Raw genomic sequence first — 68,273 nt, forward strand, 5'->3', positions numbered from 1 at the left:
TACAGGAGTAGAAAGCCTCATCTTTCTCCCGCGGAGCAGCTGGTAGTTTCAAACCGCTGACCTTAAGGTTCGCAGCCCGATTCGTAACCACTATGTGTCTAATTCAAAATGGCTAATACCTGCCCATTTCAATGAACTAATGCCTAGGATATCAATCTTTATGTATTCCAATTTATATTTCATGACTTCCAATTTTCCTAAATTCATAGTTTATACATTTCACATTCTGATTATTAATGAATGTTTGTATCTGTCCCTTCTCATTTTGAGTCATGCCCCATCAGTAAATAAAGGTCTTTTCTCCACCCACATCATTATGGTCAGTTCTCCTTTGAGGAGGCAGCTCTTCCCTAGTCATAATTTGAGTGTCTTCCAACCTGAGGAGCTCATCTTCTGACACTAGGTTAAATAATGTTTTGCTACTATTAATAATGTTTTCAGTGGCTAATCATTCAGAAGTTGTCCAATTCTCCTTTCTGTCTTAGTCTGGAAGCTCTGTTGAAACTTGTCCACCATGGGTGACCCTGCTGCTATTTAAAATACTGGTGGCATAGCTTCCAGCATCACAGCAATACACAAGCCACCAAAGTACCACAAACTGACAGACATGTATTATAAATGGGCTGAATGGAAAACTTCAATTCCTCAGCTTTCAGCTGGTCTTTGTCAACAGTCTGGAACACAAGTATCTGGAAAGCTCAGCCCCAGGCACCTTAGGAATTAGCAGTGGTGTGGCACTATAGGGTAAGCACTGAACTACAAGGTTAGTTTGAACTTCAAGGTCGGCAGTTCAAACCCATCAGTTGGTCCTCAGAAACTCTATTGACGGTCATTAAGAGTCTGAACCTGCTTAAAGGCACTTAACAATAACAACAAATCTATGCTGAGATGGTGAGAAGGTATTTCACCTGAGGACATTAACCCAAACCAGTCTTCTAGATTAACCCTTTTCTCTTTCCTCTTCCTGCTAGGGCAATGGGACATAATGGTTAGATGTATGGGCATGAAGTCACAGATCAGAGTTTAAATTTTCATTTCATTACGTTAGAAAAGTTACATGACCACTTCTCCACCTTAGTTTTTTCTTTGTTTTTAATCTCTATAATGGAGTCCTGGTATGGTACTATAAAATAAACACTGGACCAAAAGATAGATTTAAACAGAAAGTCAGCAGTTCAAACTCAATAGTCACTCCTCAGAAACCCTATACAGGGTCACGGTATAACTCAATGGCACTTAACAACAACAGCAATGGAAATCATAGCAATTATCTCCCTTATAGGGTGCAGCAAGAATTAGAGCTAATATGACACAGAAAGTATCTATACAGGACCTGATGTTTAGTGCTCAATATTAAGGAGTTGTTTTTTATTTTAGTTTCTTCTAGGTTAAACCCTGCCCCTTCCCTAAGTCCCTGGTTGAATAAAGCAGGTGCCTGAATTAATTCAGGTGCCTAAGTAGATGTATTCAGAGACGTCCATCCACCATGTACAAAGAAGACCTCCAATACATCATAGGAAAATTAGCATCATGACCAATGTCACACATAGACAAAATTCCACCGCTTCCCACCACCACATTTACATATGTCCCTCCATCTTGTTGCCTATTCTGCTCTCCCTCTTGTCTCTTCAGATGCAGGAGTTTTGCTCTTCTCTAGACCCAGCTCCTCTACCTCTGCTCTGGATCCCAGGCCATTTCTCCTATTCAGGTTGCTCTTGCAGCCTCCTCTTCTCTCTTCTATGATTACTATGTCTCTTTTGCTCAATCATTTCCATATGCAAACTCTCATCATCTCCTGTGACTCTCAGGCTTCCACTCTTAACTACTGACTGATTTCTCTACTTTCCCTCACTGTGAAGTTTCTTTAAAGAAAATTGCTATATCCACTTTCCCTCCTCAACGTATTCTAATTGGGTTTCTATCCTCACCACTCCACAGATACTGCTGTTGTCTAGGGTAATCATACCTTCCACATTGCTATATTCAGTGGTCATGTCTTTGTTCCTTTATGTGTGTCTGTGTTCCCTTTCAGGTTGATTTTTTCTAAACCAAATAAAATCTGAACTTCAAGCCTCATTTGCCAGACTTGGTTAAAATTGAATCTTGGTTATACTGGCGTAGGTACTCCTTGTAGTTATCAAGAATCCTGGGGTCTTCCATAGTACCCAGTGAAAAGGGAAAAGAGCTGTTCTTTATCCCAGAGTGCACATCCTAGTTCCTTTAGGCACCTGTTGCCATACAACACTGATGTCAAGAACAACTCCTCGTAAGCTCCACAGCTCTATGCTCAGAGAGGCCCCACAGTGGTCCTTACTATGTGGTCTCAGAGACATTCTCACATTGCTCTCAGGGCTGAAGTTTTTTTTTTTTAATTAATTATTTTATTTTACTTTATTAAACAAGGCAATCTTCAAAAACATTTCTGAATATCATAATATTCACCATTACAGAGGTCATACTATTAGAGAAAATTAAATTATTAAGATGGAATAAGAGGTCAGACTGTCCTGTATTAACCTTGACATAGCAACACAGAAGATGCTGACCTTCATGGTTCAAATGAAAATATTGTATAATCTCTTTTTATATGAGAAAATAAATCAACATTGTTTCCTTTACAGTACATACAAAAAACCCAGACACAAAAAAGAAGAAAACAATTTCCTTTTTATCTCTTCCTTCTTCTCTTCCCTTCCTTTTCTTTTTAACTGCCTTCCCTATCACCAAAGTTAGCATGTGTCTACACTCTACCCAGTGAATAATTCTCCCCTCCCTCCCATCTCTGGTAACCATCATAGAATGAAAACCTTTTCTTGACTTTTTACAGCAGTGATTTTATACATTAACTGTCCCTTTGTGATCGGCTAATTTCACTCAGCATAATTCATTGTTATTTTCCAGTGTTGCATAATATTCCATCGTGTGTGTGTGTGTGTGTGTGTGTGTGTACTGAAGTTTGTTCAGCCATTCCTCTGCTGATGGGCACCTAGGCTGTCTCTATCCTTTTGTTACTGTGCAAAATACTGCAATGAACATGGGCACACATATATTTATTCATGTCACAGCTCTTATTTCTTGAGCATGTATACCAAGTAGAGAAATTACTGGGCCATGTGGTATTTCTATTTCCAACCTTCTAAGAAGGTACCATACTGTTTTCCACAGCAGTTGCACTATCTTACATTCCCATCAGCAGAGTTTTCTGTTTTTATGAACCATGCTATTAATGCGGGGTAAATTGATACCTCCTTGTTGTTTTGATTTGTATGTCTCTAATGGCTAGAGTCCTGATGTGATGTAGTGGATTAATATGCTGGACTGCAAAGCCAGTTTGAGCTACAAGGTCAGCAGTTCAAGCTCACTAGCACCTCCTAGGAAACCCTATACAGGGTTGCTATGGGTTGGAACTAACTCGACAGCACTTAACAACAATAACAATGGCTAGAGTCCTAGTGTGGCACTGCAGGATAATGCACTGGACCGAAAGGTCAGTTTGAATAGTAAGGTCAATGGTTCAAATCCACTAGCTGCTCCTCGGAAACCCTATACAGGGTCAGTATGAATCAGAACTGAATTGATGACACTTAACAACAACAATATCTAGTGATAGTGAGCCTTTCTTCATATGTTTGTTGGCCTCCTAAATGTCTTTTTTGGTCTAGTGTCTGTTCATGTCCTCTGCTCAGTTTTAAATTGGATTGCTTCTCTTCTTTTTATTGAGGTATTGATGTGTTCTATAATTTTTAAAAATTTTTTATTGTGAATTATGTGATAGTTTACATGGGAGAACATTAGTTTTACATTCATCCTATCATATATCATGTCATTGTCATGGTTACAATCCCCTCCATGCATCATCAACCAACCAAAGGGTATACACTACAAGCCTGCCCGCAGTCGTCAGCACACAGCCCCTCTCCCTCTCTGGGTCTAGAGTCCCCAGCTGCTCCATCTTTCCATGTCATCAACTCTGCCTCCATCTCTGGCATCACTGCCTCTCTGGGTAGGATCCCACACTCCGCTCTTCTCCCTTGATGGTCCCAGGGACCTCTACTCCTAGGCTGCAAAGTCAATCACGCCCCTCCTTTTGCTATAAAACAGCTACCTTTATATTTCCAACCCTCACAATCAATCCTGATAACAATTATTCATTATTGTATCACAAGAGACTTATCCCCATCTCCTTTCATCAGTCCCGCCCAGACAGATTGGATATTACTCAGTGGAGATTCTATCTTCCTCCACGCCCTCTGGATCTAGGCTTCCACTTAAAAGCTTGTAAGCCAGTCACTTCTTGCCTTTGTAGCTGTGTTCTATAAAGTTTGGACAGTAATCTCTTGTCTGATACACCATTGGCAAAAAATTTTCCCCAGTATGTGGGTTCTCCTATTCCCATATGCAAACTTTAACAAACTCCCAGGCTTCTTTTCTTAGTGACTGACTAATTTTTCTACTTTCTCTCCCAGTAAAATTCTTTTAAAGAGAGTTGTTGTATCCACTTCCCCTTCTCAACACACTCTAATTGGGCTTCTATCCCCACCACTCCACATTGACTGCTATCGTCTAGGTCATTCACAACTTTCACGTTGCTAAATCCAGTGGTCACATTTTTGTTCTTATCATCTCTGACTTCTAAGCACCAGTTGATAATTCCCTTCTTCTTAAACTATTGTCTTTCCTTGACTTCTGAGATAGCCCCCTGTTCTAGTTTCCTTTTTAGTTCTGTCATGATTCCTTCTTTGCTCAGACTCTAAGGATTAGAGGGTCCTGGGGCTCTGTCCTGGGCATCTTTTTCTTCCATTTCTGGATACTTTCCCTTGGCAACCTCATCCAGTCCCATGGCTTTGAAGACCATGAATGTGCTGATTATTTCCAAATCTGACTTCAGCCCTGATTTTTCCACAAAACTTGACTTGAATATTGTCTTCTTAACATTTCCACTTAGATGTTTGTTCAAACATAACTTATCCGTAAAGAACTCTAGTTTTCCTCTCAAATGCACTCCTTTTATAGACTTTCTAGTTTTCATAAATAACATAGGCATTTCCCTTGTTGGTTAAGCCTATTGTGCTGGCTTCAAAATCTCAGAGTCAACCTTAATTCCCCTTCATTTTCCATATTTAACCCATCATCAAATTTTGCCTACTGTCTTAGTTATCTAGTGATGTTATAAAAAATTTCCACAAGTAGATGGCTTTAACAAACTAATTTATTTTCTCACTGTTTAGGGGGTTAGAAGTCTGAATTCAGGGCACCATTTCTATAGAAAGACATTCTCTCTGGGTGTCAACTCCAGGGGAAGGCCCTTACCTCTCTTCAGTATCTGTGGTCTTGCACTTCTTGAAGATATCCATGTGACTTGCATCAGTCTTTCCCTGAGTGGAGGAGGTTCTTAGCACAGGCACCCCAGGTCTTCTGGCTTTTATTTCTTGGTGGTACTGACTTCCTTCCTTCTCTGCTCACTTGTCTCTCCTCTTATCTCCTTTTATAATATATGTTGTTGGATTAATTCATTAATGAGTAAATGAATTAGCAACAAAGCAAAGACCAGAACCCAGGCTTCCTGTCTTTCAGTTCAGAATTTGTTCCTGGGTCCCAAATCAAGTTGCTGATTTAACTAGTGTGATTGCTTTCTTACTGTTCACCAGATGCTTAGTGTCAGGTAAACCTACAACTGGAGAAAATGGCCACAAGGGACAAGGAGAGGAAAGGGAGCCTCTGAACAAATCAGGAAATATGTATCAATCCCTTCAAGTTCTGAGAATGAAACATTTTATTAGTCATTCAGCCTTTCACTCAGTAACATTTACTGAACACTTACTATGTGTCAGGCATTATGCAAGGTGGTAGTAGTGATATGCCATGGAATCGGTTGAAACTCATTAGCAACCCTGTACAGGGTTTCCAATCTTTACAGGAGCAGAAAGCTTCATCTTTCTTCCACAGAGTGTTTGGTAGATTCCAACTACTGACCTTGCGGTCAGCAGTCCAGCTTGCAATCACAACGCTACCAGAGTTCCTTATTATGTGAGGTACCAGGGATTAAATTATTTTTTTAAAGAAAAGCCTGCTCTGAAAGATTTGAATCTCCAGAAGGATAGGGCATCATGGCAGTTTCTAACACAGTGTGATGAGCCTCAGTACATAGTACCATGTGTTGTGAAACTCAAGCTAAGAGTGAGGAGCACTGCATGTGGTGGGGTAAGAATCCAGAAAGGCATCAGAGAGCCCGGTATTTGAGCCGAGTCCAAAGAATGAATGCGGCTATTGAATCCTGTCTCTGGGTTTTCACATGAAAAGTACTTCTGTGTTTCTCCTATTATTTTAACAGACAAAAGAAAACTCTAAACATCTAAATTTCTAAAGATGACTCTGGTAGTTGAAAGAACCACTTACTTAGAAGTGGATGGGTTTTCATCAGGGAAATTTTTCTTTCTGGAAAAGATAGATTAGTCCTGTATTTCTTGCCAAAGAGTCCACCAAAATAATTTCATTTTTTCTGTGGGTCTTACAGTGGCAGCCCCTGAGACAATCACCTGTATGATGAAAGATCACCAGACCAAAGAACTACTTTCCTGTAAAAACATAAGCTGTCTTCTTTTAAAAAATGTACTGTCGTGTAAAAGTAGGGATTTGCAGCAGGTGAATTGAGGTACATCTATGTATACTGATACGGAGAGATATATCATTACATTAAAAAGCAAGTTTCAAAATACTGCATATGGTTACCATTATTGTTATTGTACTAGCATCTGTATACAAAATACCTAGAAGAAAAAATCAAACATAACAGCTGTTCTCTCTGGCATATTGTTATTATAAGTGGTGCTTCAGGATCAGCACTGGACTGCGAAGCACCAGGTCCACAAGGTTGGCAGTTCCTCAGAATTCATCAGCTGCTCCTCAGAAACCATATACAGTGTCGCTATGAGTTAGAACTAACCCAAAGGCACTTAACAACAACCATAACATTTTCTAAGTCCTACATTTGGGTACTATTTTAATTGTTTACAACAAACAGTTTCAAGTTTTCAATTTAAAAAATAAAGATATGTTTAGATCATTAGTCTGACATGTCTTATGTTTAGGAACTTGTGGTTAGCTCCACATTCCAATCCTTAAATTATATCACTTGTCAATATTTACAGGGAAAAATACACTGAGGCTTGGAAACATAATGTGATTTTTCTTAAGTTGTTTGTGACTGTCGGATAGTATCTTCAGCTCCACAGTTACTGATTCAATGCTGAGGGATAAACTAACTAGATGTATCAACCTCCTGCTTATGTATTTGGAAACTCTTGTAACATTCCTTTGGGGAAAACTCGGCAACTGTTTAGAAAGAAGTATTATTTTATGAAGTTAAGAGAGATTCATTGTGCATTTCTTTCAAGGGGAAGCAATTCCAAGTGACAAATATGATGCAGGTAAAGAAGATTCAGGAATTTATATATCAGTTCTTTCCTAGAAAAGAAGCACTGGTGGTACAATGTGGAGTTAGGTTGGTAATTTGAACCCACCTGAAGGAGCTCTGGTAGTGTAGTGGTTACGAATCGGGCTGCTAACCTCAGGGTCAGCAGTTCAAAACTTTCAGCTGTTCTGTGGGAGAAAGATGAGGCTTTCTGCTCCTGTAAATCTTTCCAAGATTTACAGCCTTGGAAACCCTGTATAGGGTTGCTATGAGTCGAAACCCCATAGCACATAACCACCACCACCATCACCAATGGCTCTACAGGAAAAACACATTTATGCTTCCATAAAGATTATAGTCTAAAATATAAGAGGGAGGTCAGCAAAAAGAAGGGTGATGAAGCCAAAAGAAGGCACTGGGTTAAAGACAAAAGGGGTAAATGTTATTATATACATAGTCTTACAACAATAATAATCTATGAGTAGCCGTATAGATAGACATGCAGGCTGAATAGGTGTGGGAAGGAGAATGGGACTATACTCACTAATATATATAAGTTGGACAGAGGCTATTTCTACATATGTATTTACCTATGCTACAAAAATACCAATGAATATAGTAAAGTACACAGTGGGTAATGTTGTGGAAACTTCTTAGCCATAACTGAAGACTTAGAGGGAATAAGTCACTGGGCCTGAGGGCTCAGAGCCCTAGTCTTGGGGCCCACCAACATCTACTGGCATAACACAGTCCACAAAGATAATGTTCTACATCCTACGTTGATGATTAGCAACCAGACTTGTAAGTAGCCATCTAAAGTGCAATTATTGGTCTCTCCCATTGAAGAGTGAAGAAAATCAAACAATTAGTACTATGGACCAATGGATCACATGAACTCAGCCTCCGTGATCCTGAAACCAGAAGAACTAGATGGTGCCTGGCTACCACTACCAACTGCTGTAAATGAGATCACATTAGAGGTCCTGGATAGAATGGGATAAAAATATGGAACAAAAATCAAAATCATTTTTAAAAATGCTTACTGGTCAGACAGAGACTGGTGGAATTGTTGAGTCTAGCCCCTAATTACTCTTAAGGCCTAGAACTAAGCTCATCTCTATGGCTCAATTTTCAGGCAAATAATTTTTGTTGTTGTTGTTAAGTACCGTCAAGTCAGGTCCTACTCATAGTAACCCAGTATAGGGTTTCCAAGACCATAAGTCTTTACTGGAGCCAAACAACTGATAGGTCTATAAACTGATCAGTAACAGTAGGGAGGTTAGAGTCCTTAGAATAGTCAAGGATTTGAGATCAAAAGGGCTATATTTTCTCAAGGACCTAGTTCAGAAGTTAGGAGGAATGGGAAACAGGGAAGAAGTGGGACCAATGGTGTCACATTGTGGGAATTCCTATCAATGACATGAAACAAACTGTGTATGAATTGTTTAATGGAAAACTGATTTGCTCTGTAAACTGCCACCCAATTCACACAAAAAATGTTAAAAGAAAAAGATTAGAGCCTATAAAACCCAACGTTTTATTCTGTCACATGGAATCACTACGAGTTGGAATAGACTAGATAGATGGCACTCAACAACAACTTTCCCAGGAAAGAAATTTAAACAAAAATGTCTGGACTATTACCCATAGTTCTTTTTGTTCATCTTAGAATACTCACTCAATAATTTGAACATTTTAAATTTTACAAATATTTTTAATTTACAAATATTTTTATGGGCACTAGGGACTGGAACAGCACTTAACAACAGCAACAACAATTTGGGAATGAGGGTACACAGCAATGAGCAAAAAAATAAATACATAAAAAACAAAAACAAAACCAAGCCAACTGCCACAAAGTTGATTCTGATTTGTGGATACTCAGAGTATAGCTGTGCTCCACAGGGATTTCAATGGCTGATTTTTCAGAAGTAGATCTCTAGGCCTTTCTTCAGAATACTTCGGAGTGAACTAGAACCTCCAGCCATTCAGTTAGTAGTTGAGCACTTAACCACTTGTACTACCTAGGCACACAGCAGTGAGTTGTTATTATTGTTGCTGTTAAGTGCCATCAAGGGAGTTTCAACTCATAGCGACCCTGTATAGGGTTTCCGAAGAGCATCAGGTAAGTTTGAACTGCCAATCTTGCGCTTCAAACTGACCTTTCAGTCTAGTGCTTATCATACAGAGCCACAGCAGAGCTCCTCAGTAGTGAGTAAATGAGCCAAAATTCCTCCTCTTGTGGGGTTTACGTCCTGGTGGTGAAAACATAAGCAGGAAGATATAAAAATAAAGGACATAATCTCAGGTAAAGATATAATAAAACAGATAAAGTAACAAGAGTACCAATTTTGAAAAGTCAGGAAGGCCTCTGAAAGGCAGTAAACATTTGATCAAGGTATTGAATAAAGAAGGAACCGTGTAGAGTTCTGAGGAGAAAGTCTTGTGGATGAGCAAGTACAGCAAGAGCCTGGAGCAGGAACAAGAATTCATAAAAAATTCTCTTTATGAGCTCTCCAACTTCGGTATGCTGAGAATTCATGGCTGCTTCTCCTAATGTGCTTAAGGTCCAAGGCAGTAAAATCTCTTTATTGCTTGCAAATTTGAGAATGAACTTTATTTAGGAATTTATTTATTTATGAAGGCACTATCTTGTTGTTGTTGCTAAATGTCATCGAGTAGGTCCCATCTTACAGCAACCCTGTACAGGGTTTCTGACACTGTAAATCTTTTCAGGAGCAGAAAGTCTCATTGTTCTCCTGTGGTGGGCTCGAACTGCTGACCCTGTGGCTCACATTCCAGAGCTTATCCTACAGAGCCACCACGTTTCCGTCTTATCTATATTCCAATAAAAATACCGCCTGCTTATCACAAAGGTATAGAATTCTATCTACAAAGGGCAACAATGTTCATTCAACAGTAGCACCAACCAAAAATGCCCATGGGTTTAAATGTGCCCCAAAATGCCACAACTACCAAAACATCCCTCAAAACTGATAAACCCCAAATCTGCTACCATTGAGTCAAATCATACTGGTAACAAGCCTATAGGACAGAGTTAGATCTGCCTCATAGGTTTCTACGGATGTAAATATTTATGGAAGCACACTGCCTTACCTTTCTTTCAGGGAGTGGTTGGTGGGTTTGAATCACTGGCCTTTCAGGGAGCAGCCAAGAACTTTTAGCCACTGTGCCACCAGGGCTGTCACCAAACAGTAACAGGCTACTTATGATATATATGGAGCTGGAAGAAGACACATTCGACTTTCTTAGTTTTGGTCCAACTGTTACAAAACTGGTATCTCGCTATACGTTCAACTTCATTGGAGACAGACATGACATATCATCAGGAAAGATCTATCACTAAAAAAAAACATCATGGTTGGTAAAGTACAAGGCTCAGTGAAAACGAGGGAAACCCTCAATGCAATGAAATGACACAGCAGCCAAAACAATGCACTCAAACATACTAAAGATCATGAAGACAGCATAGGACTGGGCAATGCTTTATTCTACTATAAATAAGCTCACCATGAACGAGAGCCAATTCAACAACCACTCACAGCAACCTCATAATGGGGAGACTGAGATACAGAGAAGCCTTGCCTTGCTCAGGATCACATGCAAAGCCGACTGATTCCTAACCATGCCTCTGTTGCCTGAGTCACATTCCAGGTCAGGGCCCACATGGGGTGGAGGGTCCCTGTGATCCATTTCAGGAAATGGGATTGTTGATTTTTCATTTACACAAAAATGAAAAATAAATACCAGATGTTTGAAAACACATTGCAACTCATTCTGCTGGAGCTTATAGTGCCTTCTGACTGAGGAAATTAAATGAGAAAAATCCATGTAGCAAAAAAGATGTTGAGTGAAAATGCACTTTGTCTTTCTTTCGCTCTCTCTTTCTCATACACACAAACAGTATCTCATTGTTTCTTCCTTGGGGAGCAGCTGTGAAGGAAATTGAAGGGGGTGGGGGATGGTAATGGACAAAACATCCATCTTTGTGTTTCATACAGAGCTAAGCTTTTAGGCCAGCCTTCCCAAACTGTAGGGGGTGTGGCATGCATTAAATTTAATCTTCAATGACCTTATAAAGCTCATAAAGTAACTTGGGAGAAGTCAACCACCAAAACAGGAATCTCAATCTGGATGACAGCAGGTGGAAACTGCCCTCACCTTGATTTTTTAAAAAAAGAAGGTATGTAGGTTTAATTTTCATTTATGACAAATAATGTTTAAAATGAAGACAATCTTGACTTTCCATTGCCACCATTTAGCTGAAAATAATATAACTACCACTGACTGAGGGTTTGTGCCAGTAGATTTCAGACTTGCTCTCATTTTTCTCACAACCAGCTTACAAGGTTGTTGTAAATGCCATCGGATCAGACCCGACTCATAGCAACCCTGTATTGTGTTTCTGAGGAGTGGCTGGTGGATTTGAACTGCCGACCTTGCAGTTCAAACAGATCTTGTGGTCCAGTGCTTATCCTACAGCGCTACACCAGAATTCTACCCTACAAGATGTTTTTGTCAAATGTCAAGGTTTCTGGGGAGCTGCTGGTGAGTTTGAACTGCCGACCTTACTGTTCAAACTGACCTTGCAGTGCAGTGTTTTATCCCACAGCACCACACCAGGACTCCACCTTAAAAGGTAGGCCTTATTAATGCCACTTTTTAGGCAAGAAAACTGAGTTCAGATGTTATAAGCAACGAGTCTAAGACAAGACTGCCAAAAAGTGTCAGAGCTGGGGTGCAAACCAAGGGCGAACGCACCCCTAAACCTTATTTCTGCTTGTACTATTCTAACCCCACCCCCTGCCAAATGTGGCATGAGAAAATGTTCTGTGTACCAACACTCAGGATAAAGTGGAGAGTTGGCAAAAAAGGGGATGTCCTCAATAAGGTGGCACAGTGGCAGCAGCAATGGGCTCAAAGGTCACAACAGTTGGGAGGATGGTGCAGAACCAGGCAGTGTTTCATTCTGTTGGGTGTAGGGTTGCTATGAGTTGGAAAAAACTCAATGGCATTTAGCATATTACCCAACCATGCATTACAGTAAAAATTAACTGAAAACGTAACTGGAATTAATTGCATGAATAATGAAATGCATTTAACAATATGATACAAAGATTTTTATTTTTTTCCTGAAGGCATATTTTTTTGTTAGGTTCAATGGCTAAATGGATTTTAAGAGCCATTTAACTGTGAATATGCATTTTATTTTATCACATGGAATTTAAAAGTCTAGTCTGCAATGCTCTGTAGTTCTTGAGATCAGGGACTAGACACTACTTTTCTCTGTGTCCTGAACACCCAGCAGTGTGGTGGTATGGGTAGTAACATAGGCTCTTAGCAGACCTGGGAGGAAATTCTTCCTTGGCAGCTTGCCAGGAAATAATCTATGCTAATTAGCCTCACTGAATATAAAGAAAATGTTAGCTCAGGTACCTTCTACATAAGGTGTTATGAAGATAAAGTGTGAAGCTCACAGTACATCACTGGAGACAGGGCTTCTAGGGAAGGAGAGGGAAATTTACTGGAGACAGGGCTTCTAGGGAAGGAGGGGGAAATTCACTGGAGACAGGGTTTCTACGGAAGGAGGGGGAAATTAAATGAGTTTGCTGCAATCTGCAGTCAGGGCCTTGCCCAGGGTGAATGCACTAAAACTTTATTAGAAGGACTTTTAAATTGCTTAATAGTTAAATAATATCATTGTTGTTGTTGTTAAGTGCCCTCGAGTCAGTTCTGACCCACAGCGACCCTGTATAGGGTTTCCAAGGAGCACCTGGTAAGCTTGAACCACTGACCTTGCAGTTCAAACAGCTTTGCAGTCTGGCGCATTAACCCACAGTGCCACACCAGGAATAGGGCACTAAAATATGTCATCTATAAGCCACATTTTTCCCACGATGACAATTGTACATTAGTACCATGCTTTAATCTCAGAAGGGGCTCAAAAAGCATTGGGTGAATTAGAATGGAAGAGACATAGGAAAAAGTTAAGTACAGCATCAACTTTTTTATGCAAGTTCTAACCTTAGGAATGAAACTATTGTAAACTGGGAGGCATCGTTAGAAGAGATGCAATCAAGGGGAATTAGCCTTGCTCTGGAATCCTCCTACAGAGAGAAAGAAAATGTCTCAACCCACAAGAGAACATTCTGTAATAAGACGTTTGTCAGACTAAGACTTTTGTTGTAACTGTCACGTGTGAAGCGAGATTCATCATGTTACAGAGGTAAGTGTTTATTGAAAACCACCAACAGTGGTACAGGAGAAAGCACTGTGCAGGGCTGCTACAATCCAGGGGGGCAGGAGAAAGGGTCTGACTCCCAGGTCTCTGCCTTCTTCAGGGGCACAGCTTCCCCACTGGTATACCTGTGGGGGAAGAGATTGGATGGAAAAAAATACACAAAAACCATCCTATTGCCGTTTAGTCAATTCTAACAAATGACAACCCTATGTGTTACAGAGTAGAACTTCTCCATGGTTTCTTTCAGCTATAAACACTGCCAAGTAGGTTCAAACCACTAATATTTGGGTTAATAGTTGAATGCAAACTGTTTGTGCCATCCAGGGGTTGCATACTGTTGTTGTTATTAGGTGCCATCGAGTCGGTAGCGACCCATAGCGACCTTATGCACAGCAGAATGAAACACTGCCTGGTCCTGGGCCAACCTCACTACTGTTGCCACGTTTGAGTCCATCGATGCTGCCACTTGGCCAATAGATGACCTTAAAAGTCCCCTTCAGTTTTGGCGGTACGGCAGAATGTGCATGTGTGATCATCTTTGGAGATTAGATCATCTGAGCAAGGTTCATAACTTGGGACCTACTGCAGGGCCAACAGTAGAACTCCAGTGGTTCTAAAAATATCTAAAAAAAATTGGGGGGGGGGGGCTATAGGCTGAGAGTCTGTAAAGCTATGATCCCAAAAATGATTAAAAGATGGTTGTTGTTCAGTCTGAATAAAGGTTCTGCAGAAGAATCCTGATCAAAAGGGAGGAAATGCAGGACAAAATTTCAAATGCTCATGGAATCCCGACTTTCTGGAGTCATGAAAGCTGAATGAACCCCTGAAACTATTGCCCTGAGATAATCTTTAAAACTTAAACCAAAATGACAGGTGAGCTATTCTTAAAACCAAAAACTAGTTTAGTTCAACTCATAAAGAATGTCTGCCTTGAGCATTGTGTTCATTCAAGATTTACCTACATGAGGTCAAATTGACAACAGCAACCTGAAGACCACCAGTGACTCTGCAGGAGAAAGATGAGACTTCCATAAAGGTTTACAGCCTCAGAAACCCTTTACAGTGTGGCTATGTGTTGGAACTATTTACATGATTGGGGGGAAAAGTCTCAAAGACTCAAAGGAAGGTGATCTGGGGCCTCAGAAATCACCCTTCTCTCTCTCCACTTCCAGTTGGCAATTTTTACTTATTGTGTAACTGCCCTTTTGGAAACCAGGTAACAAAACTTCCAGAAGAAAAGCTATTGATTATTAAAGGTGATTTGGAAGTTTAGAGACTCATAATAAAGTGGTTATAATTATCCCTGTTATGACATATCTTTTTAAATGCTGGGATCTGAGAACATTCTGCTTGTCTTGACTCAGTCATCTTCATCACAGGGAGAAAGGCAAAGAGCTGGAAATAGCTTCTGTGTGCAGCTACAGGCAAGGAGTCACAAGGAAGGGAACAAATTGAAAGCAAGTCAGTGAAAAAGCTGAGGAGGAGCGGAGGGCACCTGTTCCCTTCCCTAGCCCCTTTGCCCCTCTTCAAATCTTGCTACACAAGTTAGTTACACATCAGCTACCATCAGTCCTTCTCTGGTTAAATGTGCATCATCTATGAAAACTGCTCCAATAAACCAAACCAACCAAATCATCTGATTGATCCAGACTAATAGCGACCTTTGTTGTTGTGTACCATTGAGTTGGTTCTGATTCATAGAGAGCCTGTAAAGTAGGGTTTCTGAGGAGCAGCTGGTGAATTTGAACCGATGACCTCATGGTTAGTTGTCCAGTGTTTATCCTACAGTGCCACACTAGGATGCCATAGTGACCCTATTGAACCTTCCCCCAAGGGAAAAACCACCCACTGCCTTTGAATCAATTCTGAATCATAGCTGACCCTATATAGGTTTTCAAGACTGCAAATATTTATAGGAGCCAACAGCCTTATCTTTCTCCCACAGAGTGGCTGGTGCATTTGAACTGCTGATTTTTAGTTATCATCAAACCAATGCCTAACCCACAGTGCCACCAGAGTTCCTTGACCCTATAGAAAGTCAATAAAAATGGAATTCAGGAAATGGATTCATTTGCTTCTGGTTTTCATAACAATAATTAGCATTTATTGAGCATTTACTCTGTGTCAGACATTGCTTTAAGTGCTCTCCATATATGGCTTCATTTAATCCTCACAAAACTTTTGAGCTAAGTATAATTATTATTTCTACTCAATAGACAAGAAAACGAAAGTAAAAATGGGACACAGTTATCCTGGTGTGGTACTGTAGGATAAACACTGGGTGGCAAGTTTGGTTTGAACCACAAGGTTGGTGGTTCAAGCTCACCAGCTGCTGCTCAGAAACCCTATACAAGTTCTCTATGTGTCGGAACCGACTCGACGGCACTTAACAACAGCAACAACATACACAGTATGAGAGGACAGTATGGTTCCGTGGTAGAGCCTTGCCTTCCACGTGGGAGGCCCAGGTTTGATTCCTCAAGCACAGTCATTGCCTGTCTGTCAGAGGAAGTGACAGGTACCATGACAGGTTTCAGTGGCGCTTCTATACAAAGACACACTAGGAAGAAAGTCCTGGTAATAGCTCCTGTGTGCAGCAACAGGTAAAGAGTCACAAGGAAAGGAACAAATTGAAAGCAAGTCAATGAAAAAAGCAGGGGGAGGAGCCAAGGGCAGTTGAAATCAGCCAATGGATCACAATGATTAGATCCTTTTGTATGTACATGGGGGTCACCCTTAGTCTGGGACAGACTTGATAGAAGCTAACAACAACTTACATAGTATGTGACAGACTTCAAATTTAGTCAGGGTAACTTTAGAGCTCCCAGCATGCTGCTCCTTGTTAAGGTCCCAGGGTTGGGAGAATAGCCCAGCAAGATGAGGAATAAGGAGGACTGAAAGAGGTTGAAGGGCTATTTTTTTGTTTGTTTGTTTTCTTTTATGGTTCACAGGAAACTTCTGTCTCCTCCTGTGACCTATTACTGCACGTTGTTTCTGTTCTTTCAACAAACCTGACACAGCTAGTTTCTTGGGTGATTCAAAGAAGAAACAGATAGGATGCCTATACTTGAGAAATACATACTTGAGGGGTGAGGAGAAGGAGAAAAATATACCCAGTGAACCCAATGATATCAGGCAGAGTGTATTCTAATAAAGGTACACTATGCTTGGAGAGAGAGAACAAGTCCTACTTGGGGAGTGACTGGAAGGGCTCAAAGGGTAGGGTGGGGGTGACAATTCAGGTAGACCCACAGGGAAGGGATTGGTTCAGGAGTTGAGTAGGTGGGTAGATGTCTACAGAGGGACAGCAAGCACAGACATTTCTCTCCAGCGATTGTGGGTTCACAGGAGGCTTAGAATGACTGCCAACTGCTTTGTTTTCCCCACTGCAGGTTCTGTCTGCACTCCACTCCAAGATGGCACCTATGCTGTTGCTGCTTTCCACCCTGGCTGGCTTCTTCGTGGGTACAGCAAAGGGACAGGCATTTCATCCTGGAAAATGCCTGAATCCTCCCGTGCAGGAAAATTTTGATGTCAATAAGGTGTAGTAAAAGGCTCAAGTTTCCTGTTTTGATGTTGGAATAAGCCCCTACAAAGTTCAGTTTTACCTTTCTGCTTTCCTCAGCACAGCAAGCCTGTGGTACAGACATTTATTGCTGTTGTTGTTGTTAAGTGCCATAAAGTCAGTTACAACTCATAGTGACCCTGTCTAGTGTTTCTGAGGAGCAGCTGGTGGCAGGCAACTCCAAAGCAGATTCTGAGTCAATGACTGGAGGCTGATGGTTTGGGGAAGATGATCCCATTAAGCATGAGTGAGCCTGTGTGGATAGTGAGACAGGGGAGGCAGAAAAGCAGTAAAGGGTGTATTCATCATTGGTTTGGGTTACCCAGTGAACAATGGGACTCAATCCTGCTGTAGTCTTCCAAGGAAACATGTAGAAAGCCCCTCAGATTGTCCCACTGACAGATGGCTTTACATTGACATGGCATTGGCAAAGCTTTTGGTCAAAGAAGGAGATACCAGGAGTCGAGATGGGAAGCTGTGGTGTGTGAGGGAAATGTCCACCGTGCCTGAGGTAAACTTAGAGGAGCTACAGGATGAGGCGTCAACAGCAGTTGTCACCATGCTATTGTTCTGATTCTAAAGTTGAAAAATTTGAAATGTCAGAGATCTTGTAATCTATACAAGTCACACAGCTAGTATATACAGTGGAAAACAACACTAGGCTTCCCACAATGCCAGCTGCACAAGGGTTACTCTAACAGGACCTAGGGGAAGTCAAAACTCTTCAAGGTGCTTTGTTACCTGCAATAAAAAAGTTTCAGTATAACTTGTTGTTGTTGTTGTTGTTAAGTTCCGCGGAGTCGATTCTGGCTATTAGTGACCTTGCACAGGGTTTCCAAGGATGTAAATCTTTACACAAGCAGAATGTCTCATCTTTCTCCTGCGGAACCGCTGGTAGTTTCGAACTGCTGACCTTCAGGTTGGCAGCCCGACTCGTAACCACTACGCTACCAGAGCTAGTTCCCCCATATATGTTCTTTCCTCCTGGCAGTCAGGCCCAACCTTCCTATGGGCACTCGTATGTGAGAAAGGGCAGCAAGAGTCAGCTTTGGCAGGATGTGACTCAAAGGTTCCCACTGCTGCTAATTCATGTCTGGACTCTTGGTCTTTACAATCTCCTCTCCTAAGAAGAAGGTTTATATCTCTCTTTAGGAGCAATAATTCTTGGTAAGACTAGCATGGAATTGCTAATAGCTACTCATACCTCAATGTGAATGAGTGTTGAGACTTCCCAGGAGTTGGGGCTAGGTAGAGTTGTGAGGAACAAAGACTTGAAGTCTGAGAAAGGTGGGAAGGAGTAGAGTACCATCAATAAGGCTGAGAGCTCACACAGGTGACATATAGTACGCTGAAGTCTACATCAACTTACCACTATGTTTTTTTAAGAATTGACCTCTTTATTCAAATAACCCTGGTGGCCCTTAGGAATCTTTTCAGAAAATATACAGGAATTTGACTTAACATTTTATTTTTTAGGTAACAATCCCAAGACACTGGAAATTATAATTGAGCTGCATTTATAAATGCTCTATGAGAATTAAAGCAGGATTAAAAAAAATAATAACAACTCAAGTAAGATATAATTCACATGCTGTACACTTCACCCATTTAAATGCCCAATTTAGTAGCTTTCAGTATATTCATGGAGTACTGGTTTGGCACTGTGGGTTAATGCGCCAGACTGCAAAGTTGTTTGTACTGCAAGGTCAGCAGTTCAAACTCACCAGCTACTCCTCAGAAACCCTATACAGGGTCACTATGGGTCGGAACTGACCCGACAGCACTTAACAACAACAATAACAAGTATATTCACAGAATGATGTAACCATCACAATCCAATTTAGGACATCTCATCTGTTCAAAAAGAAGCCCCATGCCTAGTAACAGGCTCCCTTATTTCCACCAGCCCTCTCAGCCCTAGGAAACCAGTCTATTTTTAATCTGTATAAATGTGCCTATTCTGGGCATTTCCTAGAAATGGAATCTACAATATGTGTTTAAAAAAAAAGACTTCTTTCACTTAGCATGTTTTTATGATTCATCCATGTTGTAGCATATATCAACACTTTGACCCTTCTCATGGTCAAATAGGAGTCCTGGTGTGGCACTGTAGGTTAATGAGCCAGACTGCAAAGCTGTTTGAACCGCAAGGTCAGCGGTTCAAGCTCACCAGTTGTTCCTTGGAAACCCTATACAGAACCGGAATCGACTTGACGGCACTTAACACAACAACAACAACAACATGGTCAAATAATATTCTATTGTAGGGATAATATCACATTGTATCCACTCATCATTTGGGTTAGTTCCATTTTTTGCATGTTGTTTCTATGGGCATATGCTTTCAGTTCCCTTGGTTATATGTCTGTTACTGTTATAATGACACATGGTGAACCAATGTGTTTCAAAACAGAACTGAGCTCCACAGGATTTTCTTGGCTGTAATCTCTAGGGAAAGGAGCCCAGAAGGTCAGCAGGTTAAACTCACCAGTCACTTCTTGAGAGCAAACACCTAATGATCTGTTCCCATAAAGACTGAAGTCTAGAAAACACTATGGGGCAGTCTACTCTATCCTATAGGGTCACTGTGAGTCAGAATTAACTTGACAGCACAAAAAAATAACAATCTTTATGGAAGTAGATTCCCAGGTCTTTCTTCCACACTGCTGCTGGGGAGGTTTAAACAACCAAGTGTTAAAGAGCAAAGATGTCACTTTTAGGACTAAGGTGTGTCTGACCGAAGCCATGGTATTTTCAATAACAAAAAGCTGAACAGTGAATAAGGAAGACCGTAGAAGAATTGATGCTTTTGAGTTATGGTGTTGGAGGAGAATATTGAAAGTGCCGTGGGCTGCCAAAAGAACCAATAGATCTGTGTTGGAAAAAGTGCAGCCAGAGTGCTGCTTGGAGACCAGGATGGCCAAACTTTGTCTCTCATACTTCGGATATATTGTCAGGAGGGACCAGTCGCTGGAGAAGGAGATCATGTTTGGTAAGGTGGAGGGTCAGAGAAAAAGAGGAAGATCCCCTGCGAGATGGATTGGCAAAGCAACAGCATCAATGGGCTCAAGCGTAGCAACAATTGTGAGGTTGGCCCAGTGACCGAGCATTGGGTCACTATGAGTCGGTACCAACTTGATGGCACCAAACAACAACAACACATGCATATTAAAGTGGGACAGTGAATAAGTTAGACGGTAGAAGAATTGATGCATTTGAGTTATGGTGTTGGAGGAGAATATTAAAAGTACCCTGAACTGCCAACAGATCAAACCAATCTGTGTTGGAAGAAGTACAGCCAGAATATTCCATAGAAGCCAGGAAGACCAGATTTCATCTCTCATACTTTGGACATATCAGGAGGGACCAATCCCTAGAGAAGGATATCATGTTTGGTAAAATGGAGGGTCAGAGAAAAATAGGAAGAACCCCCTGCCCCCAATGGATTATCATAGTGGCAACAGCAAAGGCTTAGCATCGATTGTGAGGTTGGCACAGGACCAGGCAGTGTTTTGTTCTGTTGTGCATGGGCTCACTACAAGTCAGTACCAACTCAATGGCACCTAACAACAACAATGTATTAGGAGTGAAATTTCTAGCTCCTATGGAAACGCCACCTTTAATACTTTAAACACGGTTAGAGTGTTTTCCAAAACAGCTGCACCATTTTACACCTCCCTCAGCAATATATAAAGGTTCCCACTTCTCCACATCTTGTTGAAAATCAGTTTGCTATAAATGTGGGTTTATTTCTTTCCTCTCAGTTGTATTCCATCGATCTCTATGCCTATCCTCAAGCCTGAAGCACACAGTCCTATTACTGTATTTTTTGTATATAACACACCCATGTATAAAGCATACAAAAACATTGCATAGGTTTTGTAGTTTTCAAAGTTTTGCACTTTTCAAAATGAAATTTATCCCTAAAAATTGTAATATTTTGATGCTATTGTAAATGCAACTGGGTTTTTAAATTTAATTCTCAGATTGTTCAAGTGTATATGTGTATAATTGAATTTTTATTTTTTTGCCCTTTGAGGTCCCTAGATGGCACAAATAGTTCCTGCTCAACTGCTGATCTGAGATTGGCAGTTTGAACCCACCGGATAGTCCCATAGAAGAAAGACCTAGCTTTCTGCTTCCATAAACACTTCAAACAAGAAAACCCTAAAAAGTCATTCTACTTGGTGCCATCTGGATTTGCTGAGTTGGATTTTACTTGAAAGCAAATTTTCTTTTCAAATCCTTTAATCTAGGTGATCTCATTTATTACTTCTAATAATTTTTTAGTGAATTCTTTAGGGTTTTTTTATATACAAATCATACCCTCTTACAAATGAGATAGTTTTACTTCTTCTTTTCCACAACTCTTTTTAAGCAGTGCATTCTCTATAAACAGATAAACTGAAATATTGATAGTTGTTGTTGTTAAGTACCATTGACAGGACTCTGAAATATTAATAGACCTTAATAAAAACAATAAAAGATTATGAGGGAGCATGACAAAAAAACTAATCTTCTATATCTGAATTTCCTCTTTTCTGGGAAAAGCATGTTTCCTTCATTTTAATTGTGGAGCACTAAACTCTGACATTTATAGAGCTATTTTAAGTATACTGTACAAAATGCAGATTTATCACTTTTATTTTTTGAGGATACCTTTTAAACCATTGAATTTTAACCCTATTCTTTGGGGTTTTAAATGAATGTTAAAGTCGGTAAATTTAATTTGAATCGTACTTTGATAATAACAAGTGAGTGGAAAGTTTATGGTCCTAAGCATGGGAGTGAGTATATTTAAGCAAATGATCCCTGGGGACACAATGGTAAATGCTTGACTACCAATGAAAGTCTGGGGGTTTGAATCTACCAGCAGAAAAAGATCTGGCTATTGGCTCCAATAAAGACTGTTGTTGTTAAGTGCTGTTGCATTGGTTCAGACTCATAATGACCCTGAATAGGGTTTCCAAGGAATAGCTGGTGGATTCGAACCATGAACCTTGCAGTTCAAACCAACATTGCAGTGCAGTGTTTATCATAAATACAGCACCACACCAGGAGTTCTCCCACAAACTATACAGCCTAAGAAACCCTATGGGGCAGTTTTACTCTGTCCTATGTCACACTCTGTCTGCTACTAACTAGAATCAAATCCAGGACACTCAACAAACATATCTGAACCAGGAGTCATGTAACCAAGGGAAAACTGCCACTTGTTTGCCAAATACTTCCTTAAGGTTCTGATGATTTGAAGATGGGTACATCTCTTTTATTTTGTTTTGTTGAGTAAATTTCAATTAAATTTTAACTAGGCAAAAATATTCATATACTTCAAAATTCTAGTCACAAAAGTTTCCATCCCATTCTTGTGCTCTGGTTTCCACTTTCTCTCTTGATGACAATCAGTAAAAACAATTTATTATAAGAATATTTAGTTCCCTACTAATGTTCGTGTAGGCTGTTTCCACTCTTTTACTAACTAAGACTGTAATGAATAACCATATGCACACAACATTTCCTGGATCAGGAAGATGTATTCCCAGAAGTGAAATTACTAAGCCAAATTACTCTCCACAGAAGCTGTAAATTAGTGTAGTCTCTAGGCAAGGTGGAGTCCTGGTATGGTGCTGTAGGATAAGCACTGGACTGCTAACTACAAGGTCAATGGTTCAAACCCACCAGCCGCTCCTTGGAAACCCTATACAGGATCCACATCGAGTGAGTCAGAACTGACTCTATGACACTTAACAGCAACTAGGCAAGGCAATTTTCAGAAGTATGAGAAGGCCTGTTTCCTTCCCCTTTACCTCCACAGATGCATACATATTTTAAAGTTGACTATGTACACCTGAAGTTATGAACGGAGAGCAAGTATTCTGTGGAAGAATGATACAGATGTTCTAAATCCTAATCCCCTGAAAAGCTTTTGTTACTAAATCCCTGTGAAAGGTCATTTGAGAAGAGTTCAACTATCCCTGGAGTCCTAGCTCCCCACAGTGAAAATAATCTGACTGTGCACAAAATTCAAAGATCCCTTGTAGAATTAAAAGTGTTTAAGGTAGAAGGCCCCTTAGATCAGCCAGACCAATCCCCTCTAAATTTCAAAGAATTTAGAGTTTATCATAGATTTTGGCTGACGATAAGAGGACACTGAGAATACATCTAAATAAAGAGCGCTTTATATAACAGAAGGTGGCATTCAACGAATGCTCACACATTCAACTCACTTTATTCCCATTTGAATCAATATCTTGCTGTGGTTGCCACTGGAAACAATGCAGCCCATTTTGCCTGCTTCCCCCAGGAAACAGCTCTGCTTCTGAAAGACAACAATGGGGAAGAGTTACAGGTCCCCAGAGAGCCATAGGGTTTTGCTCTGCTTTTTGTTGTCTCTGCAGTATCTTGGAAAATGGTACGAAATTGAGAAGATCCCAGTGAGCTTTGAGAAGGGAAGCTGCATCCAAGCCAACTATTCACTAATGGAAAACGGAAACATCAAAGTGATAAACCAGGAGATGGGGTGAGTGGCTGTGGTCTTAAAGACCACATTCCTGACCTGGCCAGCAGAGTGCTGTCCTGGAGCGACTTTGTGTCCTTGCAGATGAGTTCAGGGAACATGTGCAGGGTGTTGGGGCTGGGTGGCTTGCTCCCTGCAGGTCCTAAAATGAAAGCACTCAGGCACAGGGACAGGCAATGGGTTAATTCTATAACCATTGGTTGAGCACCTGTTGTTTACTAAGCCCTGTGTGAAACTTTAGGGAATCAACTGTAAAATAACTGGCCAGTATTCCTGTTCTCATTGCAAAGAGCAAAGAGGACATGAGGGATCATTTTGTCTGAGCTCCAAACAAGAGCAAAAGCCTCTCTATAAAAATCTACTGGCAGAAGGACATTCAGCCTTGAACACTTCCAAGAGTTGAGAGCTCACTGACTTCCATGACAGCTTATTACATTTCTGAATGGCTTTAACTATTAAAAAGCCTTCCTTAAACAAGCAAGAGTCCAATACATACAGTTACACTCTATGATATGTGAACAGACTATTCTATAGGAGTGTATGTTTCTGAAGTACATTACTGAAAATGTCTAACAGATTGATATTTGATCCAAAGAGTCAAACTTTGGAAAGAAAACATAAATTTAAAAAGAGCCCCAACTAAGAATTCTCACACACACCCACAATCAACAAAGATAACAGTAACGAATATTTATTAAGCATTTCCAATGTTCAAGGCACAATTCTTTGCAAATGCATATATGTTTATACATACACTTGGCCCTTGAATAGTGTGAGGTCAGGGGTGCCAATCCCCCATGAAATAAAAAATTATGTAGAACTTTTGACTCCCCAGTAACTTAACTACTAATAGTGTACTGTGGACCGGAAGCCTTACAAATAACATAATCAGTCTACTAACACATATTTTTTTTCATGTTTTATTGTGAATTATATGATATTTTACATGAGAGAACTTTAGTTTTACATTCATTCTACCGTATATTGTTTTACTGCCATGGTTCCAATCCCCTCCATGCATCATCAACTGACAAAAGGGTATACCCTATAAACCCGCCCCCTACGCTCCCTGCCTCGCATCGCTGCACTCCCTTCCTTGCTACAAAACATCTACCTTTACATTTCCAACCCTCACAATCAGTCCTGATAACAATCATTCACTATTGTATCACAAGTGACCCTTCTGTGTTTCATTTCATCAGCTCCGCCTAGACAGATTGGATAGTACTCACTGGAGGTTCTGCCTTCCTCCATGCCCCCTAGCTCTAGGTTCCCTCTTGAAAACTTGTAAGCCAGTCACTTCTTGCCTTTGTAGTCTCCCCACCCCCACCCCATTTGAGTATCCAATGTCCAAGTTGCCCATCTCTGTCTACTCTGTGTATGGAGTGGGTGGAATGTTTCTTGCTGTAAGGATTTGTTCCCTATTTTGGGTTACTGCATCCATAGGTGTAGGTCAAGTTCATCAAATTGTATCAGATCACTCTCTTTTTTTTCCCTCTTCTTTCTTCTCCTGGTTGAGTTCTGATCATCCATTCATTGGGGCCAGGTCACGCTAACACATATTTTTGATATTACATTATAAATTGTACTCTTACAATAAAATAAGCTAGAGAAAAGAAAATGTTATTAAGAAAACCATAAGGAAGAGAAATACATTTACAGTACTGTATGTATCAACAGCATAAGTTTACATCATCTGTTTATAAGATGAATCATCTTCTTATTGAATAGGCTGAGGAAGAAGTGGAAGAAGAGCAGTTGGTTTTGGGCCTCAGGGTTGACAGAGGAGAGGCAGGCATACTCAGTATAACTTTACAGAACTGCATGGCAATTTCGGTTGGACCTTTTTGTGTTTTCATTTCTATAAAAATGTTCGTATATGGTACCATTATTTCTTCCACCATTTGCTTTAGTTCTAATGCCAATATCACAGAAGGGTCCACAATATAAAAGAAGTCAAAAGCAGTCTTGAGTCATCAGAACCCTTCTGCCAGATTGTCTGAAGTCAATTTGGTTTCTGGCACTGCTGCTTATACATCTTCTTCATGGTCATAACTCTGGGTCTGAAGCACTCACCTCCATCAAGGAGTCTTCTGCTAATCCCTTGGGTGTGGTGTCTATTACTTCTTGAAGTCCTCCAAGATCCATTTCTTAAAACTCTTCCCCTGACCCCATCTGCATTATTTTGCCATATCCAAGTCTCTTTCCCACCACTCATCTGTCAATTTATTGTACTATGGTGGCTTGTGTGTTGCTGTGATTCTGGAAGCTATGCCATGGGTATTTTAAATACCAGCAGGGTCACCCATGGTGGACAGGTTTAAGATGAGCTTCCAGACAAAGACAGACTAGGAAGAAGGAGAGATGAACTACTTCCGAATATTTAGTCACTGAAATCCTTATAAATAGCAGAGAAACACTATCAGATATAGTGCTGGAAAATGAGTCCCTCAGGTTGGAAGGCACTCAAAATGTGACTGAGAAAGAGCTGCCACCTCAAAGTAGAGTTGACTGTGATGACTTGAATGGAGTAAAGCCTGTGGGAGTAAAGTCGTTGGAACCTTCATTTGTTGATGGGACACAACTCAAAATGAAGAGAAAAAGCTGTAAACATCCATTAATAATCAGAACATGGAAAGTACGAAGTATTTATCTAGGAAAATAGGAAATTGTCAAAAATGAAATGGAATGCCTAAACATTGATATCTTAGGCATTAGTGAGATGAAATGGATTGGTATTGGCCATTTTGAATCTGACAACCACATGGTTTACTATGCCGGGAATGACAAATTGAAGAGGAATGGTGTTGCATTCATCGTCAAAAACTAATCAAGATGAGTCATGAGGTACAATGCTGTCTGTGACAGGATAATATCTGTGCACCTATATGGAAGACCAGTTAATACCACTATTATTCAAATTTACGCACCAAACACTAAAGCCAGTGAGGATGAAATAGAAGACTTCTACCAATTTCTTCAAGCTGAAATTGATCAAACATGCAATCAAGACGTATTGATCATTACTGGTGATTGGAATGCATAGGTTGGGAGCAAAGAGGAAGGATCAGTGGTTGGAAAATATGGCCTTGGTGATAGAAATGATGCTGGAGATCGCATGATAGAATTCTTCAAAATCAAAGATTCGTTCATTTCATATATCTTCTTTAGATAGCATAAGAGATGATTATACTCATGGATTCACCAGATGAAATACATAGAAATCAAACTGACTACATCTGCAGAAAGAGATGATGAAAAAGCTCCATATCATCAGTCAAAAAAAGGCCAGGAGCAGATTGTGGAATAGACCATTAATTGCTCATATGCAAATTCAAACTGAAGCTGAAGAAAATGAAAACAAATCCACGAGATCCAAAACATGACCTTGAATATATCCCACCTGAATTGGGAGATTATCTGAAGAACAGATTTGATACAATAAAACACTAAAGTATGAAGACCAGAAGAGTTGTGGGATAATGTCAAGAACATCATACAGGAAGAAAACAAAAGGACATTAAGAAGCCAAGAAAGAAGGAGAAGATCAAAACAGATGTCAAAAAAGACATTGAAACTTGCTCTCCAGTGTAGAGATGCTAAAGCAAATGGAAGAAATGAGGAGATACAAGAGCTGACCAGAAATTTTCAAAGGTCAGCTGGGGAAGACAAAGTCAAATATTACAACAAAGTCAAATATGCAAAGATCTGGAATGAGAAAACCAAAAAGGAAGAACATGTTTAGCATTTCTCAACCTGGGGGAACTGAAGAAAAAATTCAAGCCTTGACTTTCGTTACTGAAGGATTCTCTGGGCAAATTATTTAATGATGCAGAAAGCATCAAAAGAAGATGGAAGGAATACACAAAATCACTGTACCAAAAAGAAATGGTTGATGTTTAACCATTTCAAGAGGTAGCATATGATCTAGAGCCAACGATACTGAAGGAAGAAGTCCAAGGTGCATTGAAGGAATTGGCAAAGAACAAGGCACCAGGAATGGAATAAAAAATGGAATAAAAATAGAAATATTTCAAGAAAGTGAGGCAGCATAGGAGACACTCACTCATCTGTGCCAAGAAATTTGGAAGGCAACTATCTGCCTGACTGATTGGAAGAGATCCATATTTGTGCCCATTCTGAAGACAAGTGACCCAAGAGAATGCGGAAATCATCGGACAGTATCTTGGATATCCCATGTGAGAAATTTTTACTAAAGGTAATACAGAAACAGCTGCAAGCATACAATGACAGAGAACTTCCAGAGGTTCAAGCCAGATTCAGAAGAGGCTGTGGAACGAGGGATATCATTGCTGATGTCTGATGGATCCTGCCTGTAAGCAAATACCAGAAAGATGTTTACCTGTGCTTTATTGACTGTGCAAAGGCTTTTGATTATGTGAATCATGACAAGCTATGGACAACATTGAGAAGTATGAGTATTTCAAAACACTTAATTATGCTCATGAGGAATCTGTATATGGACATTGAACAGAACACGGGAACACTGAATGGTTTGAAATTAAGATAGGTGTGCTACAGGGTTGTATGCTGAGCAAATAATCTGAGAAGCTAGATTATGTGAAGAAAAACATGGCATCAAGATTGGCGGAAACTCATTAACAACCTGCAAATGCAGATGATATAACCTTGCTTACTAAAAGTGAAAAGGACTTAAAATACTTACTGATGAAGATCAAAGAGCACAGCCTTCGATATGGATTGCATCTCAATGTTAAGAAAACAAAAATCCTCACCACTGGACCAATAAACAACAGTTTTATCAACGGAGAAAAGATTGAAGTTGACTTCATTCTTCTTGGATCAATCATCAACACTCATGGAAGCAGCAGTCAAGAAATCAGATGACATATTGCATTAGGCAAATCTGCTGTACAAGAACTTTTTAAAGTGTTGAAGAGCAAAGATATCAGCTTAAGGACTAAGGTGTACCTGACCCAAGCCATGACATTTTCAATAACTTCACATGCATGCAAAAGCTGGACAGTGAGTAAGGAAGTCTATAGAAGAACTGATGCTTTTGAGTTATGGTGTTGGGGGAGAATATTGAACGTGCCATGGGCTTCCAAAAGAACCAATAGATCTCTGTTGGAAGAAGTGCAGCCAGAGTGCTCCTTGGAGGCCAGGATGGCTAAACTTCATCTCTCATACTTTGGACTTATTGTCAGGAGGGACCAGTCGCTGGAGAAGGATATCATGTTTGGTTAGGTTGGAGGGTCAGAGAAAAAGAGGAAGAACCCCAGCAAGATGGACTGGCAAAGTGGCAGTACAATGGACTCAAGCGTGGCAACAGTAGTGAGGTTGGCCCAGGACCGGGCAGTGTTTCATTCTGCTGTGCGTAGTGTCAGTGTGGGTCAATACCAACTCGATGGCACCTAACAACAACAGTCCTTTTAATGAGTTCCTTGATTGGCTCTGCTGGAAATACTGTTATAAAATCATGCACAACAGCTGGCCATTTTCTCCAGCAGGAGGAATTTAATGCTTTAGGTTTGATGACTTTCATGGCTTTTGATATAACAATAATGGCATCTTCAATGGGGAAATTCTTCCAGACTTCCATGATGTTCTTTCGGTAGGGGTTGTTTTCCATAGTGTAAACAATTATTTCCATAGAATACCATGTGTAATGAGTCTTAAAGGTCCTTAGACTCCTTGATCTAGAGGCTGAATTAGAGATGTTGCATTTAGGGGCAAGTAGACCACTTTACTGGCACTGTAGATTAATGTGCCAGACTGCAAAGCCATTTGAACTGCAAGGTTGGTGGTTCAAGCTCACCAGTCACTCCTCGGAAACCCTGTATAGAGTTGCTATGGGTCAGAACCGATTCGATGGCACTTAACAACAGCAACAACAGACCGCTTTATATATAAGGTCGCTAAGAGTCGGTACTGACTCGATGTCACCTAACAACAACAGACCACTTTGGTGTTGGAATAATATGGCTCTTGGTGACCAGGGGCATTGTCCTATATCAATAGAACTTTAATGACAAGGAGCTTCCTGACTATAGGGACAAAGCATAGATGGGACCAGTTCAATAAAAGCGATCTCATTATCTAAGCCTTCTTGTTGTGTATCCAAAAGACTGGTAACTGGTGTTTATCTTTTCCCTTCAAAGCTTGAGTGTTAATTGTTTTATAGATAAGTGCAATCCTAGTCATAAACCCAACTGCGTTTTCACAAAACAGTAGAGTTAGCCTGTCCCTTCCTGCCTTAAATCCTATTGCTCACCTTTCTTCCTTATGTCCTTTGTGGGCTCTCCCCTACCACCCATAGTAGGGTACTTTCATCTGCATTACAATCCTGTGCAGGCAGGTATCCATTGTCCTCAATGATTTTCTTAATGGAGTCTGGGAATTTATCTGCTGTCTCTTGGTTAGCAGAAGCTGCTTCTCCTGTTAGCTTGACATTTTTTTAAATCAAACCTCATTCTAAAATTATAAATTCATCTTTTTCTGGCAGTAAGTTCCCCAGCTTTAGGACCATCACTTTGCTTTTGCTTTAAACTGTACACTGACTTTGCATTTTCTTGAATCATAGAAGAGTCTATAGGTACGCCTTTCTTATAAAAATCCACATGAAAGCTACATTTTCAATAAGAGATAAAAGAGTATTTTTCAAAAAGTGCAAGGTTTTCACACCTGCTGGCATAACTACAGTGATGGCTTCATGAATTTCCTTTTCTTTTTTTTTTTCAAGAATGATCCTTTCACCAGGTTCATTTATCTTGAAATGACAGGCAACCCGAGCTCAGTCTGTTTCAATGTTTTCTTATAATGTCATGAATTTCCTCTGCTTCTTGGGAGCACTTGCAGCATCTGTAGTGGCATTTCATATGGGTCCCATGATATTAATCAATGTTTACAGTATTGCAGTAAACATGATAAAAAATATGCATGAACTGAGAGTTCAGTTTTTACTGTGAAACACAATGTACTGGATAGACAACTGTTCACACAGAGATTATTAGTGTCACACAGTGTTTTAAGTGAATATTTATAACACACGAGCTCACCAAAATAGCAACAGGAGCTGACGATGATGTTATTACTTGTTGTTGTTAAGTGCCATTGAGTCGGTTCCGACCCATAGAGACCCTGTACAGGGTTTCCGAGGATGTAAATCTTTACGGGAGTAGAAAGCCTCATCTTTCTCCCGCGGAGCAGCTGGTAGTTTTGAACCGCTGACCTTAAAGTTCGCAGCCCGATTCGTAACCACTATGCTACCAGAGCTAGTACAGCATATATTACAGTTAATTTATGCATTTATAAATTAATACTGCATCTTTACATTTGTCTTGACTGCAAATGGCACCACGTACAGTCTCTTTGTGTACATAGGTTTTGATAAAGTTTTACTTTTTACTATATATCTGTACACATTTTATGGTAGTAAATGATAAAAATAGACTAGTATCTACATATATTTTATGTATTCATGACATATGTAACTTTTTCTTAAATTTTTCAGTAACTTCTAGGCTATGTGGTTCTTTTGCTACTTTACTCAATTTGTCACAAATCTCCCCAAAACTTTCCAATGTATTTATTGAAATACACATATTAGTAGGCATATGCAGGTCAAACCTGTATTGTTCAAGCATCAACAGCAATATATGTATGTATATACTTGTTGTTGTTGTGAAGTACTATTGAGTCAATTGCAACTCATAGCGACCTTATGTAAGGTTTCTGAGGAGTGGCTGGTGAGTTTGAACCACTAAACCTGTGGTTCAAACTGACCTTGTGGTCCAACACTTATCCCATAGCACCACACTGTTGTTGTTAAATGCTGGTGAGTCAGTTCCAATTCATAGCAACCTTATATAGGGTTTCCAAGGAGTGATTGGTGAGCTTAAACTGCCGACCTTGCAGTTCAAACTGACCTTTGGTCCAGTACTTATCCTACAGTGAATCCAAATATGTAGGATTTGCTGTAGGATACATACTGGACTACTAACTAAAGGTTGGTGGTTCAAGCCCACCAGCTGCTCCTTGGAAACCTTATATAGGTTGCTACAAGTCAGAACTCACTCAATAGCACTTAATAACAATTCATAGTGACTCATAGCACCCCTGTACAGGATTTCTGAGGTGCCACTGGTGGGTCTGAACCACTGACCGTGGTTTACAGACCAGAGCTGATCCTACAGCACCATACCAGGAATATATATATATATATGTGTGTGTGTGTGTATGTATATATATTCCCATTAAAATTCCAAGGTAGATACTATTATTAACCACATTTTTATAAATGAGGTGCAAAGAGGTTGAAGTACCTTGTTCAAGTGTCATGTATTGACACTTGGATTTCCACCCAAGTAGAAATAAAATAGAGAAGACATTTCAAAGAAAAGACTTCTCTTGAGCTGAGAATCAAAGAGTGTCTTTCCTGTATCCTATAGGATCTGAAAACTTTTTCAACTCTAAGGAAACTACTACAGCCCAGTCTGGAAGTTTCATGAGCTCAGAAAGACCATCCCATTATTTACTATCCTTCTTGTGAGTCACAACACAGTGATTGTTGACTCTCTGGCCTAGATAAACCAAAGAAGGAAAACTCCAACTCATTTCAGAGACTGGGAAGGGCTCCAAGAATTGAGATGCAGACACAACAAAAGGTTGCAAAGTGATTATCTAGGCCTTCAAAGTTGCAATGACTTCAGTTAAAATATTTTCTCCCATTCTAAGACCTTAAGTCAGACAGTGGTATGGACCCTGAAGCCCGTGAGATTCCTCCCCTTTGGAGTTTGCTGGGAGTTGTCTTATAACTATAGTTGCTGATAATTCATCTGAGAAATCCAGTTGCTGCCTCTAGGGTTTCAACTGTTTATGACACAAGAGCATATAGGAAAGGTTCTGTTAGCTCAGGAAAATGGTGTCGTTTTCTCTTTCCATGAAGATCAGAATAAACAGATCTGAACGGGGAATACACTTAACTACTTCAGAGACTAGGGACCAAAATGCTGGCACAGGATTGCAAGCTGAAGAGTTAGGACTTAACAGGTGCCTGACTTCAAACCCTGGTTCTGCCACTGCTACCTATGGGACCTTAGTTTAGTTAATATAAATCTCTAGACCTCAGTTTGGTCATCTGTACAGTGACAACAATAATAGAACCTACTTCTATAATACTGTTTGAGCATTAAATTAGGTAATAAATGTAAAGCACTTGGAATAGTATTTGGCAGGTAATAACAATTTAACAAATATAAGTGATTATTGTTAGTTTACTGCTACACTTGAAAATGCAAATGCATTTTCCCCATGAATAAGTTGTGATGTTTTTTCTGATCAGAAGCTGGTGTTTTGAAAACTATTCAGAAGTAAAACATAAAGGATAGTGAAAACAGAGTACATTAGGAACAGACTATATTTTGTTGGTGAGTTACATATAGACCACCTTCTGAGGTACCTGAGTTCCTGGTGGGGGGACACAGTGAGTACATTTCCCAACCTCCCTCACCTTGTCTGTTTCTAGGACACCTATCATCACTAACCATCGTTTCCTGACTTTCTAACACATGCTGTTGCTCTACCTTTTGTTTTCCTGCTCCCCTCCTCTGGGACTGATGGACAGACAGCTCATGGGAAGAGCATCCTGATGTCTGAGCACTGCCTCCATCCCCAGACCTCTTGTCCCCCAGGTTCATGGGTCATTAGGAATTATCCAGAAACAGGGTCAAGTCCCTTCAATAAAGAGAAAGACATTTCATTTACTCTGAGACACCACTGGAGTGCTTCTGTAGGATAAGTACTAGACTACAAGGTCAGTTTGAAATGCAAGTTCAGTGGTTCAAACTCACCAGCCGCTCCCCAAAAACCCTATACAGGGTCACCATGAGTCAGACCTGCACTTAACAACAACAAAGACACCATCAATTTCAAACATACCAGTATTTTACTTATAGCATCAATTGCAAGCTACATGTTTCTTCACATATAACATGTCTGCTATTAGAATACATTTGAGAATCATTGAAAAAAAGTAAACCTGTCCTCACCACCTACTTTTGCCTGGCCCACCTCAAAATTTTCCACACTCAATCATAGGCCTGTGAAGTGGAAGAGGGCTCAGAGGTAAAGTATATAAACTCCTTCATGTGATAGATCATATCACATGTTGTCACTAGGACCCAAAGAAGAGGAAAAGCTGGCAGATCTCAGTTCTCCTCAGTTCTCTTTGTTTCATTCTTTTCAGTACTTAAATTGGTTCTTTTTCCATTTGGCACCTTCTCATTTAAAAAAAAAGAAAAAGAAAAACTTATTTGTTTTTTGCTTTTATATTTGTTTCCTCCTCTCTCACTCGCTCTCTCTCTCTCTTTTTTTTCAAGTTTTTATTATGAATTGAATGACAATTTATCTGGAAGAGCATCAGCTTTACATTCATTCTACTGTATTTTGTTTCATTGCAATGATTTCAATCCCCTCCATGTGTCATCATTCAACAGCATTTGCTTCCATTCCCTCTGTTGTTGTTTTGTTTTGTGTGTTGTTGTTTTTTTGTTGGATAAACACTGAAGCACTCAGGGATATATAACCATTCACACAACCAAAGGGTATGCCCTGCAAGCCTGCCCCCCGGCCACCAGCTCACAGCCCCTCTCCTTCCTTGAGTCCAGAGTCCCCAGCTGCTCTATCTCTCCACATCATCATCTCTGCCTCCATCTCTGGCATCACTGCTTCTCTGGATAGGGTCCCGCACTCCTCTCTTCTTCCTTGATGGGCTCAGGGTCCTCCATTCCTAGACTGAAAGATCAGCCACTCCCCTCCTTTTGTTACAAAATGTCTATATTTACATTTGCAATATTCACAATCAATCCTGATAGTAATTATTCACTATTGAACCACAAGAGTCTTATCTCTGTCTCCTTTCACCAACCCTGTCTAGACAGATTGGAAACCACTCAGTGGAGATTCTAACTTCTCCCGCCCCATCTGAAACTAGGCTCCCTCTTGAAAACTTGTAAGCCAGTCACTTCATGCCCTTGCCTCAGTCTCTCTTTCTTTAGAAATTGAAAGCATTGCACACAGGTCAAAAAACAGTATAAGAAGTACCTAGCACATTATTTAGTCCTTAAGCATGCTACCAGCTGCCGCTCCGTGAGAGAAAGATGAGGCTTTCTACTCAAGATGAGGATTTCTACTCCTGTAAAGATACAGACTTGGAAACCCTATACAGGGTTGCTATGGGTTGGAACCAACCCGACGGCACTTAACAACAACAACAAGCACACTAATTGTTGCTTACTATCATCTCAAGACTGTCTTCCTCTGCATTGAGCTCAGAGACCTTCACAAAGGTAAGGACAGGGAGTAGGACCTCCTTCAAGAGCCTCTCTTCACCAAAATCACAGTGCTGGCGGCCATGGCCCTTAACATCACAGACCTTGCCTTTCATTGTTTTTGGGCTTTCAGTAAGTTCAAGTTTTGTTATTCTTCTTTTTGTTTTTGAACTCATTGCAGACCTGATGGAACACTGAATCAGATGGAAGGTGAGGCCACTCAGGCCAACCTCACAGAGCCCGCCAAGTTGGGAGTCAAGTATTTCTGGTGTGAGTATCCACTTCTTTCCGGAGATTTCCAGGGCAGGATCCTGAAGGCCAGTGCCTGGGCTGCAGCACTCCTGTCACATGTGGGTGTCACCCACTCTAGCCATAGTCATTTGTGAAGCACCTACGGCATGAAGATGCATGACTGACAGTGTCGATATAAACGACACTAAAGCTGCAACGACCCTGTCCTTATGAAGCTTAAACATCCAAATGTAGATACTAATAAGGACCCAGGCGTTTCCAATTTATATATTAAAACAACAGTCAGTGTTTCCATAGGGAGCATGCAGATGGGAGCACACAGGGAATGAGCTGTTAGAGATCCCAGTCAGTCTTGATGGGGAAAGAAAGACAAGTTTCCCGAGGGAACTGATGCTCCCTACCCCTCAAATTAGTATAGCATAGTGGTTACGAATTGGGCTGCTAACCTCCAGGTCAGCAGTTTGAAACTACCAGCTGTTCTGCAGGAGAAAGATGAGGCTTTTTGCTCATGTAAAAATGTATAGCCTTGGTAACCCTATGCAGGGTCTGTATGAGTCGGAACCGACTCCATGGCACACAACCATCAGGAGCAGCAGCAGCAGCAAAACTACCATGTGCCAAAGCTCGAAGACAAGAGACAGTTAGAGTGAAGCAAGTTTGAGTTCAGGCTCTACCACTTTCTAGTCACATTGCTGGGATTCCAAAGAGATATTTAACCACAGCCATTTGTCCTCTGAGCTGAGGAATGGACATGGGCAACAGAGAAAACTCCAGATATGAGTTTTATTGTTGATGTAAACTAGAAAGCTCAGCTCAGATATGTGAGGCTTTCTCCTGTGCTCAGAAACCCCTTGCCCCCAGCTGCAACCGGAATCACTCCTACCATCACCAAAGATCAAGTTCCTACAGATGGGAAAGAGAGGAAGTTCTTACTTTATGGAGGAAAAGGAAAGGTATTTTTCTCACATGTCTGAGTATAAACAACTAACTTCACATGTAGAAGCCAGGAATAACTCTCCAGTTTTATGAAGATAAACTAGCTTGCACCTGTAACTGCAAAGGGCTTTGTAAACATTAGTCTTGCTTGTTACTCTACAGAGGAGGAAATGGAAGCCCAGGAAATCTGGGTGATGTATTCAGGGCCTCTGAACTAATGACATGCAGAATTGGGACTAGAACATAGGTCTCCAAGCTCTCAATTATTTTGATCCGTAACACTGATCTGAGTTGAGGATGGAAATGAAGGTCAAATATTATGTGCAAAACCTACCAAAGGAAACCTGATAAAGGAGCTGAAAGAAAAACACAAGCTGTTAGTTCGGGAAACAGAGGAGAGAGAACTGTATTCTGGTTGGAGGGATTACATACTTGCACTGGGCTTTGTGAGGTATGTTGTTGTTGTTAAGTGCCGTCAAGTCGGTTCTGACTCATAGTGACCCTGTATAGGGTTTCCAAGGACCCCATATAGGGTTTCTGGTGAATTTGAAATGCCAACCTTTAGATTAGCAGTCCAGTGCTTAGCCTACAGTGCCACACCAGGACACCAAGTGGAGGGCACAGCATGAGAAAAAGTCTGGAGAAAGAAGCCTAAATCATGAGAGGGTACAAGGAGTTGAAGATAAGGCTGTTGTTGTTAGGTGCCATCGAGTTGGTACTAACTCATAGTGACCCTATGATGCCTGGTCCTGCATCAATTTCACAATCGTTGCTACATTTCGACCCATCACTTCTAGGAGCAGCCAGTCCGCCTCGCTGGGGGTCTTCCTCTATTTCTCTGACCCTCCACCTTACCTAACATGATATCCTTCTCCAGGGACTGACTGGTCCCTCCTGACAATATGTCCAAAGTATAAAACACGAAGTCTGGATATCCTGGCTTCCAGGGAGCATTCCAGCTATACTTCTTCCAACACAGATTGGTTTGTTCTTTTGAAAATCTATGGTACTTTCAATATTCTCCGACACCATAACTCAAATGCATCAATTCTTCTACGGTCTTCCTTATTCACTGTCCAACTTCTGCATGCATATGAGGTTATTGAAAATACCATGGCTTGGGTCAGACACACCTTAGTCTTCAAACTGACGTCTTTGTGTTTCAACACTTTAAAGATGTCTTGTGCAGCAGATTTGCATAATGCAATATATTGTTTGATATCTTGACTGCTGCTTCCTTGAGTGTTGATGGTTGATCCAAGCAAAATGAAGTCTTTGACAACTTCAGTCTTTTCTCCATTTATCTTAATATTATTTATTAGTCCAGTGATGAGGATTTTTGTTTTATTTTCATTGAGGTGCAACCCATACTGTGGTCTTTGATCTTCATCAGTAAGTATTTTAAGTCCTCGTCCCTTTCAGCAAGTAAGGCTTTATCACCTGCATATCGCAGCTTGTTAATGAATCTTGCCCAATCCTGATGCCATGTTTTTCTTCATATAATCCAGCTTCTCACATTATTTTCTCATCATGCAGATTGAATAAGTATGGCGAAAGAATACAACTCTAGTGCACACCTTTCCTAATTTAAAACCATCAAGTGTTCCCTTGTTCTGTTCAAACAACTGTCTCTTGGTCCATGTACAGATTCCTTATGAACACAATTAAGTGTTCAGGAATACTCATACTTTGCAATGTTGTCCATAGCTTGTCATGATCCACATTGAAAGCCTTTGCATAGTCAATAAAGCACAGGTAAACATCTTTCTGGAATTCTCTCCTTTCAGCTAAGATCCATCTGATGTCAGCAATGATATTCCCTCTTTTTCAATGTCCTCTTCAGAATCCAGCTTGAACTTTTGAAAGTTCTCTGTTGATATATGATTGTAATCATTTTAAAAATCTTTAGCAAAATTTTGCTTGTATGGAATATTAATGATTTTGTCCAGTGCTTTCCACATTCCACTGAGTCACCTCTCTTTGGAATGGGCACCAATATGGATCTTTTCTAATCAGTTGGCCAGGTAGTTGTCTTCCAAATTTCCTGGCATAGATAAGTGAGTGCCTCCAGTGCTGTATCAGTCTGTTTAAAGATCTCAGTTTGTATTCCATCAGTTCCTGGACCCTTATATTTTGTCAAATGCCTTCAGTGCACCTTGGACGTCTTCCTTCAATATCATAAGTCCTTGATCATATACTACCTCTTCAAATGGCTGAACATTGATCATCTTTTTCTGGTAAAGTAACGCCATGTATTCCTTCTATATTCTTTTGATGCTTTCTGTATCATTCAATATTTTGCCCATAGAATCCTTCAATATTGCAAGTCGAGGCTTGAATTTTTTCTTTAGTTCCCACAGCTTGAGGAATGTGGTATGTATTCTTCCCTTTGAGTTTTCTAACTCTAAGTCTTTGCACATTTTGTTATAATATTTGACTTTGACTTCTCAAGCTGCTTTTTGAAATTTTCTGTTCAGCACTCTCTGAATATTCTTAATTCAGGTAAGATTGGAGGGCCTCAAATGTCAAGTTAGGGAGTTTGAAGTTTTTCTGTAAACAATAGGAGGTTGTTAAAGGTTTAATGAAAAAAGACTTGTAAATGTTCTATTTCAAGAGGAAATACGTGGTAATTTTTTTCTTGAGAGATAGACCCTGTGAGAGGAAGACAAGATTGGATGTGCATGCCTATGTGTGTGCAGAGCCAGGCATCATGCTGCTGCCAGAAGAAGTAAAGACATATTTTCCCCAACTCTCTCATGGCTGAAGAGCTCTCAGTCCAGGTGGGAAAATGCAAAGCAGCCAAAATTCAATGATAGGGGATATATGATGAGCATATGCTCTCATGAGTGAGGCAGGCAACAGTTCTAGATAAAGTAAACTAGAAGAAACACACAATCTAAGCCTTGCACTCTTACCCAAGATTCTGTCTAGACTTCCTCCAAGTAGAAAATCAGAGGTAGGAGCCTCCTAGTAATTGATCGGCTGGATACTTGACTATCAGAAAATCTCTAATCACTCACAAAATCTCATTTTTCCAAAAGTTTCATAGGGTCTTTCTTGAATACTGAGATCTGATTTTGACTTGGAAAACACAGAGATTATTTTTCAGAATGCTTAAAACTCAGGAAAGTAAATTACCCCAGAATACATTGAATACATGTCTAAACCTTTTGTTCATACGGGATCAGTGCACTGTCTTGTCTCATTTGAGTATGTCTTCCAGTTAACTGTTTAACAAGCTGAGCTCTGAATTTTTGACTTGGACCTTGGGTCCAAGGAAATTTCTGGATTCAGATGAAGAGGGTAAATCCTCCATCTTTCCACTTACGGGCCCCTTTACTCTTGAGCGTTCCACACTTTATAGATGTCATTCAATGAATAAAGACAAGAAGAAGAGCATATAATCTGTCACCAATTAATTTACCATATTCTTATGTGTGGACAGATTGTCAAAAGTCATTCAGGAAAAGAAAGCAAAACATTTGCTCTACCTTCTCTTTTAGATAGGTTCTGGAGGAAGTTCAGCAGTGCAGACTAGAGAGCCTGGGGCCCCTGATCTTACATTCTCGAAGCCACTCCACATACCAGGACCAGCCTTTCTGTCTCAGAGATCTAGTTGAATGCCACCCTCTGCACTCCACCCCCAGTTATACTGGGTTTCCAGACATCAACCTGTTATCAGGGAGGAAGGATCCAAACAAAAGTTCTTAACTCTGGCTACACATTAGAATCACTAGGAATTAAAAAAAAAAAAAAAAGCCAACCACACACACTCAGAATCTAGGGATATGAGCTTAGTAGTTTTTAAGTGCCTTGGTGACTCAAACATGAAATCAGAACCACTGATGTAAGAAAAATAGGACTTCAGAGCCTGGCTTCCAGGGTTCTGGACATGAAGGTTTCTCTTGTGCTGGTCCTTTCTAATGCTGTTCTCCTCTGGTTCTTAGTGATGCCATCAGCACCATACTGGGTCCTGGCCACTGACTATGAAAACTATAGCCTCGTATATGCCTGTACCACGTTCATCTGGCTTTTTCACATGGATCATGTCTGGATCTTAGGAAGAAACCCTTATCTCCCTCCAGAAACAGTGACCTATCTTAAAGATATCCTGACTTCTAACAACATTGCAATCGATAAAATGACCATCACAGATCAAGTGAACTGCCCCGACTTCCTGTAACAAGGCTCTAAAGGAAAGCTGGGTCCACGCCACATTATTTCCTTTGCTTTACTTCCCCCACTCCCATGAAAGCCAAGGAACCGACCATGATGAACCATTTCAAATACCAGAAGGCAAGGCAGACAATAGAAGCCACTGGAGGGGAATTCAAGAAAAGTCTGTCCAAATACTTAGCTGTGTGCCACCTTGTTACCTTACTTGCTTAGTAATAAAGCCCTCTCATCAAATAAAACATACTGTACTAACAGTAGATTCAGAACTGTGTTAATTATTGTAGACTTTTATTTATAAGCTTCTGCTTTGAAAATCCTTAAGCAGTTACGTTGAAAAAAACAACAACAAAAAACTAAGCACTGAACTGTCCTTGTTTAAAGGAAACAATCCTGTTTCTGTTGATGACAAAGGCATATTCTGGGAGACCTGAATCTAGGCATCTCCATCCTGCAGTAGACACTTCTTTGGGGACCCATCTCTTTGGGGTTTTTGAGCCATCCACAGGCAGTTTCCTTCGAACTTTCTCTTTCACATCAGAAGGTCCTCAGAGTCAAGCTGAAGAATGGGACTATCTTGAGGTCTGTGCAAAGTAGAGCATCCATGAGAAGAAAATACAGAGCTTTTTAAAAGAAAATACTTTTTTGCGTGCATGTTTTTCATTATATTGGCATTTACTAAGGTTCAACTTCATTCCAGGCATTGAAAATGAATCTCTGTCCTCCCAGAAACTCACAGTCTGGTAAGAAAGGAAGGCAAGTAAAAATGCATTTACAATCCAATGTGATGAGTGCACAGGTTGAACCATGTGGAAGGTGTTGTGGGAGGGAGCTCCAACACAGTCTCAACTCTCCAAGACGTGGGTGGCCACAGTGCTGCACAGTCACGCCTCTGGGGGTTCCAATTTCAGGGAGCAAGGAGCCACCTTGGGACAAGTAAAATCACAAAGACCTCAGAATTATCACCCCACAGTTCCATTTGGCCCACACAGCATTTATAATATACAAATGTGTTAGGAGATGAATAGGAAACTAAGCCTCTTTATTAGCTTTCTGCCTTTCTCAACAAGAATGTAAAATACTAATTTCCATGTATACTTGAGACTAATAGTTTATGCTAAAAGGAACAAAATTTTCAGGATCTGAATTTGTGCAATTTTCAATTAACTAAATAAATATAACCTAATATGTAGCTTCTAATTCCAAATTCCCAAAGACTTTAAACCTTTGGGATGTTATTCTTGTTGTTAAGTGCCACTGAGTAGGTTCAAATTCATGGTGACACCTTATAGGGTTTCTAAGGAGCTGCTGGTGACTTTGTACAGCCAACTTGTGGTTCAAACAGACTTTGAGGTCTGTTTGAATTTGCATTATCCCACAGCATCATACCAGGACTCCTAAATCTTTGGGTTGGAAGGCGGTAAGGAGGAAGTATTTTTAAGAAGACCGTCAATCCTTCTGGCCCCAGTTCTGCCCACTCCACTCCATCCCCAGACAGAGAGTACTTATCTAAAGTACGATTATCCCTAAGAGTGTTAGCTGTCAGTCCTCCCATGGTACAAAATAAGTTAATACTGATTGTTGTTTGTTGTTAGTTGCCATTGAGTCACCTCCAACTCTTGGTGACCTTATGAGTAACTAAATAAAATGTTGCTCTGCTCTGAACCATTTTCATGATCTTTGGTATCTTTGAGCCCATTGTTGGGGTTCATCTTATTATTGCCTTCATTTTCATTGACCCTCTAGTTAACCAACCATGATGTCCTTTTCTAGTCTTTCCTGATAATGTGTCTATATCACATAATATTCTGTTGTGGTCCATAAGGTTTACAGTGGCTAATTTTTTAGAAGCAGATCATTAGACCTTTCTTCCTATTCTGTCTTTGTCTGGAAGCCCTACTGAAACTTGTCTACAATGGGTGACCCTGCTGGTATTTGAAATTCCAGTGACATTGCCTCTAACATCGTAGCAACATGCAAGCCAACACAGTACAAAAGTCATATAATTATTATTTTTTTAATGTGAATGAACTACTGGCTGGGTGGAGAGATGGATGAAAAGAAATCTATGAAGTCACAACTTTCTGGAGTAACTGAAACTAAAAGAAATGTTTGGGAATTCAGAGAACAGCATGTTTTCTGTGGGTACCATGTATCTAAAGGAGACACAGGAAAAATCAACAAAGAAACCAGAAGCAGGAAGAAGAGAAGGGAAGTCAGAAATAAATAGCAAAGTAGAGACAATAGTGTAATAGACCCTCACCTACTCACCATCAACTATAATAGCCATCAACATTACATAATTCATGCTTCAACTATCACCCCCGTCCCAAATTTTATTCCCTAAGTATTTTAAAGCAAATAGACACTTTCCAAACAAATAAATACCCATTATATTTTATATCCTGAAGGTGTTCAAAAACTGAAATCCCTATATAAAGATTATTTTATATAATCCAGATGTAAGAGAAGAGGTATACACAGACATATCCACCATAGTTTTATTTATAGCCCCAAACTGGAAGACAGTCATATTTGTGCCCATTCCAAAGAGAAGTGACCCAGCAGAAGTCATCGGGCAATATCATTAATATCCCACGCAAGCAAATTTTGCTAAAGATAATTCACACATGGCTGAAACCATACATTGATAGAGAACTTCCGGAGGTTCAATCCAAATTCAGAAGAGGACATGGAATGAGGGCTATCACTGCTAATGTCAGATGGATGTTGGCTGAAAGCAGAGAATACCAGAAAGATATTTACCTGTGCTTTATTTACGACACAAAGGCTTTTGATTATGTGGATCATGACAAGCTATGAACAGCATTGCAGAGAATGAGTATTCTGGAACACTTAATTGTGCTCATGAGGAACCTGTACATGGACCAAGAGACAACTGTTAGAACAGAACAAAGGAACACCAAATAGTTTAAATTAGGAAAGGTATGTACCAGAGTTGTATTCTTTCACCATACTTATTCAATCTGTATGCTGAGCAAATAATCCAAGAAGCTGGATTATATGAAGAAGACCATAACATCCGAGTTGGAGGAAGAGTCATTAACATCCCACAATATGCAGATGATACAAACCTTGCTTGCTCAAAGCAAAGAGGACTTAAATTACTCACAGATGAAGATCAAAGACCACAGTCTTCAGTATGGGTTGCACCTCAATATTAAGAAAACAAAAGTCTTCACCACTGGACCAATAAATAACATCAAGATAAACGAAGAAAAGATTGAAGTTGTCAAAGACTTCATTTTGCTTAGATCAACCATCAACACTCATGGAAGCAGCAGTTAAGAAATCAAATAACGTATTACACTGGGCAATTCTGCTGCACAACACCTCTTTAAAGTGTTCAAGAGCAAAGATGTCACCTTGAGGACTAAGGTGCCCCTGACCCAAGCCATGGTATTTTCAATAACCTCGTATGCCTGTGAAAGTTAGACAGTGAATAAAGATACTTGTGTAGCGCTATGTTTTCTGTAAATACACTGGAAATCTTACATTTCTCTCTCTTTGGAGTTTTTTTTTTTTTTTGAGACAGGCACTGGGATGCAAGATCAGTTTTGAAACTTGAGTGTTGTTGTTATTATGTGCTAAGGAGTTGGTTCCGACTCATAGCGACCCTGTACAGGGTTTCCAAGGCTGTAAATCTTTACGGGAGCAGAAAGCCTCATCTTTCTCCCACGGAACAGCTGGTAGTTTTGAATTGCTGACCTTGCTTTTCACAGCCTGATTCGTAACCACTACACTACCAGAACCCCTTGAGTAGGTGGTTCAAACTCACCAGTCACTCCTCAGAAACCCTTTACAAGGTTGCTATGACTCAGAACTCACTTAACAACATCAATAATAACACATCCTCATGCAGCACTGTAGGATAAGTACTGAACTACTAACTGCAAGGTTGGCGGTTCAAAACTACCAGAAGCTCCTCAGAAATCCTATACAATGTTGCTATGAATCAGAACTGACATAACAGCACTTAATAACTAACAACAAATGTTGTTAAGTACCGTTGAGTTGGTTCTGACTTACAGTGACCCTGTATAGAGTTTCCAAGGAGCAGCAATTAAGTTTGAATCGCAACCTTGCAGTTCAAACTGACTTATGGTCTAGTGCTTTACCCTACAGCACCACACCAGAATGTAAAAATACCATCCTTTAACTATTCAGTGCATCTAGAGATGCAGGTAGGGCAATAGGCTCATTGAATTACAGAGTGATCCCTCAATGAGCAAAGCTGAGAGACTTGAGACCAGAACCATCAGAGGCTGAAGCTTCAAACACAAATAGGCAAAACCTTTACTCCAAATCTCTTAGCCAAAGAAATCTGAAGCCCTAATGATGGCTCTGGATTCCTCGAGAGCGGTAGGTGCTCAGTTTTTGCTCAGAGACTTACTCCCATGCATTTTCCTGGACTGGCACTCCAGTATCCCAGTGTTCTTGCCGGACCAGCCTTCCTGCCTCTTTTCACTTTCCTCCTTCTCAGGCATCTGCCTACTAGTTCCGAATCATATTCATTCCTTAGGAAGACATGCCAGAATGAGTGAGAGGAGGCACAAAAGGACAAAGACTGTAAAAAGTTCCCATCAAGCAATTCAGATTTGCTCCCATGCATCAGCCAAGAACCACTTCTTTGACAAAGAGAACGGACTACTCCCTGTATTGTACATTTCTATACCACGGAGCTCTGGTAGCGTAGTGGTTACGAATCAGGCTGTGAACCTCAAGGTCAGCAGTTCGAAACTACCAGCTGTTCAACGGGAGAAAGATGAGGCTTTCTACTCCCGTAAAGATTTACAGCCTCAGAAACCCTATACAGGGTTGCTATGAGTTGGAACCGACTTCATGGCACATAACAACAACATACCATGCCACATATCATTCTGCTACCAAAATGCCCTTCTGTCAAAATACAACTCACCTAATAAAAGTCACCTAATACTAACCAAACATGTAATCAAGATGTAATGATAATTGCTGGTGATTGGAATACAAAGATTGGAAACAAAAAGGAAGGACTAGTAGTTGGAAAATTTGACCTTGGTAATAGAAAGGATGCTGGAGTTCACAGGATAGAATTTTGTAAGACTAATGACTTCTTCATTATAAATACCTTTTTTAAGCAACGTAACAGGTGACTATGCACATGGACCTCACCAGATGGAATACAGAAATCAAGTTGACATCTGTGGAAAGAGATGGTGGAAAAGTTCCACAAGGCCAGGGGTCAACTGTGGAACAGACCATCAATTATGCATATACAAGTTCAGGCTAAAAAGCTGAAGGAAAATTTTAAAAGTTAAGAAAGCCAAAATATGACCTTGAACATATCTGAATTTAGAGACTATTTCAAGAACTGATTTGAGGCATTAAACACTTATAGCTGAAGACAAGAAGATGACATCAAGAACATCATAAAAGAAGAAATCAAAAGGTCATTAAAAAGACAGGGAAAAAAAGACCAAAATGAATGTCAGAAGAGATACTGAAATATGCTCTCTCCAGTGTAGAAATGCTTTCTTCTCACAGATGTAGTTAATTTGATTTCTGCGTATTCCATCTGGTGAGGTCCAGGTGTACAGTCAATTTTTATGTTGTTTAAAAAAGGTTATTTGCAATGAGTAAGTCATTGGTCTTGCAAAATTCTATCATGCCATCTCCAGCTTCATTTCTATCATGGAGGCCATATTTCCCAATACTGATCCTTCCTCTCCAAATCCAATCATCAGTAATTATCAATGCATCTTGATTGCATGTTTGATCCATTTCAGACTGATGAAGTTGGCAGAATTCTTCAATATTATCTTCACTGGCTTTAGTGTTTGGTGTGTAAATTTGAATAAAATTGGTATTAACTGGTCTTCCTAATAGGCGTATGGATATTATCCTGTTATAGACAGCTTTATACATCAAGATATGTCTTGAAATGTTCTTTTTATCAATGAATGCAACACCATTCCTCTTCAATTTGTCATTCCTGGCATACTAAACCATATGCTTGTCTGATTGAAAATGGCCAATATCAGTCCATTTCAGCTCACTAATGCTTAGAATATGAATCTTTATGTGTTCCATTTAATTTTTGACAGCTTCCAATTTTCCTAGATTTATACTTTGTACATTCCACATTCCTGTAATTAATGGATGCTTGCAGCTATTTCTCCTCGTTTTGAGTTGTGCTCCATCAGTAAATGAAGGTCCCAGAAGTTATACTCCATTTGTGTTATCACTGACCACTATACTTTGAGAAGGCAGTTCTTCCAGTTGTATTTTCAGTGCCTTCTAACCAGAGGTGCTATATCTTCTGGCACTATATCTGACAATATTCTGGTGCTGTTTAGAATGTTACACACACACATATACATATATACACACCCAAACACACATATAGGAGGGGGCTTCAAAAGTTTGTGGAAAAATGGAATTACAAGGTAATACAACTTTTTCATGAATTCTTTGACAGCCTTTTGTGTGTTTGTGTGTGTGTATAGTAGGACATTAGGCAGCAGTGAAAATGAACTAGACCTATAAATATTATTATATATAGTCTATAAAATATGTGGAGATAAAAAATAATATGTAGAAGGATACCTTACATTAAGATACTGTATCTACTGACGTGTGATATCAAGATACATAAATATCTAATAACAGTCTATTATAATATATTATATATATAACAGTATATTGTAACTATTATAATAACTATAATAGTCAACAACACATAGTTCCTAGATTAAAAACAAGTTCCAATCCTAAATCTATCTTTCAGCTGAATTTATATGAAAGCCAAAACAATTAGCTGTCATTAGTATCTAATGTCAGTTAATCAAATGTTTGTCTTGTTGCTCTTGTTAGGTACTGCTAGGTCAGTTCCGACTCATACCAACCTTATGCACAACAGAATGAAACACTACCATCCTCACAACTGTTGTTAAATTTAGCCTATTGTTGTTGCCACATGTCAACTCATCTCCTTGGCGGTCTTCCTCTTTTTTGCTCTTTACTAAACCTGATGTCCTTCTCCAGGGACTGGTCCCTCCTGATAACATGTCCAAAGTATGAGAGATGAAATCTTACTATCCTGGCTTCTAAGGAGCATTCTGGTTGTACTTCTACAAATACAGATTTGTTTTTCTGTCATCCATGGTACTTTCAATATTCTTCACCAACACCATAATTCAAATGCATCAATTCTTCTCCAGTCTTCTTTTTTCATTGTCCATCTTTCAAATGCATTTTTATGTTGTTGTTGTTGTTAGGTGCCATTGAGACGGTACTGACTCATAGCAAGCTTATGCACAGCAGAATGAAACACTGTCCGATCCTGGGTCAACCTCACTACTGTTGCCACGCTTGAGTCCTTCGATGCTGCCACTTGGACAATCCATCTCACTGGGGGGGTCTTCCTCTTTTCTCTGACCCTCCACCTTACCAAATATGATATCCTTCTCCAACGACTGCTCCGTCCTGACAATATGTCCGCAGTATGAGAGACAAAGTTTGGCCATCTTGGCCTCCAAGGAGCACTCTGGCTGCATTTATTCCAAAACGGATATATTGATTGTTTTGGCAGCTCATGGCACTTTCAATATTCTCCTCCAACACCATACTCAAAAGCATCAATTCTTCTGTGGTTTCCCTTATTCACTGTCCAGCTTTTGCATGCATGTGAAGTTATTAAAAAATACCATGGCTTGGGTCAGGTGCACCTTAGTCTTCAAGCTGACATCTTTGCTCTTCAACACTTTTTAAAAGGTCTTGTGCAGCCGATTTGCCTAATGCAATACAATGTTTGATTTCTTGACTGCTGCTTCTATGAGTGTTGATAGTTGATCCAAGAAGAATGAAGTCCTTGACAACTTCAATCTTTTCTCCGTTGATAAGAATGTTGTTTATTGGTCCAGTGGTGAGGATTTTTGTTTTCTTTACATTGAGATGTAATCCATACCGAAGGCTGTGCTCTTTGATCTTCATCAGTAAATGTTTTAAGTCCTCTTCACTTTCAGCAAGCAAGGTTGTATCATCTGCATATCGCAGGTTGTTAATGAGTCTTCCTCCAAATATTAAACAAGGAAACATGCTATAAGCAACATACAATTTGTTTTGGGAGAGCTAATTTATGAAGGAGAAAAAGTGGTAGGAATAACATGAAAAATAATAAGACAAATAATTTGTTTTTTGTATATTCACCTTATGGTTCGATGCTTCATTTCTCACGGACTGGCAGTTTGTATATTGTCCCCAAGACAGAAGTGAGCATGAGGTAAAAATTATAAGCAGGTTCTGCTGTTCAACGGCACTTAACAACAACAACAATCTGCTGTTCAAAATACTGGACATATGGTCAGGTGCCTTGGATCATTAGGCCAAAATCTGAACAAAGATCTTAAAGACCCATAGAAGGAGCACTGCTCAAATGTGTGAATGTAGGAATTATCTGTCATATTGTAAAATGAGATATGACCATCTTCATATTCTAGGAAAATGCACACTTTGGTAGATTGCTTTTTAAGAGTAAGCACTGCTTCTGGAGAAATGAGTGCCTGGTACCCATTCTTATAAAATCTGCTGGCCCAGAAACCATCCTCAGGTTTTAATTACAATCCTCCCCTTCCTCATTACATTATTTCTACAAATGTCCATATCCCAAAACCCACTGTCCCCAACCTCTACCTCCCAGCACACAAGGAAGGGAATAAAATCTCTGGGTTACCAAACAGCTTTTGAAGCTTCTCTTCCAAGGTTACACATGTTCTGTCTTCAGACAAGATGAGGTTAGGATGGGCTGTGTCTGGATCCGGAATAACATTTGCAGCTTGGAAAATTTTTCCCCTCCAGTCAGTGTACAATAATAACTTCTGCCAATCAATCTGAAATTGATTCTGCTGCCCATCATTATCTTTCTACAAATTATCATTATCTTTTTTAATTTTACAATTTTCCACCAGAAGGCAATCGTTTGCTTTCTAAAGGCAATCTGTTTCATACTGAAGATGATCATATTCTATCAATAATTTCCCAGCAAAACAAAATATAATAAATATTCACAAATGGCAGCAATGGAATAAATTTACAAATAACATATCAAAGCTTCAATAGCATTAGTTCACTAGTGTAAATTCTTTTTCCTAAATAGTTTAATCTTGGTGTGACTTTGTAGAGTAAGTACTGGAGCACCCTTTCCTATCTGTTTAATGACTTTTTGTTTTCTTCATGAATGATTTCTTGATGATGTCATCCCACAACAACTCTGGTCTTCATTCATGTCTAATGCATCGAATTTGTTTTTACAAGTCGATCTGCTAACTTCAAGGTTAGTGGTTTGAAACTATCAGCCATTTAACAGAAGGAAGATGAGATTTTCTGCTCCTGTAAAGACTCACAGGCTCAGAAACCCTAACTAGGGTTGCTATGAGTCGAAACCAACTCCAAAGCACACAACCACCATACTCCTGTATACTCCAAGTTGTATTTTGACTCTTGTGGACTTTTAATTTTAATTTTCTTTAGCTTCAGCCTGAACTTGCATTTAAGCAATTGTTGGTTTGTCCACAGTCTGCCCCTGGCCTTGTTTTGACTGATAATATTGAACTTTTTCATTGTCTCATCCCACAGATGCAGTCAATTTGATTCCTGTTTTATGTTGTTTTTTAAAAAGCATTTGCTAAAAAAAAAAAGTATTTACAATGAAGAAGTCATTAGTCTTTTGAATTTTTATTATGCAATCTCCAGCATCATATATATCACCAAGGCCATACTTTCTAGCTACTAATCTTTCCTCTTTGTTTCCAACTTTCATATTCTAATCCCAGTAGTTATCAATGCATCTTGATTACATGTATGATTAATTTCAGATCACAGAAGTTGATAGAATTCCCCAATTTCATTATCATTGACTTTAGTGGTTGTTGTATAAATTTGAATAATAAAAGATTTAACTGGTCTTCCTTGTAAGCATATGGATATTATCCTATCCCAGACAGCACTGTACTTCAAGATAGACCTGGAAATGCTCTTTTTGACAATAAATGAAATGTCATTCCTCATCAGTTTGTCATTCCTGCATAGTAAACCACATAATTATCATATTCAAAATAGCCAGTACCGGTCCATTTCAGCTCACTAATACCTAGGATACTGACCTTTATGTGTTTTACTTCAATTTTGATTACTTCCAATTTTTCTAGATTCATACTTCAAACATTCCAGGTTCCAATTATTAATGGATGTTTGCAGCTGTTTATTTCCATTTTGAGTTGTGCCCCATGAGCAAACGAAGGTCTCAAAAGCTTTGCTCCATTCATGCCGGGGACTGTCCTCGACATAGTTGTGTTGTTCACGAGTGCTTGGTCCATGAGGAGGGGAGATCCAGCGGCAATAGAGATAGTGAAAGAATACATAGAAAGACAAAAGGAGGGGGCAAAGAGGCACCCCAAAACCAGGGTGGATGCATCACTGGTGGGCAGATTTGGGACTACAGGCATCGTGGCCTCTGCAGGCAGCAACTCACTGCCCTGCAATCTTTACTGCATGCCCTCCAACTTGTAATGCACACCTGGGACGGCCTGCGTCTTGGTTTTATTTAGGGGAGGAGCTTCACACCAAGCAGGGAGGGACTAAAACAGGATACAGCTAGCATCAGTAATTTTCCACTCAGGTAACTTTACATCATACTTTGCTGGTTCGAATCCCAGGCCCGCAACTTGGTTTCTCAGGCTCAATTAACATATCTATAGCCCCTGAGCTCAGTTGGGGCAAGGTGAAAGGGAAGGACAAAAGGCTTGGGCGGTGTCCTGCTGTTTTGGCCTCCTGAGCCAGGTCTGCAGGAGGACACGAGTTGCCCAGGTGAATGGGCAGCACCTGGAAAAAGATTAGGGAGGATGGTTTCTTTGTCTGTAGAACAAAGAACTGCGAAGTGGCTAAAATATTTTTAGTTAATCCTTTGGAGGAAGGCTTGACCTTGCAACCTTCACAGTCTCGGCTTTAGGAGGTTCTAATATTTCTCTGTGGATAATAAGGGCTCGTGTCTGCATTTACTCATAAACATAACCGAATACTAAGATTAAAAACAATTTGCCATGACTGCCAGTGGCTTCATTTGTTCCTCAGAGCTTGTGGCCTGTATAGTCTACACACGGTCTACAACACATTCACATTAAGGTCAACTCTACTTTGAGGAGGCAACTCTTCCCTAGTCGTATATAAGTGCCTTCCAGCTTGAGGAGTTCATCATCCAGCACTAAATCTGACAATGTTTCACTGCTAGTCATAAGATTTTCAGTGGCTAACCACTCAGAAGTGGCCTGCCTTTCCATCTTCCTAGTCTGTAAGCTCCACTGAAACCTGTCCACCATGGGTGACTCTGTGTTGCTCTGGTGGTGTGCCATGGAGTCGGTTTTGACTTGTAGTGACCTTATATTGGATTTCTGAGGCTGTAAATCTTAATGGGAGCAGAAAGCCTCATCTTTCTCCCATGAAACCGCTGGTGGTTTTGAATTGCTGACCATGAGGTTAGAAGCCTAACTCATAACCACTGTACTACCAGAGCCAACCTCCCTACTGCCACCACACTCGATGCCATCAATGATGCCACCTGGCCAATCCATCTCGTTAGGGGTCTTCCTCTTTTTCTCTGATCCTCCATCTTACCCAGCATGACATCCTTTTCCAGCGACTGTTCCCTCCTGACAATATGTCCAAAGTATGAAAGACGAAGCTTAGCCATCCTGACCTCCAAGGTGCACTCTGGCTGCAATTCTTCCAAAACAGATCTATTGGTTCTTTTGGCAGTCCATGGCACTTTCAGTATTCTCCTCCAACACCACAATTCAAAGGCACCAATTCTTCTACGATCTTCCTTATTCACCGTCCAGCTTTCACATCCATATGAGGTTATTGAAAATACCATGGCTTGGGTCAGGTACACCTTAGTCCTCAAGGTGATATCTTTGCTCTTCAACACTTTAAAAAGTTCCTGTGCAGCAGATTTGCCCAATGCAATAAGTTGTCTGATCTCTTGACTGCTGCTTCTGCGAATGTTGATAGTTGATCCAAGAAGAATGAAATCCTCGACAACTTCAATCTTTTCTCCGTTGATAAGAATGTTGTTTATTGGTCCAGAGTTGAGGATTTTTGTTTTCTTGACATTGAGATGCAATCCATACCGAAGGCTGTGTTCCTTGATCTTCATCAGTAAATGTTTCAAGTCCTCTTCACTTTCAGCAAGCAAGGTTGTATCATCCGCATATCGCAGGTTGAATACTGATGGTATAGCTTCCAGCATCACAGCAACACACAAACCACCACAGTATGATAAACTGTCAGACAAGTGGTGGCAACCTATCATGTTGCTTCTGTTGTTAAGTGCTGTCAAGTCAGTTCTGACTCATAGCAATTCTGTACAGGGTTTCTGAGAAGTGGATGATGGATTTGAACCACTGACCTTGCAGTTAGCAGTCCAGTGTGTATCCTATAGTGTTACACCAGGTAACCTATCATTGTTGTTGTTGTTGTTAAGTGCCCTTGAGTTAGTTCCGACTCATAGAAACCCTGAGGAACAGCTGGTGAGCTTGAACCACCGACCTTGTGATTTAAACCAACCTTGCAGTCCAGTGCATTAACCCACAGCACCAAAAGTACTGTTTTATTTTTATTCTTAAACTGAATGGTGAGTGATGGTAAATAAAACCATGTCCTTTACCTTGAGTTACAAATACCTGTGTGTATACTCTACGTAGACCTTGAACCTCTTATCAGAAGAAGGGTCTCTAGGATGTTTGAAAGCAGTATAACAGGAGTAACTAAGAGTTAAGGTTAGATGAATAGGAGATATAATCTAAAGTAGGTATGAATTTTTCATCTCAAAAGTAGGGCAGTTGTAGATAAAATGAGATCTAGGGCATGACCCCTGACTTATCATATTTAGAATTTCTTGAGGTCCCTTTTGAGATGCTAAATGCTAACATTTAAAGAATGGCCCCTCCCAAAAATTCACATTAAATAGAGACCTGAAGAAGAAGAACAACAATGAAGTTCAAAAACCCAGTAGAATGGTAATAGATGAACAAAATGATAGCATAATTAGTGTCACTGAATTGTATATGTGATGATTGTAGAAATGGCAAATGTTCTATTAGCTACTTATATTTATAACACAAACAGAGAATGAACTAAATGCTAAATTCAGGGACTATGGGCAGGTCAGTGGAGAAAAATTCCAGGCACATCATACTAGTAGCCACCAGTTATACCTGATTTTAACACCACCCCTCCCAAGTAAAAACAGCTGCTAGGGCTTTCTATGAGTCAGCTCTGTTCCAGGAGTGACAAATAGGCTTTGTGACTCCCTAGATGGTATGGTCAGGAGTGAAGGAAGCACTTAGCTTACATTAAAAGGGTGTTTGCTCTTTGCCAGAAGGTGGCTCTGAGCAGGACTGGTAAGAAGCAGTGCAGGCACCATAGAGTTAGAGGACTGCTGCATCCCCCTCTCACCAAATTGGCAATGACCAGGACCAACCCTACTGGAAGATGCAATGGAAAACTACCATCTGCCGGTCAACATCTGTGGCATTTTGCTTATGGACATTTTGTCAGCAAAGTGTTGTACATGGGAAAGAACCTAGGTGGGTCATTTTAGTACCTACCAAGTATTGCTACTAAAAATACTTCTCCACTTTGACAGACTTAGAAGCTTAGTCTTAGTAGTGTTTCATTTGTCAAGCCGCAGCTTATATGATATCACTGCAGGCATCTTCCTAAAAGTAATCAACCCAGTTAACTTCTATTCTATCAGCCTTTAAATTTTTCTTACTACTTTTCACAGTCTCCAATTATCTTATTTACTTATTTCCCTATGTATTTATTGTCCATCTCTCCCACTAGAATGTAGACTCGCTGAGAACAGGAACTCTGGCATAATTTTATATCTTCAGAGTCTATGACAATGCCTAGCACATAGCAAGCACTCAGTAAGTATGTACTGAATGAATAAGTGGATGAATTACCAAATAAATAACTGAATGCAAAAGCTGTACAAATGTTCCAGAACCCAGAAAGAACCAGTCATAGAAGTGAAAATAGAACCCAGGTATGGCTTATAGTCATGTGCTTCAACATACTCAGTCAGGATTGACTCCCAATTTGCTATTTCTGACATGTCCCCACAACTTGTCATTAGAACATCATCCCATGCAGATGCATTTTCATTTTCCAAGTGGGGACACTAAAGGCCAGAGAAGTGACGTGACACAAATGCACAAATCTATGTAGCTATTTAGAATTATAGCTAAGCCTTGAACTTACATCCTAATTTATATGAGAGAAGTAATTTACTCATAGGATGATTTGGGAGGTTTACCTCATTTTGCTCCTTCTCCCCACCCCACATAAATAAAATTAAACACTTCCTATGAGAACAGTGTTTTTTGGCTCCATGAGCAAAAAACTGGCTCAAAGTCAGCATTTGTTTTGGCAAGTCAGTAACCACTAGTTAGGGGGTTGTAATCAAAGAATAATTATTAAGGAGGCAAATTTGGCTAGAGATGCTCTATTATTAGAGATGAGTGAGAGGTTGATGCCCAGCTTCCCAGGAATCCAGATGGTCAACATGGAAGTCTGGGACTCCCATTGATTTTACTTAGCAGGAGGAATATTGTTTTATATAGCTAAGGGGCAACTTAGCAGGAAGCAGAGTAAGTAGATGACTTTGTGAGCCCTTCCTAGTTCTTGGTGGCTAGCAAGATAAGGACAGCACAAGAATTATGAAGAATAGGAACTTGTAGTACTCACTTCTTCTACCCTAGTGGCGTCACTTGAGTCCTGGTATAGCACTGTGGGATCAGCACTGGACTGTTAACTATGAGGTTGGTAGTTCAAACACACCAGCTGCTATTCAGAACCAACTCCACAGCTCATAACAAGTGGAGTCACAAGGGTTGGTGAAGTCACTCATATTGTCACACACACCCCTTAGTAATGCTTATTATAAATTTTAATCATAGGATAATATGTGATAAATATAGCTTTAAATTGTTTAAATGCAATAGTTCTCCAGTTATATGAATGTTGTTATATCATCGAGTGGGTTCCGACTCATAGCAATGCTGTATAGTGTTTCCAAGGAGCAGCTGGTGGATTAGGACTGCTGACCTTGTGATCACCACAGGCATCTTCCTAAAAGTAATTTCCTCAATTACCTTCTATTCTATCAGCTTTTGGATTTTATTTACTACGTTTCACAGTCTGCAATTCTCTTGTTTAGTTATTTCCCTATATATTTACTGGGCATCTCTCCACACCTCCCTAATGAGCCTCTGTCCTACCCCACCCTGTGAGACTACAGGCTGCCTTCCTTGTGATTTGAGGGGCAAATGCTGAATGCATTGACTTAATACAATTGAGACGCATGACTGTTTTCTTAGTAAGTGCAAATGTTTTTTCTGTGATCAGTTTTCAATTTCCTATTATACATTATAGAGAGTGTGCCCTAGCTCACTGAGTCAGCCTTTCTCTTCCTTGAGAAACATTGTCTGCTCTGAAGCCTTGTATTAAATCATGCTAGAAAAGTATCACACTGTCATTGAAAAGAAAATTGTTTCATTTCAAATAAGTAAATGTCCTGAGGTGCCATATTGTCTGGGTAAGTTTGCTGCCAACTGACAGCAAAGAATTACCCACACTGCAAGACTGTATGAAGATGAGTGATTGACCAAAGAGCAGTCTAGTTTAGGAATCTTTGCCTAGATCTCAAAATGAGCCTTTTCTTTCATTGATGTTATTTATTAACCTATGTTTAAGAATGGGTGGCGCAAATGCTTAAGTGCTGGACTACTAACCAAAAGATTGGTGGTTCACCTCAAGAGAAAACCCCACAATCTTCTTCCGAAAGGTCACAGTTTTGCAAACCTTATCCAGCACAATTCCTCTGTACACTTGGGCTGTGGTGAATTGGAATGAACTCAATAGCAACTGACGTTAATTAATACTTAGTACTAAGGAGCTCTGGTAGCATAGTGGTTACAAATCGGGCTGCTAACCTCAGGGTCAGCAGTTCGAAACTACCGAGATGTTCCGCAGGAGAAAGATGAGGTTTTCTGCTCCCGTAAAGAATTTCAGCCTCGGAAACCCTGTACAGGGTCGCTATGAGTCAGAACTGACTCCACGGCACGTAACAACAACTATAGCATAGTGGTTGTGAATCGACTCCATGGCACATAACCAATGCTACCACCCCTATAGCAACCACTTCCAGCACCTTAAAAGTCACAAGGTAGATGGTTTCTCAAGAGACAATTTATCAACACAGAATTATGGTACTTTAAGTGTTCAGCAGAGCATTGGCGTCTCTGTAGGATAAGCACTGGGCTGCAAACCACAAGGTCAACAATTCAAACCCACCAGCCACTTTGAGGGAAAAAGATGAGGCTTTCTGCTCCTGTAAAGATTTACAGCCTCCTGTAAAGATATACTTGATGGCACCTAACAACAACAACAATGTGTTCAACAAGAATCCTGCTGGTGCAGTGACTAAGCACTAGACTAGACTGTTGTTATTAGGTGCCATCAAGTCTATACTGACCCATAGTGACCTTATGCACAACAGAACAAAACACTGCCCAGTCCTGGGCCAACCTCACAGTTGTTGCCACACTTGAGCCCACTGATGCTGCCACTTTGCCAATCTGTCTCACTGGGTGTCTTCCTCTTTTTTCTCTGACCCTCTACCCTACCAAACACGATATCCTTCTCCAGCGACTGGTCCCTCCTGACAATATGTCCGAAGTATGACGGACAAAGTTTGGCCATCCTGGCTTCCAAGGAGCACTCTGGCTGTACTTCTTCCAAAACGGATCTGTTGGTCTACTACACAAAAAGTTGATGATTTGAATCTACCTGTCTCTCTATGGGAGAAAGACGTAGGAATCTGCTTCTGTAAAGATTATCCTATGGAAATCCTATGGAGCAGGTCTACTATACATGTGTGGGGCAGTTCTGCTCAGTTGGAACTAACTCATTGGCAGCGAGTTTGGTTTGTTTTTTAAGTGTTGAACATAAAACTGAACAACAACAACAAAAAAGACATTTTTCTTCTTCTTTAAAATGAAGAGTAATTGCTTTGGAATAATATTAAGAACAACTTTCTAAATATAGAACCCACAGAACATCCCAGAAAGCATTGCTCTGAACAACCAAATTCAATACGATCAAGAAATATGGCAGTTTTCTGCCTGAGGGACTAAGACTGCTACGCTATGCAGTGCTTTCAGTTATGTGCTCTGAGGTTTGACTCATTATTTGAATTATGCCTAAGAACTCCATAGTTCACATATTCATTTTGGCAGGAAGACAGCTAGTTCTTATTCTTAGAGCCACTGCTTTCAAAGATAAATCCAATGTGTCAACACTAAACTATTGACCTGCATGATCTCTTTGGCTCTAAACTGTTGGTTTGCCAGCCTAGCTTTCCCACTAGATAATGAGGGAGGGTCTTAGGGGCAGGAATCTTGTGTCCATAGTTTCTAGTTAGTTAGTTACACAAGAATGAAGTTAATGAACTGTTTGAGTGTAGAGCTTGGCTTAAAATTCAGCCTCCTTTTGAATACCTGCACTGCTCAACACAAGGCCAGAGTTCTAACCTACTAGCCACTCCAAGGGAGAAAGATGAGGCTTTCTGCTTCCGTAACATATAAACCCTATCTAGGGTCGCTATGAGTCAGAACCAATTCCACAGCACATTACCACCACCACCACCACCACCACCGCCATTCTTTGTTCCCATCTTTTTGACATTTTAAGAACTTCTGGTAACATGCTCTGGTAGTGTAGTGGTTACGAATCGGGCTGCGAGCCGCAAGGTCAGCAGTTTGAAACTACCAGCGGTTCCGTGGGAGAAAGATGAGGCGATCTGCTCCCGTAAAGATTTACAGCCTCGGAAACCCTGTGTAGGGTCACTTTGAGTCGGAACTGACTCCATGGCACATAACAACAAAGTAACATTTTTGTCCAAAAGCATCTCAGACTTTATATTTCAAATAAGCTCATAATAGATTTGTAATATGTTACAAATAATGATACTGTTGTGTTCCCTTGTGGTTGTCATTTTTCTTTTATTTACTATCAATTGAGATCTCAATTTCCCAAAATAACATACTGGATTCAGAACCACTTATTGTAAATATTATAAATTATAAATACTAATTTGTACCAAACATTTTGAATGACTATTTTAAAAGAATTACCATTGGGATCCACCCACAGATAATAGTCCCTATAATCTCAACACCTCATCCTCAGCAGTGCAGTGTCAGCTGTCTGCTAACTGCTTCATCCCCACCTCATTTACAGCCATGCTCAGCACCTATCAAATCTCAGCACCTTTGATGCTCAACACCCATCTTGGGTAATTGAAAACACTACCTCTTTGAAGCAGGGTGCCTTAGAGTCCACACCTAATATTATGACAATCTAGCAATTCCATCAAAAACAAAAGGCAAAATTAAATGACAAAAAATGGGCAAACACACGCAAAAGAGGCTGTACAAGCAGATGCCAAGAGAGTAGTAGAATTTAGGTACACTGCTATTAGAATTGACCTGGATCTCCCTCAGAGAAAGATAAACAAGAAAACCAACCACTACAATGTAGGATTCAGAGACCTGTTGAAAGGATTGATGTTGTTGTTATGTACCGCCGAGTTGATTCAACTCATAGTAACCCATAGAAACTCATAGTATAGAGTTTCAGAGAAGAAGCTGGTGAGTTTGAACCGCCAGCCTAGCAATTCAAACCAACCTTGCAATCCAGTACTTTAACCTACTGCCCCACAATTAGGAGGTTAGCATGGGGCATTATGGGAGCACAAAGGAAGATCACTACACTTTGCCATTGAAGAGTGAGGAAGAGCTTCATTCAGGAACAAATTCCAAGCTGCTTTTGGAGTTGATCCAGAATAGAAAAGGGAGGAGGAGGTGTCCCAGGCATAAAAAAGGCTCAAACAAGAGGAATCAAATCATTCAACAGCATCAGGGGTCCAAGGTCCTGTGGAGGAGCCAGAGGTAACCAAGACTCAGATCACTGACAGCTCTGTAAAGAATAAAAAGTTCTGAATTTAATCTGAAGGTGAAAGAAAGTTATTGAAGGATTTAGCTCTGTTATTGTTAAGTGCCAATGAATCAGTTCTGACTCACAGCGACCTTGTATAGGGTTTCCAAGGAGCGACTGATATGTTTGAATCATCAAGCTTATGGTTTGTAGTCCAGTGCTTATCCTACAGCACCACACCAGGACTCTGGATTTACCTCTAGGATATCATTTAACTTGCATTTAAAAATAAAAGCTGAATACCAATTTATTAATTCAGGAAGAACAGTGTTCTCACAGAGACCTGGGATGCTAATGACCTGCCTTCAGGTTGGCTACAGGTGACACCAGAGCCTGGGGAGGAAGGGGTTGGGTAAACTCAGGAAGAGGCTAAGGCAATCCCATTCATTTCACAATGGGGAGCCACCTATCACCTGCTCAGACATCTTCCCCCTGGGAAGGGCACTATCCTGAGCTGATAACACTGAGTGACCTTGGTGGTCGGCCACAGAGGAGGATGGAGAGCAGATGGGTGAGCCAGTGAGGTGGGAGGACCAATGAGGTGGCTAATGCAGTAATGCATGCTGAGCGATGAGGCATGAACTAAGGCAGTGGCAGCGGGGCCAGAATGGAGATTTTTAGGAGGCAGAATTCTGTGGATTTAGAGATGTGGAAAGTGATAGGGGAAGTAGAATTCTAGGATGGCTGGTTGCAGTCAGCCGAGCAGGGGGAGAAAAGGAGAGAAGGTGTATTTGTGAGGAGAGATGATTAGATCCATGATCAGTCTCCTGACACTTTTCAGGATTATCCCCGGCTGCTACCCAGCATAAATCCTTTACACCTGCCAGACTGAATCATTAGCAGTTTCCCAAAGGCACCCTTCCCTCCTTCTCAGAGCTCAGTCCATTTGTACACATCACTCCCGATGCTATGAATGATGGTGTCTTTCTCCTTCCCCTGCATTACCTCTGCACTCTCCACTGCCATCGAGTTGATTCTGATTCTGACTCATAGTGACCCTGTCTAGGGTTTCTGAAGCTGTAAATCTTTATGGGAGCAGACAGACTCATCTTTCTCCTGTGGAGCAGCTGGTGGGTTTGAACTGCCAACTTTGCAGTTAGCAGTCCAGTGCTTATCCTGCAGTGCCACCACAGCTCGTTCTGCTCTACCTGGGTAACTCCAATTTGCTGGTTCTCCAACTCTCTCCCGCCTTCTCTGATTCTTTGCTTGCTTTTCTTCCCACCCATTCATTTTCATGTATTCATGTTTCCAAGCTTGTAAACACTGTATGCCCATTAAGGTATTTGCCATCTGGTCTGGAAATTGTTTTATATTTCATTAAACTACAAGCTTGTGTTTAAGGACAAGGATCATGTTTTACTCATCTTTTGTACCTATAGGAAACTGCTTGGCACAGCAAATGCTTAATAAACGTTTCTTAAATGAGAAAAATTAGTCAAAGTACTTGATGAAATTTAGAGGTTGCCAAGAGCTTACTAGAGGGCCAGTAACCAAAAGGGGCAGACAGAGAACGCACACACATAGTTAGCTGATATGAGTCTGTAGGAGAGGAGTTTTTACCTTGCACGGGATAGGGATGGAGGGAGTGATGACCAAGGAAGCAGCCTTTGGATTCAAGGAGAAAGCCCAACCCCTTCCAAATCATGTGCTCGTTGGCACATGGGCAAACTGCCAGCCACTAGTTGTGAAAACTACATGAGAGAGAAAAGTCAGAATTGACTGAAGGTGAAAAATGCAGGCAACCTTCTGGGAAAGCATCTGAGGAGCTCAGAAAGGCTGGTATGTCACGGGTGTGCACCAACATAACAGTACCACTTGGTAGGTAACTACACTTCTGACCTCCAGAAGGTTCCCTATTTCTCAACAATCCCTGGATCTCCCTCATGGCCCCAGTAACTAAAGGGGTGCACCAAGTACCGCAGAGAGCTTCACAAATTACATGAGCCTGCACCTGCATGGATAATTTCCCTTTCTGTTTGGCTGGTTATTAAATACTTTCAATGTGGCTCCTGAGACAGGTAGTTTGTCTGTGAGGAATGGCGGAAGGAGGGCCTGGCAGACACAGCTAAGGAAGAAAAGCACTGAAACACACTTGATGTTGACAATGTGAAGAGAGAATGCACATCCAGGGAGACTGAAGCTGACAGGGGTGGGATCCTGAGGACCGGAACTGGCCTTGGATAGGTAAGGATTTGGATAGGTTTGGTTGAAGGAGAAGTACCATTAGCCTACCTGGCTCTTGAAAGCAGCTGTTCTAGAATCTGGAAAGACTAGAAGTGAAGTTCAATGTCTGTGATAAGGAAGCAGCTATCTATGATGACAATGATGACCTTGAGATGCTGAAAAAAAAAAGGGAGAAGGGCTAATTTCTGCTTAATTATTTTAGTATTGACTTAATTTTATTATATTTTTCTTTCAAGAGGACTCCTAGTATGGCATTGTAGGATCAGCACTGGACTGTGAACCATAAGGTCGGCCATTCAAACTCACCAACTGCTCCTCCGAAACCCTATACAGGGTTGCTATGAGTCAGGAAGCATAATCTCACATATAATAAATATGCTAACCTCATTAGCCAGACATTTTTATTCCTGGCCACTCCTTACAAATTGTCTTAATTTCTATGTTTCTCTATGGAAGGAGGGAAAACATGAAACAAAAGCAATTCATTTTTACATGCATTCTCTTTGACCCTGGAAAAGTCTTAGTGAGTTTATCCTGTAATCTTAACTGGTTTCCTGTGTGGAGGGAATCTACATGATCAAAGGGAATTTCGGCTGTGGTCACTCATAAAGCTCTCCAATTCTGTATCATAGTTCTGTCAATTACAGAGTCAAATACGCTTCCAGACTCTCTTCTTAAATGTGACAAATGGAATTGCCTCTGTAAAGTACAGCTTAGCAGTGTGTTTAAGAATGTCAAAAATACTAGGGGTGTGGTGGATCTTCATAAAATTAGTGTTGGCCAAGGGCCTGTCTTAGAGTTGCATTTTCAAGTAGGTAAATTATTAATTACAGGTAGTTAGGAAGAACATTGTAAGTGGCTACCTAAAAGACAACATTATAGGTGCCATAGTTAAATAAAAACAACAACAACAAAAACGAACAACCTGGGAACAAAACTACTTTTCACTTCGACTTCATTTTTAATTCAATTTAGTTTAAGACATTGACTAGAAAATGCCATATATAAGAAACAGTGAGAGGCAAATTCTTTCATGCCCTTTGTTTTATGTTCTTGATGGGAGCTATGAGAAGGAGTATTGGAAACCTTCACCATTTCTTGTTTTATGTTTCATGGGTGAGAACATATTGCACAGAAACCACCGGCCCACACAGCCCTGCTGCTGGTTTCCCAAACCTGAGCTTTTCTCTGCAGGCTCCTTTACCAACTCTTTCTCTCAGTTTCCAATCCATTTGGAAGAAAAGCAAATGTCAATTTCTCTAGTGACATTTTTGAGGTTCCTATTGAGGGTCCCCCACGCACTCCTGCGTTAGCCACAGAAGGATACCAAAGGTCTTGATTGCTATTCAGAACACAGGTACATTTATGAAGAACACATGACTGACAAATAGGAAGCTCTAACTTTGTGAAAACAGCAGTACTGCATGGAACTAAAGGTGGCAAAGAGACCTAATTGAAAGTAGATCTCTGTGTCTGTCTAATAACAAGTCATTTCCTTTATAAAGAGTCCTGGGGGAAAAAGAGGAATAAAATGAAAATACCTGCTATAGTTTATTTTATGAAGTCAAGCAGTTGATGGTACTTTTTCAGTATTAGAATAAATATCTCACTCTGCCATTTAAAGCATTCTATGCAAGTGGGATTCCAAAAGTTTGTGGAAAAATTCCATTGCTTTTCAATTCCATTTTTCCATGAACTTTTTGAAGCCCCCTTGTACAATCAGGTCATTTTTCATAAAGTCAATGATTTTAAGAATATCATTGTTTGAGGGAAATTTTTCCAGTTTACCCATTTATTCACTAATTAACCAACATTTAGGGAGGGTTTCTCTACACACTTGCATTCATTCAGTTATGTTGATAGGGAGGAAGAGAAACTAAGCACCTGCCTGCTCCTAAAGAGGCCACAGTGAGAGAGAACAAACAAGATGGCAGAGCGGGTGGACGTGTAATAAAGAGCTTCGCCAGCAACAACACAGAGTACCCGACCAAGCAGCCTCAGGGGCTGGTCCCAGAACTCTGAACCACATATAAAGGAATATTTAGAAGGTTGGAAGGCTTACAGCTGGGGGGATTTGTGGCAGAAGCAAGAAATCCATTGCTTTCTGGTTCCAGATGCTCAGCTGCTCCAGGAGCCGCCATCTTGTGTGGGGCCAAGCAGGGGAAGGATTGGAGCGGCCACGGCCGCCTGACAGAGCCACGGAGATAAAGATGTGGACCTTCTTTTCTTTTGGTATCTGTTCATTGGTTCCTTGCTGTCTGCATACCTCCATTCTGGTGACTATAGGGGTGCCTGAGCTAGTGGACACCCCAGCCCCACCCTCAGAGGGTTCTATTACGCATGCGCACAGATCTCTTTGAAATTTAAAGAGACAGTTTCCACTTAAAACCAAATGGCCATAGCCGGCCCTGAACTGTTTAGAACTAGAAAAACCCCAAAAGAAAAAAACTGCCACCCAAGAATCCTCTACCCAGCAAAGCTGTCAAACAAATAACGACAGTGTAATCAAAACATTCCAGGACAAACAGAAGCTAAGGGATTTTGCCAAAGCCAACCCTGCTATGAAAAGCATCCTAAAGGAAGTTCTGTTAACTGACAACCAACAAGAACAGACAACTACAGAATGACATACGTGGCAGCATCACCCTGAACTTACTTAACAAATGGAAGAGTCAAGAACAGAATAAAGTGATAAGAACAGAGGATCTGGGAGGTCAGTCTATGATCAAAACAATTACAATGTGAAAAAAGGTAAACACAGAGGAACAGAGATCCAGGTGGTGGGAAGTTCAGGTACATTATGGGATAAAATAGACGGTCTTAAATGGAGGGTAGAACTAATGGAATATAACATAACCACAATGGGGTTGGGGTGAGGGGTTTACTTTGGGTGTTGGGGAGGGAAATACAAGAAGAAGGGAGGAGACAGAAGAACAAGATAGATAGGGGAACACTGAGACAGGTTTGCATGGCCTAGTGGGACAGAGGTAAATAGTGATGCATACTCAACCTTGGAACAACAGCGCTCTGAGATACAGGGATCTAGGTATAGCTAGAAGAGGATAAATAATACTAAAAATCCTTGACTGCCTTATGAATATTAGTTTCCCTTGCCTACTATTGTAAAATAGACACTTGAATGGGATAGAAAGGAATGTTGGGAAACATGATCAGAGAAAACTTGTAAGCCCATCTTTATCCTATAACTGATTGGAATACCTAAAAGGGGTTCTACAACTTGCCCAGTGAAATAAGCCTCATGCAAAGCCTTTACAGAGTATAGGACCTTAGGTGGAATCCTGAGTCCCATCCACAACCTTGTGAGGTGAGACATTCCCACTAGAAAGGACAAGCAGACTGGAACAGCTACAGTGACAGAAGATACATCTTCATGATGAACCTGGCTTATACTCAGAGCAGTAATTACTCTAAATACCAACAGAGAGGGAAAGAGTCTTCAAATCAAGTATCAATGCTATCCCCTCTGTACACAGGGTAGATAGGGATGGGCAACTTAGACATTGGCTACCTAAAATGAGGGGGCAATAAAGGCACGAAGTGACTGGCTTACAAGGTTTCAAAAGAGAGTTTAAGAGTATGGGGGGAAAGAAACAGTCCCCACTTAATAGCTGTCATCTTGTCTGGATGGGTCTGGTGAAAAGAAATGGGGATAAGATTCGTGAGAGTCAATAGTGAATAATTCTTATCATGATTCATCGCGACTGTCACAATTATAAAGGTAGAAATTTTGTAACAAAAAAAGGGGAGTGGTTAATCTTACAGTCCAGAAACAGAGGACCCTAGGACCATCAAGAGAGAAATGCACAAGAGGAATGTGTGACCTTATCTAGAGAAGCAGCAGTACCAGAGATGGAGTCAGAGATGGGGCCATGGAGAGGGGGAGCGGCTGAGGACTCTAGATTCATGAACTAAGAAGAGAAGGACTAAGAGTTGGTGGCCAGGAGTAGACTTGCAGAATGTGCCCTTTGGAGACGCAAATTATTATATATGCCTGAGTGGGTTTGTTTGTTTTTTTTTAAAAAAAAAGCTAAAGTGGATAGAGAGAAATACTGTTAACTGATGGTACATGGAAAGGAGTGTAATCATTGTAATGAAACAAGGTATATGATTTGTTGAATGTAAAACTGATGATATGCCCTATAAACTTTCACTCAATCCACAATAAAAACCTTAAAAAATAAAATAAAATAAAGAGGCCACAGTGAGAGAGACTGACCCTTAGAAAATTAGGATGCTGTGTATGACAGAAGAACACCAACATTTCCATGGGATCTCAGTGGAGACAGAGACTAACTCTGCCTGCATGGAGTCTCAGAAGAAAACTTTAAACCTGGGTACTTTCAGAACAAAAAGGGAGGGGGACATTTCAGATAGAGGCTAAGAACAGGTATGAAACAGTGACGGATGATGAAGTGATCTGGCACCAGTAGAAGGTTAGTGTGACAGGTATGAAGAACATGGAGGAAAGGAACATAGCTGTGAAAAGCGAGGAAATCTAGCAAAACAGATGAAGTCAGATTGTCTGAGGTATGTGTACTTTATCCTATGTAATGTGCAATTACAGAAGATTGAGTTGGTTGAGCAAAAAATAAAAAGGGGAAGGAGTCTAATTCTTGGCCTATGTCCAACACAGTGCCTGACAAAATGGAGTTGAATTTCTGAATTGCAGATCATTACTTAACCTTAAAAAAAAAAAAAAAAAAGAAGAAGAAGATAAATGGAAGATAAAGAAACTGGAGGCATACAGACTGGTTTTGTTGGAGACTGTTACAACAGTTCAATTGCAATAATAAAATGATACATTTGTGAAATTCCCAACTAGGACAAATTCAAGGCAACAGAAATACAGTGTTAAACGAAATACTTTATACCAGTATCACAAGTATTCTGACTCAAATTCTATACTCCTTACTCCAATATGAGATTGTAGTATAATAAAATACATTTTATCATTTGCAAGCTACAAATGAAATCAAGGAAAACATAGACAAGACTGTATAAAAATTCAGGAAACAAACTGACAGAATAAATGAAAAAATGAACAGAATAAAATTACATTGCATGACACTTTTGCTTACCTCTTATAAAAAATTGTAAGCCAGACCAGTTGCAACTTATGGAAAATTTATAGTCACAGACACAAAAAAAACTCTACTACATCCACCAGGAGATAGGTAGTGCCTGAGAACACACTAATATGCAACGGCCAACTAAACATAAATACAACATTATAATATCTTGGAGAAAACAGATAATTTCAGCTTGTTGTTGTTGTTGTTAGGTGACATCGAGTCAGTACTGACTCATAGTGACCCTATGCACAACAGAACGAAACACTGCCTGGTCCTGGGCCAACCTCACAACTGTTGCCACACTTAAGCCCATTGATGTTGCCATTTGCCAATCCATCTCGCTGGGGTCTTCCTCTTTTTCTCTGACCCTCCACCTTACCAAACATGATATCCTTCTCTAGCGACTGATCCTTGCTGATAATATGTCCAAAGTATGAGAGATGAAGTTTGGCCATCCTGGCCTCCAAGGAGCACTCTGGCTGCACTTCTTCCAACACAGATCTATTTATTATTTTGGCAGCCCGTGGCACTTTCAATATTCCCCTCCAACACCATAACTCAAAAGCATCAATTCTTCTACAGTCTTCCTTATTCATTGTCCAGCTTCCGCATGCATATGACGTTATTGAAAATACCATGGCTTGGGTCAGGTGCACCTTAGTCCTCAAGCTGACATCTTTGCTCTTCAACACTTTAAAAAGGTCTTGTGCAGCAGATTTGCCTAATGCAATACGTCATTTGATTTGTTGACTGCTGCTTCCGTGAGTGTTAATAGTTGATCCAAGAAGAATGAAGTCCTTGATGACTTCAATATTTTCTCTTGGTAAAAATGTTGTTTATTGTTTCAGTGGTGAGGCTTTTTGTTTGTTTTTTTTACATTGAGATGCAATCTCAATATTCATCTGCTGGAGAAACGATCAAAATAAAAGAATCTGAAGAAAGCCTAAGTTTATCTGGAACACTATCAGGAGGAATGATTTGTGTGACTGGGGTTCCAGAACAGGAAGAAAAAACAAAAAGAAACAGAGAAAATTGTTGAAAATTGTCCAAGAATTGTTGGAAGAAAATTTCCCTAACATCATGAAAAGATGAAAAGATAACCATTCAAGAAGTTAAACTCCAAACAAGATAGACATCAAAAGAAAAATCACCAAGACATAATTAAACGTTTCAAAACCAAAGACAAGGAAAGAACTGCCAACCAAGAATCATGGATATCCAAAAAAAATTGTCTATCAAATATGAGGGTGAAATCAGGTCATGTTCAGATAAATTAAAAGAATTTGTAAAAACCAGACCAACTTCACAAAAAATAATAAAGGGAGTTCTATGGACAGTGAACTAACAAAGCAGACAACAACATGAGGCCAACATACATGAAAATATCACCCAGATATAGAGTATTCAAAGTAAAACAGACCTATGAGATTGAAAATAGAAAACCAG

At 40.3% G+C, this 68,273-nt stretch overlaps 1 protein-coding gene across 1 annotated transcript; it reads left to right on the plus strand.

Moving 5' to 3' along the window:
• The first annotated feature begins 17,092 nt into the window (after positions 1–17,092).
• Positions 17,093–40,441, plus strand: APOD (apolipoprotein D). Its single transcript, XM_006869414.1, has 4 exons — positions 17,093–17,218; positions 23,640–23,761; positions 35,252–35,340; positions 40,206–40,441. Exons 1-4 carry the CDS (start codon positions 17,093–17,095, stop codon positions 40,439–40,441), a joined length of 573 nt encoding a protein of 190 aa, XP_006869476.1.
• Positions 40,442–68,273: the final 27,832 nt, after the last annotated feature.

The sequence above is a fragment of the Chrysochloris asiatica genome, unplaced genomic scaffold, assembly GCF_000296735.1.
Source record: "Chrysochloris asiatica unplaced genomic scaffold, ChrAsi1.0 scaffold00130, whole genome shotgun sequence".
Lineage (NCBI taxonomy): Eukaryota > Metazoa > Chordata > Mammalia > Afrosoricida > Chrysochloridae > Chrysochloris > Chrysochloris asiatica.

Bases quoted from the DNA above. Each gene is read 5' to 3' on its own strand.
- APOD (XM_006869414.1), top strand. From the start codon at position 17,093: ATGGCACCTATGCTGTTGCTGCTTTCCACCCTGGCTGGCTTCTTCGTG. The intron at 23,762-35,251 runs GTGAGTGGCTGT...AACTCATTGCAG, and splicing joins GTGATAAACCAGGAGATGGG to ACCTGATGGAACACTGAATC. The intron at 35,341-40,205 runs GTGAGTATCCAC...TCTGGTTCTTAG, and splicing joins GGGAGTCAAGTATTTCTGGT to TGATGCCATCAGCACCATAC.